This window comes from Peromyscus californicus, unplaced genomic scaffold (genome assembly GCF_007827085.1).
Source record: "Peromyscus californicus insignis strain IS unplaced genomic scaffold, ASM782708v3 Scaffold_8__1_contigs__length_139910024, whole genome shotgun sequence".
In the NCBI taxonomy this organism is placed as follows: domain Eukaryota; kingdom Metazoa; phylum Chordata; class Mammalia; order Rodentia; family Cricetidae; genus Peromyscus; species Peromyscus californicus.
In genome coordinates, this window is record NW_026294606.1 from 89931190 (window position 1) to 90002727 (window position 71538).

Below are 71538 nucleotides of genomic sequence, written 5' to 3' on the forward strand. Positions count from 1 at the left end.
AGAACTTACTTACAAAGATGTTAGGTCACTCACAGAAGTGAGCAATGATGGCTATTTAGGGGCTGAGATTGCCCAAGACAATTGGCTCTTCTACAACATTGCAGGTCTCCACAGTCATTAAAGCGTTTTTTTAAGATACATATATATATATATATATTTATATTTATATATATATTTATATATATATATATATATATGTCTATGCCATCGGCAGTGTCTGAGGAAGTGAGAAGAAAGCATCAGATCACATGGAGTTGGAGTTGCAGGCATTTGTGAGCTGTTGGGAAGCCAACTTGAGTCCTCTGCAAACGCTCTTAACCACTCAACCATCTCTCCAGTCCCCATTACTGACCTTTTTTAACTTGTTTTATTCCATGTGCATTGATGTTTTGCCTGCATGTATGTCTGTGTGAGGGTGTTGGATCCTGGAGTTACAGACAGTTGTGAGCTGCCGTATGGGTGCTGGCACCTGAACCTGGGCCCTCTGGAAGAGCATCCAGTACTCCTGACAGCTGAGCCATCTCTCCAGCCCCCATCACTGAAATTTTAATCATCTTCAAATCTGCCTCAGAGAATGTTTAACACGCCGGGCGGTGGTGGCGCACGCCTTTAATCCCAGCACTCGGGAGGGCAGAGCCAGGCGGATCTCTGTGAGTTCAAGGCCAGCCTGGGCTACAGAGCAAGTTCCAGGACAGGCTCCAAAGCTACACAGAGAAACCCTGTCACAAAAAAAAAAAAAAAAAAAAAAAGAATATTTAACACAGGACAGCTCTTACTTTCCTGGGAACTTCAGTTCACAGACCATAGGCAGAATTCACTCTCAATGACCCTGAGGAGCTGTTCCTTTGGGAGGGACCCTGGGTAGCTGCCTCACACATGTCCCTTGCCCTTATTGAGGCTCAGTGGGGCACCAGTAATGCCCACCCCACTAGGTTATAGGTTAACTGTCACATCCATTACGTGATGTTTGGATCTTATAAAGACCATGCCCTGAGGAGCATCTGTTTCTTTTTTTTTTTTTTTTTTTTTTTTTTTTTGGTTTTTTCGAGACAGGGTTTCTCTGTGTAGCTTTGCGCCTTTCCTGGAACTCGCTTTGGAGACCAGGCTAGCCTCAAACTCACAGAGATCCGCCTGGCTCTGCCTCCCGAGTGCTGGGATTAAAGGCGTGCGCCACCACCGCCCGGCGGAGCACCTGTTTCTATGTCAGGCAGATGGCTGTGTCCAGGACCGAGGTTCACCTCCAGCGACAGGATCTACACCATGCTGCGTAACGGCTGCCCCAGTTCTGAACTGAATCTGATACAATTGCTGTCCTATTATTCCTCTCTTAAAGATGGGGAAACTGTGGTAGTCAGGCCAAGTGGCCTGCCCAGAATGAACCTAGTCTAGGGCCCGCTGCTCAGAAACCCAAAGAGGTTCCTTTTTAACAGACAGAGACCAGGGGCCTGAGGATGTGGCTCAGTGGTAGAGTGCTTACCTAGTGTGCAAGAAGCCTGAGTTCCACCCCGAGTACAGCATGAACCTGGCACGGTGAAGAACATCTGTAAGCCCAGCACTCAGGAGGAAGCGTGAGAGTCGGGAATTCAAGGTCATCCCTGGCTATGTAGGGAATCTGAGAACAGCCTGGGCTACATGAGACCCTGTCTAAGGAAGGGAAGGTGGCAGGGCAGGAGGGAGGGAGGCAGAGAGAGATTGAGATGGGCGGAGAGACAGAGAGAAAATTTAGCATCAAAGATTCATCAGGTTCAAGTAAAACAAGAAAAAGACACTAAAGTTTACCCCCATGACCCTGACTGTGGATCTCCAGTGACCCCCTGCACTGTGGGGCCTTGTGCAAGGTAGACCCAACGGCTCACAAAAGAAACCATCTTGCAGGTCTAGCAGCACACAACCCAGGAGGAAGCTTTGCTGCAGAGCAGTGAAGGGGAAGCCTTGTGGGTGGGAAGGAGCCATGCAGTGAGTGGAAAGGCTCACCTGTGAGCCGCAGAGGAGTCATTAAAGGCAAAGCTGAGGATGGAGTCAGGCACTAACCCCACACAGCTAGAGTCTAGAACATTTTTCCTTTGCTCCCAAGCAGAGCAGGAGTCTGAAGCCTGGAGACCAGCTGGGATGCTGTTCCAACTCCTGTGCTGATGATCTGAGTTTCAATTGCCTGGCCCCCTGGGGCTTATGACCACCCCACCACACAGCTCAGCTCCAAGTGCAGGAAGTGGGCTTGGAGCTACCGAGCTGCTGTAGCAGGTCAGATCTGCAGCCAAACGTCTGTAGGGAAAGCTGCCTTCTGCCCCCATGTCAATGAACCCCACAGGACATGAGAGCCGCTTGGAGAGAACCTAACGACACAGGCTGCCATCTCTGTAGCTGACTTTAGCTAAGACACAGTAACCAGGCAAGGGCCAGGCTTTGGGTTGGGATGAGACACCAAAAATGAGGTGCTGGGTTCCCAGAGCAGAGAAGTCCTGGCTATTCCCTGGACAGCTGCAAGTTCACTGCCACTGAAGACACAGGTTTGGGTCTTGTCAGCTCAGATTGGTGGCTCTGTGGTGGGAGTGGACGTGGTCATGAGAGGGCATCCAAGCCAATCTGGGATCACAACCTGGGAGAGAGCCCAGAAGAGATGGAGACACTCCACCTGGCCAAACCCACAGCACACATCAGGGTGCTAAAGGGGTTGCTCTGAATCTAGAGGCTGATTCTGTTTTTCCACAGTGCCCCCCAATGCCAGCTGGATGCCCTAGTCCTTCAGCCGATGGCTTTTTCTGGCCACCGGCATCCACCTTGCTACCTGGACAAAGGTCAGCAGTGCAGAGAAATTCACACTAGGGCCAGCGTGTAGACGTGCTCCCTTCACCTTCCCATGAATCTGAGAGACAGGAGTCCCAGATTCTGGCTTACAGAGGAGGAAGCCAGAGCAGCCATATGGAGCTTCCGCCCACAGCTGGAGCAACAGAAATCGCTCTTCTCCCTCCATCTCAGCCCCACCACACACCACCCAGCAGCACTCACAGCCACAGTTCTGGCCTCCTGAGCATAAGGCCTGCTGTAGCCAGCAGCCACCAGCACTCACGGCAGCCACCTCCTTGATATTTGCCCATTTCCAGCCATCTCTGGGCTCCTCAGCATAGTAAGGCTGTTTGCTTTGAACCATTTTGTGAATGAACTCCATCCCTGCTCTCTGTCCGCCCTTCGTCCTCACTTCAACCATCCTGTTTCAAAGGTTTCTTCCCCTTGGGCATGCTCTAGTATCCACCCCCCAACACACACACACACACACACACACACACACACACACACACACACACACACACACAGGACTCCACTACAGGCCAGGGCTGCTGTTGCCTCCTTCCCATAGCAGGCCCTTCAGTTCACACTTGAGAAAGATAGAAGAAAAAAGAAAAAGGAGGAAGGAAGGGAGGAATGAAAGCTGTGTTCAAACTTAGCATGCGTTAGCTACCAAGAACTCAAGACACAATTTCCTGTGTTTTTTCTGGTTTTTAAAAGAGTTCCAGAAAAGTTTCCTCTACAAAACTGAGACCGAAATGGTAAAACATGCAAATGTGGTAGCCCTGTCTGAGCCGTCATCCGCACCCCGCACAGGGCAGCCACAGAGACCCCAAAGTGTCGGGGGCCTAAAGAGAGAATTCCAAGTCCGAAGGTCTAAAGATCCCTCAGGAGACAGGATCATTCCCTGCAGAATCACCAAGACTGTAACCTCCCAAAGAGCAGGGGCCTCTCTTGACCCTGTGTGCCAGGCCCGTCACTGTGCTTGGCTCAGCAGAGGGGTGGGAGATGATAGGAGAGATGGACAGATGGACGGATGGATGGATGGATGGATGGATGGATGGATGGATGGATGGATGGATAGCGAGTGGGTGGGTAAGTGGGTGGAGATATGGATAAGCAGATGGATGGCTGGGTAAGTAAATAGGGGGTGGGTGTGTGAAGAGATGATAGGTAGATGAATAGGTGAGTGAATGGATAGGTGGATGGGTCAATGGATAGGCAATTATGTGGGTGGGTGGGAGGGTGGATGGATGGATGGATGGTTGGATGAATAGGTAAATGTTTGGGTGAGTAGATGGATGGTTGGGTAGATAATGAATGGGTAGATGTTTGGGAGGATGAATCAATGGATGATCAAGTTGATGGATGAATGGATGATCCCGTGGGTTAAGTGCTAAGTGAACAGATGAGCAAGTGACAGGTGGGTTGACAGGTGGATGGATCTACTTACAAGAGCACCTGGACCCTTTGTAATCCACCTGGCTCTGGGCTGCAGGCCCTGGAGATACACCAGGGAACACAAACACAAAGAGTCTTGCCCTCCTGAGTGTGCCACAGAGGAGACTCACTAACAAAAGGGAAAAGCCCTATGTGTGGGTGCCCTTGCTCCAGCTCCGTCAGAGTCAAGGAGCTCTTCTACTCTGGAGGGTGGAGGAGAGCTTTTCCCAAGGTGGCTGTTGGCAGTTGAGTCTGAAGGAGGAAGCTGTCAACCAGCCTACCAGGGAAGGAAGCAGATTCCAGGCAGAGGAAGTGGACCAGCCTATCAGAGAAGGAAGCAGATTCCAGGCAGAAGAAATGGTGGGTGTTGGCCCTGGGATAGCTGGAAGGGGATGTGGATCCTGGGGAAAGTGAAAGGAAGCTAGCGTGGCTGGGGCCAGCTGGCAGGAAGGAGATGGTGCTCAGGCAGAGAGCAGGCTAGGGCTCCAGAGTGTCACAGGCCACGTCATTATTGGAGTTTTGGAAAAACTGCTCAAGTTAGCTTGCTGAGAAACACTCTCAAAACCCAGTATGTAGGAGCTGCTGGAGACCCCAGGAACAGGGGGACCTGCAGGGCCCTTGGGCTAATACTTGAGGTGTGAGGCTGGCCTAGTTCTGTTCCAGGACACTAGGTTCTGTACCAGTGTCCAGAACAGGCCTGCAAGAGAGCTGGGTGACACCTGACCTCTCCCAGCATGGTGGCCCCTCTGAACCCACCTCCCTTCATATGCCACACCTCCTTCTGCTCTACCGTGTGCGTGCGGGAGAGTCCCACAACGCAGGAGGCCAAGCAGAGGCAAGAAGGAGTTTCCTGTGTGGTGGCTGAGGATGGAGACACAAGGCTAGAGAGTCCTCATAGCTGTTTGTCGGCTTAGGGAGGGCTGGGAGAACCTCCCAGAAGCCCAATGGGTCATTCCCTTATATTTCACTAGCTGTTATATGGTCACATGACCCTTCAGGAAGACCCACTGTCTCAGAGATGGCCAAGGTCCATAGCTGGGTGAGGATGGGACCCTCCCCTGAAACACACAGAGGAAGACAGCATGCCTGACACAGTCAGGGCTCCACGGCAAGAGACTGGCAGGCGCCGGGTGCCGGGTGGTGGTGCACACCTTTAATCCCAGCACTCGGGAGGCAGAGCCAGGCGGATCTCTGTGAGTTCGAGGCCAGCCTGGTCTACAGAGCAAGATCCAGGACAGGCACCAAAACTACACAGAGAAACCCTGTCTCAAAAACAAAAAATAAAACAAAAAAACAGAGAGAGAGAGAGAGAGAGAGAGAGAGAGAGAGAGAGAGAGAGAGAGAGAGACTTGCAGACCTACCACCAAGTACAGGATCACCTTCTGGCCAATTCCAGTATAAGCTGCTCTGTCATTTAAACCCCATCTCTGGGTCCTAGTTTCTCTATCTGAATAATAAGAGTGATACTCTTGAAATGGGAGGAGATGGGATAGAGGACACCACCACCTGTCACAGAGTCTTCCTGGTCATGACTGAGAAGACCTGCCCTGGACATCACTAGGGCACACCCTCGGGATCATGGGGTTGTATCCATCATGCTAGAATGGATCACTGCCCTCACCGGGTAGTGGTCCAGTCCAGAAGACACTCAGGACATTAGGACCCACCTGGACAATGATTTCAAGTAAGCACATGGGTCTGACTTAACAGAGGAGGTTGACTATATGTTCTAGAACCTTCCAGTCATGTCAGAACCCTGGTGGCACACTCTCTCACACACACATCCATTTCCCTCAACAAACATCTCTGGCCGCCCTGTGGTGAGGGGCAAGTGGCAGGCCATCACAGGAAGCTTCGTCTTTCAGTCACCATGAGCAGGGGGCACTGTTTGCCTCCTTGGCATTTAAAAAGCAGCCTGTGTGAAATGTGGTAAATTGTAAAGACGGCGTCTTCCTCCCACGCGCACCCAAGGCGATCTGTGTCCTTCGGTGTCATTTATACTTTCCAGCAGCAACCAGCCCTGAGGTCAAGCTTGAGAACTGAGGGTGGGGAGGGGGAGAAATTTCCTGAGAAAGGCCTGCGCTGCCCGCGGTTTTGAGTGGAAACAAGTTCTTGGCCGTGACACCATCGTGGTCGGAGCTCACACCCCGAGAAAGGAAACATCACCTCGAACCTGAGAGTGAGGAAGGACCCTGGAATGAAAAGACAGAATCAGGTGCCACCCCGTCCCCAAAACACCTGCCACAGCCAGGCCAGGAACACTGGGAAAGTCTTCCCCAGGAGCCCAGCCTGGGCCACCTGCAGGGCTGGGAACTCAGCAGGACAGAAGAGAGACGCCAGTATGGACAGCTAGGCTGGCAGAAAGGAAGTGGCTTTTTCAGCCGGCTGCCCCGAGGCAGCTGACAGCAAGAAACCTAACCAAGAAAAGTGCAGGGCTATTTTCAGCCTTGGGGTTTCCACCCCAGTGTCCCTAAGTACGGGGGGCCGTGTGGCTCCCCCGTAAGGTCAGGCGGCTGATGAAAGAGAAGCAGCTGTGGGGAAGCTGAGTCTGGAGGAAAGGGGGATGGTACAACCCACCATGAAATACAGGACCCCTAGTCCCCATCCTGGGAGTCCTGGGTGTCCTTTCTGAACATCAAGGTTCTGGGCAACTGTCCTAGGGCTGTGGGACAAATGGCCAGAATAGTGGCTTAAAACAGCACACGCTCGATCCCTTACAGTCCTCAAGGTCACAACGTGGGATGGCAGCTCCTTCTAGAACCCTCTGTCTGTTTCCCTGCCATCTCAGCTTCCAGAGTCCCCTCATTCCTTGGCTCACAGCCTGGCCTCCACCTTCAAGCCATCACACCTGACGAAATCCTGTTCTTGGTGTCACGTGTCTTCTCTGATCTCTCTGTCCCCTCTCCATAGACTGTGACTCCACGCTGGGACACTGGCCTGTGTGGATATTCGAGAAGGATCTCCCATCGTAAGAGTCTTGACTTGTTCACAGAGGCCCTAGCAACAGTCACTTTATTCTGGCCTCAGGATCTCTAACCTGCTTTGATCCACATCTCGCTCCAGACAGAGGCAGGGCATTGTGGAGATCGAGGGACCCCTGCAGGGGCATCTGGGGCAGCTGAGACACTGATTTTTTTCCCCAAAGCTAGCCAAGGAGCTGCCCTGGGGTTCCCTCCTGTCCCTTTGGGGGTTTGGGCAATTTTTAAGTTTCCTTTTTCATATACTTCAGACCAAAGCAAAGCAGGGGGCGTTATAGCCACCAGCCCTCAGTGCAAAGGTGTGACCCACAATGCTTTGAGTTCAGTCCCACTCAGTAACACAGCTCCAAGCCAGGGTCACTCCCAACCTCGGTCCTTTGCTCACCCATGCTGGAGGGACCAGGAGGTCCCTGTCACTGTCAGCATCCACAAAAGCTGTTCCCTCCCCGTGTCTCAGCACAAGTGATCCTATACCCCCAGATTCTGCCCTTCCTTCACTCTCCCGCCTCTCTCCTTCCACCACATAGGAAAGGCTGACCTAAAGCACACCATTTCGGTGGTCTCCAGGGGAGATGCTCACAGTGACTCCTCCTATGGGGTGTGCGAGTTCGTCTGACTGCTTAAAGAAACCTGTGGAATTGCCTTCACGCTGGCACTGCTTGTTGGGAGAAGGCTGAGATGGGATCTCACACCTCTCAGCGGCTCTGAGCCATCCTCAGGCCCCTCTTCCCGTCACAGGGCTCCACGTCGATCTCAGGCAATGCGTCACAGCCTCTCCCACCACCTGCCGTGTGATCATCAGAGCCACCCTACCACCCAGGCAGTCGGAAGGCTGAGAAAGGAGGCTTGTCCCAAGTTTGAGGCTAGCCTGGACTACAGACTAAGACCCTTTCTCAAAAGCCAACAAATAAATAATAAAACAGAGTGCTACAGTAGTCCAGGGCGGGAAGTTGGGATCAAGGCAGCCTGGCCCTTAGGCTAGCCGAGATCTGTGTAAGTAACTTCATAAGAGAAGTTTAGTAATTTCATTACTGTTTACAGTTGCAGCTTTCTTAAATGATCACATTAATACCATATACAATTAAATCGATGTCCATAATTAAAGGGAACCATATAATTCTATACATTCATCGATTGCTTTATCATAACTCCTAACAATTGAGTATTAATTATTCCATTATTGTTGGTTTGGTTTCTTAAGACAGTGTTTCACTGTGTAGCCCTGGATGGTCTGGAACTCACCATCCTCCTGCCTCAGCCTCCTGAGTGCTTGGATTGCAGGACTGCACCACCACACCCCACAAACAATTACGTTACTGACATAGTTGATTGCCACACATACTTGACCATTGGCATTACAGTTCGTTGACAAGAACTATTTAATATTTATAGTGCAACTATTTAATCACGCACAGCTTAATTACAAATGAGTGATAAATGGAAATGCACCTTTTTTTTTTTTTTTTTTTTTTTTTTTTGCATTTCCTGAGTGGCAGGCCATTTGCTCCTCAGTGTGTGGTACCAAATCCCTCTTACTGATGAGGAAACCCGGAGTCAGAAGCAGGAGCAGCTGGTGAGCTTTGAGTGGGTGGCACCCTAGCCTGTCCTGTGGTCACACAGTCTCCCCTCACCCTCCACCAGCCCAACCAAGCCCTCCTGCAGCAGGTACACCCTGGCCTTGCCCCACCCTGTTCTTACCTGCTCGTCTCTAGGGTCATTGTCCTATGTGGATGGTACAAGGGAAAAGAGGGCGTTTGCTTCCCTGGTGGGTCTTGCAGGCATTGGTGAGCTAAACAGCAATGCACAGAGCCATGTCGACACATGCCAACTTCCTAAGTCGTTTTTTATCCTAAGAGTAGAGGTAGCTGGTCTTTCCCTCAGAGCCAAATACTCTCCATCCAGAGAAAGTCACTTTCCTTTGAGGACCCAAGTCTTGTCCCTGGAGGCCCCAGCCTTCAGAGACTCTAATTCCCTCCTGCGCTTCAGAGAGGCAGCATCCATTCTTGGCCCATGCGTTAACTCTGAGAGACACAAACTGGGACTGGGTTCACTTTCCACATTCAGAGAAGAGCGGCTTATAAACAAAATTCCTGCTTGGAGCACTCCGGAGCTAATGTGACTCAGTGCAGAAATGCCTGTTGTCCTTTGCTCTGGGGTCAGCTGTCCTCTGGGTCAAGGATCTTGCACAGAGGCTCTTCCCTCTAACAGTGCTCCCAGAAGGCTTCACACCAGCCACGCATGGACCTCTGCCTCTCTTTCCACACCTGTAAGCTGTGACTAACAGGCCTTGTCTCTGAGGGATCCCATGAGAGCAGAGGTAGTATGCACTGCCTCAGAGACAGGATGTGCTGGGCTGCGTCCACCCACCCGAGCTAGCAGCCCGTGCCCACCTGCAGTGGGGGCTTTGCTCCCAATTGCTAATGCAATGGTCCCTGGGCTGGATGGGGCATCAGTGAGGGACCATACTGGGCTTTGTGTCCAGTATGAGCATGTGTATGTAAGTGGAAATCATTCCTCATCACCTGACTGGTAACTAGCCCCCTGATGCTTCCAGAATGGTGCTACCAGTGCAGTCTCCTTCCTCCACGCCCTCCCACACTTCACACAGCCTGGGCTCACTGAAACCCAGACAGGCCTCTGACGGAACAGCATCCACTGCCCACCGTGCTCTCCAGTGTCTTCTGTCCACCTGATCCATTCTCCAGGCCTTTCTGCCATTGTTTTGGGGGGGGGGGGGACCAAAACAAAACAAAAACTCTAAATCCTTAAAATCTCAGCCCATTATTTCTTTAAAGTTCCTTCTTTAAGAATCCTCAAAGTCATGGTGACTCATGCCTATATTCCCATCACTCAGGAGGCTGAGGCAGGAGGATTGCAATGAGTTCAAAGCCTGGACTACAGAGTCAGATCCTGTCTCAATTTTTTTTAATCAAAATTAAAAAAAAAATCCTGGAATCTAATGAAAATTATATTTGAGAGTAGTTTTTAAAAGCAAAGAACAGATATCACTTTTATGAAAGAGTAATTTACTTTAATAAAGGATGAGATCAATACTTTTCAAGTGGATACAAAAATAAATATTTGGATTACATATTTGTGTGTTAGCACTCCCTGAGACAGGAGGTGGGTGACATGTGACACATGGCCAGCAGACAGACTGTCCTGGCTTTGACCGAGGGGGAGAAGCAAGCCCCGGGTTCTGTTTGCAGGTGTCCCATACTCTGGCGACGGTATCTGTTGAGCCGGCCCACCTTCACACAGCAGCCATGATGTTCTCCATGTTCTCTGACTTTTCTGGTTGTAAGGCGTGGCCTGTCGAGCCCCTCATTGGCTGGGACTGTCTTCCAAACCCTCATGCTTCCCCTACTTCTCAGAACAATAGTCAACAGGGTAAAGCTTCCCCTGCCCTTCTCTGTGGAACGCTGGCACATTAGGAGAGATCCAGGATGGTCACAAAGGAGAATGAATCGAGGAGGTCTCTGGAAGGGAGAGGATGCTCCCTACACCACCTCTGCTTGGCATCTGCACCTGTTACGCCCTGGTAGCCAAACTAAATCCTTGGCAGTGGCTCACTCCTACAGGAAGCGGTTCTGGAGGCGTCCCTGTGACGCCACAGCCAGGGATTTAAATTACTTACATACTAGAACTAGACCGGACAGCCAGCCTGGGGGCACAAACGGGCCTCAGTCACCGAGCCGCGCCCTAAGGTTTCCACCCTGGCTTCTGTTCAACATGTTACAGGTGGACATTCTGCTCTGTGATATGGAAGATAAGTGCCTTTCCTCCGGCACATGGGTGGGCACTTCTAAGCCTAGAGCAAAATTTGGATATTGCTTTTCACTGGGTCTTAGGATTGACTAGATGTGGAGTGGTACAATGGAAGGATGAGATGTCTATGGGTGGGTCCCCTCCACAGTTCCTGGTCCGACCACGCCCCACATAAACCACTGCCAGTTCATACAGAGTCATGTGAACCGATGAGCCACAACCAAAATTCATATGAAACTCACAAGCAATATCTACACTCATTTATATTATCTGCCCATTTTACAGGAAAGGTCCAAGGTGGTTGGCAGTAGGTCATGCAAAACAAAAATATTGTTTAAAAAATGAAAACCATTTAAAAAGGAGACAGCGGTTACCTGGACCATCTCATTATAAAAGTTTCTTTAAAAAAAATGCATCAACTTATTTTCTCAGCCTTCTGGCCAAAAACAAATAGAAAAGGGCTGAACAGTAAAAAGATGGCTTATGTAGAGGCAAGCACAGGAAGTCATAAATCTCTACCTTCGGCCAAGGAGGACAAAGGAGTCCCTATTGGCACAGACTTTTTTAAACTGTCATAGTGACTTCAACATGCAGAAAGAATAACCATTAATGGTAAAGGGGAAAATTCAGGAAACAAACGTTTTAATCACAGGTTCTGGCCACAGCCCCTGCAAGCTTCCGATGTCTGCCTGAGCAGGAGCGTGTCCATGTCTGTGCTTCTGGAGACCCCACGGAGGACACCGCCCACCCTAGTCAGAGGGGTCCACATCCTTTCAGAATCCTCTCAGTCACAGAATCGTGAAGCTTGAGCCTCAGGTGAGGTGGGATGGCCCGGGGAGAGGCTTAGACGGTGATCTGTTGGTTTTCTCTGAAAAAGGGTCTCTGGTGTGAGGCACAGATGTCTGGAAACATCCGGAAGGTCTGGTCTAGCTGGGGCTCCTCCAGGGCTGGCACCAGGGAAGCAGCACCACAGTTCTTGCCCGCATCCTCCACCAGCTGCCTGACATACAGCTGCTCCACCTGCGAAGGCCGTGTGCGAAGTCAGAAGAGAGGTGGGAGGAGAATGGGGGGGCCTTCCTCCACCACAGGTCGCCTGAGCCCCTCAGTGACAAGAAGGAGCCAGGCAGACAGCACTTCTGAACATTGCTGAGGGTGTTCTCCCAGGACTGCTCCAACCTGGCCAGACAATGCTCAGAATGCCACTGCTCGACCACCGTCAAAGGAGGACTGACAAGACTGTAATCTGTCACTTAGACCTTAGGGCCACTGGGCAGGTGGAGATTTTCTAAAGGGGAAGGAACAGGGGAAGGGAGGAAGGGAAATCAGGAGAGAGGGAGGAAGAGAAGGAGGAAAACACAGATGAAGAGACTCCCAAGGTGGGAAGACAAAACGCTGAGGTGGCAGGAGCCATGTGCGGTCTTGTTCGCCCCCTTCTGCCCTGGTCACACGGGTGGAATTCTCAGTCCTTGCTGTCTCCTCTCTGGGATAAAGTTGGCCCCCATTATAAACTATGGTGAGGATGCCTGAGCAAAAGACAGAAGCCGCCAGCTCTCACCTGCACCAGAATGAGTTTGGAGCGCAAGGGCGCTGTATCTGGAAACTCCTCCCCGAAGCACAGCACCACCCTGCTATCAGGAAGACGACTCTGGGCATTGTAGAATTGATGCAGTTCTGGAAGAACACAGAAACCAGTGAGCCTCTGAGCTGTAGTCAGAGTCCAGGGGTGGGCTGCAGAGCTTGGAAGGGAGCCACATGCAGCCCACAGGCTGAGGACTGGACACACTGAATCATGCCACCTCTCTAGGGACCCTGCCAAGGTAAAGGAGCTGAGCTTGGGCTGGCTGAGGCCTTGGACTCTGCATTTCTAAGCAGTTCCCAGGCTAGGGAACAACCACGAGCTTCATTAACTCCACAATCTGAAAGGAAAGGACCCCACTCTAATGTCCTGTCTACGCAGGGGAAACTGAGGCAAGGGCTCCCCAGGCTACTCAGGGAGAATGTGCAGGTCAAGCTTCAAAGGGTTCCCCATCTATACCATTGCCAAAGCCCTCACCCCCTGCAAGAGTAAACTGAGTCCATGATACAGGTGGCACAGGGTAGTAGGTGGGTGTGAACTCTAAGGCAGGGACAGTGAGGTGATTCAGTACTGACCTCTGAAGAACTTGTTGGTGTCAAAGACTTGCACCACCTCATCCCGCTCCAGCTTGTTGGGCCTGCCCTTGCACACCACCGCGTTGCCACTGTAGAACACGCGGCCCTGGCACAGCCGTTTCACAAACACACCCTTATGGTTGCTATGCAGGAGCACACCACGCTCCAGGTGCCCAAACAACTTCCGGGTCACCTGCCTCTGCCGCTCGCTGGGGATGGTGTCAGCTGTAGGGAAGCACACCAGCTCCAGGCCATCGGGCGCATACAATTTGGAAAGGCCCGGCTGGCTCAGGGATAGACGGCAGCCCTCGGGGCAGGTGGTGGTAGCCTGGCCCACCGGCTTGCCCCCATAGTAGAAGCTGATCAGCATCTGGGAGAAGGCTGTTGGGGGTGAGAACACAGGGCAGTCAGGGGCCTGGCAGAGGGGAAGCCCCAGGCCCTCTTTCCCAAAGGCTCAGAGTCTATTCCTCCTTCCAAGTGGTGTTTGCTTGTAATCCCAGCAAACACCCTGAGTGACAGAGAAAGGCCAGCCCTGGAGCTGACTGGCCGGCCAGTCTCACCTATTTGGTAAGATCCAAGGCAATGGGAGGTCCTGTCTCAAAAAATAAGATGGACAGTGCCCTAGAAATGATACTTAAGACTGGCCGCTGGCCTACACACATGCACACAACACACATACACACACATGAACACACACACATGCCTCTGCACACACATGAACACACACACATGCCTCTGCACACACATGAACACACACACACAAACATGCATTCATGCACACACACATATGAAGATACATTCATATACACATGCCTCTGCACACACATGAACACACACACATGCCTCTGCACACACATGAACGCACACATGTGAGCATACACACACACAATCTAGGAAGGCCTGGGAACTTCACCAAGTTCAAGCCACGCAGGTATTGCCTACATAATTTCTCATGAAGCGCCTGGGGCTCTGATTCCCTTGTCACCCTGGACTCAGTGGCCTCCCTTTGAGATGGGAAGAAACATCACCCGTGTGGACGTCATAATATCATCTTCACAACACACGATGGATGACCTGGGATTCCCTGGATTCGGATCGCAAACCTCTGTAAAATCCTGCACACAGCCTGTCCTCCAGAAAGGCCGGGGAGCGCTCTGCCGTGAGGCTGGAAATTTACCAACTCTGTACTTTGCTTTTGTGGACTTTCGTTTGCTTCAGCCTCTGGCTTCCTGTCTAACAGGTGCTGCCGGTGTCCTCTTACAGGCAAGGACGGCAGCATTCCAGATAAACTCACCCAGTGAAAAGACAGGAAAAATACGATGCAGAGGGCCCAGCAGTCCCTGACTGACAGCTAGCGTGGAGGTGGGGCTCCAATGATGGGAACTAGGGAGACCCTGAACTACTGCAGGAATGAGGAGAAGAGCCCAGAGCTATGGGACACTGGAGATGCTCCATAACTGCTATAAACAGAGTTTTCCACCAACAGCAGCCTCATGCATCCTCAACTTCTCACCGGTTCAGGCATCCCTCTGGAGCCACAGAAGCTGATAGCTCCCCAAGCCTACGGTGTCCTGGAGCTGTGCGGCCGGCCACCAACTTCGCTACTGAACGGGCCTGTGTGAGTAGCACACATTGTCGGGGCTAACACGGCTGCACATTTGGAATCCTCAGACCCTTCCATAGGGTCTATCAATCGGAGCGCCCACCACTGTCCACAGACTCTGCTGTCCCCTGCTGCAGTTACCTAGAGTTCTAGAGTCACCTGAATAAACAGTCAGCTGTTTGGGTTCTGGTCATCAAGCTCACATTACGGGAAACTGAGGCCCAGGTCAGCTTGGTCAGCAGTTACGTGGTAGTTCTAGTATACCTATTCCTCACACCCTGTACTCTCCACCAGTCATGTGAGTAAACCCTGTGTCTGTATCACCAACAAACTGACACATCCCCTCTGCACCCTGGGACAATTTAGGACTTCATTCTAAGTGAATGGAGCTCCCAGTATTGCATCTGCCTCTCACACTGTGCCCTGTGCTCACACTGTGCCCTGTGTTCACACTGTGCCCTGTGCTCACACTGTGCCCTGTGCTCACACTGTGCCCTGTGCTCACACTGTGCCCTGTGTTCACACTGTGCCCTGTGCTCACACTGTGCCCTGTGCTCACACTGTGCCCTGTGCTCACACTGTACCCTGTGCTCACACTGTGCCCTGTGCTCACACTGTACCCTGTGTTCACACTGTGCCCTGTGCTCACACTGTGCCCTGTGCTCACACTGTGCCCTGTGCTCACACTGTGCCCTGTGTTCACACTGTAACCTGTGCTCACACTGTGCCCTATGCTCACACTGTGCCCTGTGCTCACACTGTAACCTGTGCTCACACTGTGCCCTGTGCTCACACTGTACCCTGTGCTCACACTGTACCCTGTGCTCACACTGTACCCTGTGTTCACACTGTACCCTGTGATCATATTGTGCCCTGTGTTCACACTGTACCCTGTGTTCACACTGTGCCCTGTGTTCACACTGTACCCTGTGTTCACACTGTGCCCTGTGTTCACACTGTGCCCTGTGTTCACACTGTACCCTGTGTTCACACTGTACCCTGAGCACACACTGTGCCCTGTGTTCACACTGTACCCTGTGCACACACTGTGCCCTATGTCTACACTGTGCCCTGTGCTCACACTGTACCCTGTGCACACACTGTGCCCTGCACTCACTGTGCCCTGCGCTCACACTGTGCCCTGCGCTCACACTGTGCCCTGCGCTCACACTGTGCCCTGCGCTCACACTGTGCCCTGTGCTCACACTGTGCCCTGTGCTCACACTGTGCCCTGCGCTCACACTGTGCCCTGTGTCTACACTGTGTCCGGTGTTCACACTGTGCCCTGCGCTCACACTGTGCCCTATGTCTACAGTGTCCTGTGTTCACATTGTGCCCTGCGCTCACACTGTGCATTGTGTTCACACTGTGCCCTGTGTCTACACTGTGCCCTGAGCTCACACTGTGCCCTGCGCTCACACTGTGCCCTGTGTTCACACTGTGCCCTGTGCTCATGCTATGTCCACATTGTGAACTTCACCCTGTTGTCTCAGAGGAATTTTGGAACCAGAAGCCCTTAACACCCCCAGGAACAGCCCCAGGAACAGCAAAATGTCTCAGAGGTATGCAGGCAGGACTGGCTCAGTGACCCCCTGCCGTAGCACCTTGAGCTTGGAGAAGGGACAGGTGGGAGGAGCGTGGTGCCAAGCTGCCACACCTCACAAGTGACAAGTACAGACCCAGAGGAGAAGCAGGTGACCAATGCTCTCCATGCTGTGATGCGTCTTCACCTCCCCCACTGAGATTCTAAGACTCTTGATGCAGCCTGCTTTACATGCATCCACAGAAGACACCAGCAGCTCACCCCACATGGGACCCCAGGCCCCCCATTAATATCATAAAATCAGGATCAGCACCATCACCGTCAGCATCCCCTTCAGTACAGAATTCCAGCACTGCTTCCTCACAGCTGTGTGACCTAAAGCAAGTGGCTTCACCCCTCTGTGCCTGCTGTTCATCAACAAGCTAGAGATGGCAACAGCACCAGCTTGGGGGGTGGGGCTTTGGGACCACATGAGCCAGGGAAACAGGGCAAAATTGGGTCCACAAATAAGTCCCCTGAGACTGTGCACCACAAACCCTGGTCCGCAGGGGTTGTGATAGGTGCTGAGCCAGGTGCTTTGGACCCATCCACACATCAGACCCCTGCCGTGTGTTACTGGTCACGGCAGTCCTTTTGCAGATGAGGAAGTGAGGCGGAAGGGATGAAGGTGTGCCAGGCCAGCTGTTCTGTGGGGGAGCCTGGCCTTGCTCCCCACAGCAGGCTGGCTCTGGCTCACTCTGAAATGCTGAGACATGCCGAAAAGGCTCACTGTTTGATCCATCTATGGAATACACACAGGCTGGGAACACACCGGCAGCCTCGGGGAGGGTTGACAGCAGGGTGGCACTGAGAGACTTGGGGGTGGACGGCAAATAAAGAGTGGCGACTCACGCCCTAGCACTCCAGAGCCTGAGGCAAGAGGGTCGTGAGTTCATAACCATCCCGGGCTGCACATTAAGACTGTCTCAAAAAAAAAAAATTTAAAAGCCAGACCTCTGGATTTTTCTGACATATAGGAAGTCCATCCTAGCCTGATCTAAAGACCCAGAACACTGGTTACCACAGGGAGGCAGCTACCATGGGGCAGACCTGAAGGCCAAGGTTCTCCACGGTGCCACAGTCTCCCCTGCTCCCTACCGCTCCTCCCCATCCATCTCACTCTCTGCCATCTCTGTAGTCAGGAAGTCAGGAGCCCTGGCCTCGGCTTATCGACAGAGACAGGGTGTGTGACCTGGGTTCTGGAAAAGGAGCTTGGGGCATCTGCTCCCAGCGGCGACTGGGAACTCCTTGCTTTCCTCATAAATGCTGAGACAGCTCTGCAGGGCTCAAGGACACTTCCTCCTCACAGCCTAACTTTACCTCTCACTCAGATGGCCACAGGTCTGGGCCCGGCCAACATGGCACCCAGAATGCATTGGTCAGCAGACTCTCAGGGCCACAGCCCAGGACTAACAAGGCTAAAGGCCCATGACCCCAGGCTTCCTGTGAGTGGGTTAACGAGGCTTGAGAACAGGCTGGGAGGCAAACGCCCTCAGAAACTTGAACAAACTATGGTCTCTATGTACAGACAGCTCTAGAAGGACCCCAACATACAGTCTGGCACTACACAGAGCATCATTTCCTTTGTATTTTTCTTACTTAGTGAGCATCTGCCTCTGCCCCCATGATGGTCCCCAGGGCACGCTTCTCCCTGAGCTCCACTGGGTCTGCCATGAAACCAGAGAACATGGCGGCTCCTGAGAATGTACAGAGATGCCACCAGTCCCACAGCAAGCAGCAGTGAGCATGGGGCAGCCTCACCACCCAGGGCCTGTGAAATGGGGACCAACCTACCTCCATAACCTAGAGGAGGTTGGAAGCGAGGGAGGAAAAAGAGCCCACAAGAATGTCAGCCTTAACCCTGGCACCCAAAATTGCACCGTGAACACCAGTCACCATCATCATCACCATCACTATTATCACCGCTACTATCAAAACTACTAGCACCAGCACCAGCACCATCACCGCCATCAACATCATCATCATCATCACCACCACCATTACCATCAGCACCGTAACCAACAGCATCACCAGCGCCAGTACGATCAGTCTCAGCAGCAGCATGGGCATCACCACCATCTTACCATCAGAAACATCGACTGTGGGGTTAGCTTTTTTCTGGAAACACCTCTTGCCTTCAGAAACTGAACCTGTGCAGTTAACCTGGCCCCGCAAACCGGCTAATAATTTGCCTTGAGACCATTTGAAGCTATGTCCTCCATCTGTCTCCCTGCTGCGTTCTCTGCCTGTTTAACCTGCTTTTAAGAAAACAATGTAACTGACCTTACTATGCCTTGGATTTCCCATGCAATAAGTTTGTACAACCCAAGCTAAACAATAGCTTTAATCTTAAGTTACGTACTCTTCCATTCCTATGCCCCAGAATAGTGTGTGTGTGTGTGTGTGTGTGTGTGTGTGTGTGTGTGTGTGTGTGTACATGTGTGCTTGTGTGCATGCTGTGGTAATCATTTGCTGAAAGTGGCCAATAGATTAAAAGCAATCTTAAATAAAACAAATATCCCATAAGTGTTAGAAGCAACATGAGGATAAAAATAAATAACATATCTGAAGCTCTAAGTGCTATTCTGGGTCAGCTGGGGTCAGCAAAGTCACTTCTTCCTTGTAAAACTCTGTTCAAGATCTCTGTTTAAAAAAAAAAAAAAAGAATTCCTCGGTCCTTTCACATACTGTGTTTTCTGTGCCCTTAAAGAATCACAGAGCAAAGCACTTTGTCAGGGACAGAGAGACATCAGACCCACAGAACAGAGAGACAAAATAACACAGACCACAGACAACAAGACAGTCAGACGGCACAGGGAGAGAAGTGGAGAATTCAGAGATAGAACATCACCATCAGCATCCGCACCAGCACCATCAGTATCACCTGCATCATCACCATCAGCATCCACACCAGCACCATCAGTATCACCTGCATCATCACCATCAGCATCACCCATACAATGAGCACCATCAGTATCATCACCATGGCCATCAGCATTGGTACCAACCATCACTGTAACTGTCACTATGGGACTGGAGGTGAGAGGAGGTGAAGGACCCTGTACGAGTGACACTGGCCAGCTGTATCCCTACTAGACAGTGTTAGTGACAGTGCAGCACACGGGATCCTCACAGCACTTCACGTATGAGAAACTTGATGCTCCAAGAGGCCAGATCCCTCCATCGAGGCCAAGGCAGCAGGGCAGCCTTGACTCTCTTCTGCATTGCTGCCTCTGAAGACCCTCTGGACTGACTACGGCCACCTCAGGGAGATCAGCAAACCTGGGCCACTTGCCTGCTCCTACACTACACAGAATGAAGAGGGGGAGGCAGCCCTCAAAGCCTACCCCCAAGCCACACTTGTCCATAGGACCTCAAGACCCCACCCAGGTCACGAGACTGTTTTCCAAAAGAGCCTGTGCCATGCCCACCCACCCAGAAGAGCCTGGTACCTGAGTGATGTGCGTCATAGGTGGCATACCCGGTCACCAGGGGTAGGCCTGTAGGCGGAGAAAAAAAAAAGTATATTCTCATCTGGGCTGGTGCTATGAGCAGGGAGTGACCCAAGTGTCCCTGGGGTATGGATGGGACGCTAATGATGCTGGTGTTGATGCTGATGGGCAGATCTCACTCCGTGTGAGCTCTCAGTCTCACAAACACAGGAACTCATCAGGGTAAAGGGTTTCCTCAGTGCTCTGGGATCCTGCGCTTGTGCCAGCAATCCACAGGACCATGCTTCCTTCCTACTGCCAGAATCTGGCCCAGATGTCACTAGACTATACACAAAACCAAGGCTTGTCTCACCTGGGAGCCTGGGATCCCAGGCAGGTTTCCCAAAGGCATCTTTTAACACAGGGCCCCTTGCAAGACATTAACACCCACAGTCTGGAAATATCACAGGCCTGCAGGGCTAGCTAAGACCTCCTGGCAGCTCCCGTCTTAGCAGAAAAGAGGCAAAGGAGGAAACCAAGGTATCCATGAGCCATAACATTTGCTCACATGCTGTAGCAGGGGCCCAGGTGAATGACCCTCTTAAGCATCCATGGCCTGGGTGCACCCGCCAGATGCTAACAGAGGTGTGGATCCCTTATTTAACTTTCTAATTCCACTGGGCAGGTACTGGTGTCCCCAATTTATAGATGAGTAAACGGAAGCACCACCAAGACATGCAACTGCCCAGTGTGGTTCCAAGCTATTGCCCTGACTGAGCTCCCTTCTCTCCAGAAGCCCTGGGTCTCTCTGGGTCTGGGAGTGTCCTGAATGTCTGAAGAGAACACCAAACCTTATGGTGAGCCAGGAAGGAGAAGGCAGGGTGGCTGAGAGCTGTGGCCTCCCTTGAGTCTTGAGTATGTCGGCAGACTCCTCCTCTCAATTTCCTGGGCATATGGGAGGAGAGTGGCCATGCCTAACTACCTATTGTGGACCAAGACACTTGTGCCTGCCTTCCTGGGAGGCTACAACTTGGCTAACTCAGTTCATGGCTGTGGTTTTTCACCTATCTGGACTCAGTAACCTTCCACAGGACACAGAGCCTAACAGTGGCGTGTACCCCCAACCATAACACAAAGCGCCTAATGGCCGGCAGTGCTGGCCATCCACACTCACCTGCATTGGGCTGCTGGACCCACCAGTCAGGGAGGACCTGGCTCCTGCCAGCCTCTGGTGGGGATGGGCTCCTTTTAGTCAGACCCATGTATTCATCTACAGAAGGCTACAGGACCAGGTGACAGAAAATAACAGGTTAAGTGACAGGTCTCCAGCACAGTCCTCCCCCAAGCCCATGTTGGTAAAGCCCAATATCAGATACACAACTAAAGCTACCTTTATCTCATGAGACAGAGCCTGGGCTTCGCTTCGCATTCGTAAGACCCACCGAGCCGGTAGTCTAACCAGGCTTGCCAAGGCAATGAAAAAGCTCACTGGTCTTTTGAGGCGGGGAGACATGACCCAGCTCTGGGGCAACCTGTGGGGTGACACTGAACCAATCCTACACTGTTTTTGAGAACCTCACTCAGAGAGCCATGGGGATCTTGGGAACTCAGTGGTGGACACATCCAACTACCAGAGGTCCTGAAACCTCCTTTGCTTGTGACCCTGGTGCGGCATCATAGCCATCTACTTGCTCAAGTGAGTTGACAAAAAAAAAAAATGTACACTGAAAACAGGACAAGGTGAAAGGATGCAGAACCAAGACCTCCCTGAACATCACAACTTCCCACAGGAGGAGACAGGCCATGCAGGAAGACTGGCCTGGGGAGGTGGCCTGGGAGCCCCTCACTCTGCCTCTTCAGCCAGGACTGTCACTTCCCTAGAGAGCCTGAGACTCTCCATGCCTGTGAGGGGTAAAATCGGTGTCTGTCCCTCCCTGGCAGGCATCTGGGAGGCGTCTACTCACCTCCTTGATCAGCTCCTCTATCTCAGAGCGCCCACACTCCATCTCCGTGACATCGCTCATACAGCCGGCCGGCGCCACGCCCAGCTTGCCTATGGGAAAGGGGATGGACACCATGACCCAGGGCAGCCAAGCATTGCAACCTTTCTTAAAATGCTGAATTAAGGAAACAGAGGTGGTCAGCGTCCTCACTGGTTTTGACCAGCAGCTGCTAGAAGGTTTGGGAAAGACTCAGCTGTGCCTTCTCATGGCCTGGTCATCTGATCAGCTAAGTCAAAAGAGAGAAGTGGGTGGTGGGGGTTGTAAACACAAGGCTTTTAAAGGACAGGGACCAGACTTTGGTTGGCTTCTTCCTTCTATCTGAGCCCCGCCTGGTACATTCTATACCAGACGTTTACTGTCTACATATTGAAGATAAGTTTGCTAGTCTGGGTTATTTGAAAACACCCAGAGATTTACTGGAAAATACCCTGGCAGATGGGGAGACAGGTAGCAGGAATCTTTTTGTCCTCTCCAAATATACATGTGTGTGTCTGCGCACCTCTGCCACATGGTAAAGTCACACACGTGCCCTTTTTCACAGCCTCCCCCTGCCTCCCAGGGGGGCCAAAGCTTTCATCGGCTAGCATCTGGGTCCAGATGGCTTCTGGCCCACTTTGCACCTCTTCCCTGATCAGAAGTTTGCCTTGGAAGGTTAGCCCCCATGAGAAACAGCATGACCACTAACCCCCCGCCAGGCCCCCCACTCCCAGGGGCCCTGTGCAATTTCCCTCTTGCTCCATCCAGATGCAGGGCTTCACTTAGAAGCCATTGCTGGAGCAAGCAGAGGGCAAGAAGCCCCCCACCCCATCCCACCTACCCGCCCCACCCCACCCCCAGGCCAGCAAATCACTCAAGTTCACAGTACAGTGTACCAGGGCAAATACTATGCAAATGCTGTGTTCCTCTGCTCAAGAGCCTGCTGCTCCTTCACCCCCAACGCTGCAGGTGATGGGGCTCCACCCACGCTATAAACAAGCCAGGGTCGTCCTACCAAGTCAAGCCTGGCTGATCCTGGGGGAGCGGGCCACTGAGATCAACTTCCCTGTTGCCTCAAATCGCTGTGAAGACCAACAGTCTAGAGCAGGGAGTAACTTCGGCTACTTGACCTTCTTCTGGAGGCAGCACAGAGTGGGCCAGGCCCTGGGAGCCGCGAGGCTTTTCTAAGGAAGGTCACTGTGTAAGTCTTATCACGGTCACCTACTGGGGTTCTGAGTCAGTGAAACCAGGTAGCCACCTGCAGGTGCCTAAGCTACAAAGGACGGATGAGGCATCACCGCCGACCACAGTGGTACCACCTGCACCAGCCAGGCCTCAGTTGGCTCAGCTTCCTCTCTGGGGGATTTTGTTTTGTTTTTGAGACAGGGTCTGACTCTGCAGGCCAGGCTGGCTTTAAGGATACAATCCTCCTTCCTGCCTTGGCCTCCTGAGTCCTGGGATCACACACACACACACACACACACACACACACACACACACACACACACACACACACACACACACCAACGTACTTCCTACCCCTAACAGACTAGCTGTATCAGCATACCATATTCTCTGACAGGCTTCGTCACCAGGTCAGTCCCCTGGTGTGTGACAGACACTCTGGCACTGGCTCACTATGTAGATGCTTGAGTCATGACTTGTACTTTTTAAAAAACTGCATGTCTGCTGTTCAGTACCCCCACCAAAGGATGAGGACAAACCCGGAATCTGTGTTCAGCCCTAAGAACTGTGGCAAGGTTTCAGCTCTTACCAGCCTGCCAGTAAGTTTCCAAAGAAAAAGTCACAACTCCACAAAATTCTTGGGTCTGTGTGGAGTGGCTGTGAAAACCAAAGCTTTCAAAAACCCTCACAAACTCATGATGGAGATTAAACAGCTCTGATTCTGCACAGGACAGGAGTATAAAAGGATTCTGAGGTTAGCACTGAGCTCAGTACATTCTGATTGATTAGTAATGTCTGGCCAGAGCACAGACAGGCACACTCAGTGGGTATGGCAGGTTTGGGCTGTCTCTGCTTTCATGCCTTTACAGATGCTTTTAGGATTTTACTGCTGGAAGAGACCTCAGGAATGATGTTATCCCTGGCAGTAGTCACACGCCATGGCCATCAGTGAGGTCACTGCTGCTGTCTTGTCTAACTGGAGAACTTTTCACTCAACCTTGTGACCCATGCCTTCCTTGCCCGCTCGATCTTCTCCAGCCTCCCCTGTAGAAAATTCTAGAAAACAAGAAGGAATTCTGCATTGCATGTATGCTGCGGCAAAGTCTCACACCTATTCAAGGGAGCTTACACTGAGCTCCAGGGGTTCTGCCAGGCTCCCGCTCTGAGCCATGACCCAGGCTAGCCTTCCCTGCCTCTGTGTGGCCACTCCCTCTGCAGGAAGCTACCACTTGACAGCACATGGCCTGTGAGGTCAGCAGACCAGCTCTCTGGTCTGCTTACACAAGAGAGAACAACTTTGTTTAGCTAAAGCAGGCACCCGATCCCTGTGGGTGGCATGCCTGCTTTGTGGAGACCGAAGGCTAAATGGAGCAGAAGGGGGAAGGTGAGGAAGGGTCCTGGGAGGCTTCCTGGCCCCAACAGATAGTTACATTTTTGCTCTTCCTCGGGGACAATTCGGTAAACTTTATATGGCTCGGAAATGTCCAGCTGGGATCGATCAGTCACTTCCTCAAAATCTGGGCTCTTGTTCAAAGCACAGCGTAACCTCGTCTTCCACGTGGCTGGCTCAGCTTTGTCCCCCTCTTTAAACTTCCCTTTAAAAACTGCCCAGGCCTGAAGAAAGAAAGAGAAACACAGTCAACGCGGAGGGACACAGACCACAGAGTTCACCTCGAAGACAGGACCGCACGGCCCTCTCCCCGCCCCACCCCCCAGACTTTCCTGGCCATCAACTCTTGTTCAAGGTCAGCACTCAATGGGACTTCAGGAAGACCACTTTGTCTACTGTATCTGAACAGACCAGAGCAACACTCGGCAAAGCCAGAATTTGAACCCAGGCCCCAGGCTCCCCACACCCTAGGATGCATCTTTGGCAAAGTCCTTCTCTTGCTTGAAGGGCCTGCGGGCCTGAGGTCGTGAAGCTTAAAGAGGAAGGTGTGCATGGCTTCACTAGAATGGTCAAAACAAAGACTTTCTGCTTTTTCAAACAAAGCCCTGAGCATAAAAAGGGAACATGTGAAAAAGTCTGAATGTGATCACCACTTTTTTTCCTTTCAATAGAAATTTTGTTTTCATTTTTTTTGCATGATTCTAGCCATTTAAAATGTAATGAATTGTTCTCCTTGTTAAGTGTCTTTGTTTTTTATACATACATAGTTTTTTAATAGTTAATTTTTCTGACCTGTCCAAAGCTTATGATCTAAGCAAAGACCAAAATTCAAAGCAGGGTCTCAGTCAATACAGTGCTTGCCATCAAACATGTTCAAATCCCCAGCACCCACAGAAAAAGCTGGGTATGTGTGCCTGTGATCCCAACACTAGGGACACGATGACCGAAGGATCCTTAGGGTTCACTGGCAGCCAATGTAGCCTAGTCCATGAGCTCCAGGTTCAGTGAGAGACTGGGTCCAAAGAACTGAGGTGGAAGATGACAGACGGAGACACCCAACATGGCCCTCTGGCTTCCAAAGGCACATGCACAGCTCCAGGGAACACTTAACATTCGAGGCCAGTGCTCTCTGAACTGTTGGCGCCGGATTCTGCGTTTCTGCTCGGCAAGAAGCTGGAAGAACATTCCTACCACTGAGCCTGAGTGACCACTTCCTCTCTGACATAGTTGCAAGCCCACTTTTAGAAATATTTTTTAAGTAGATGGTTTCCAACTCTGGCTTTTATTATAAACTGCATTGCTGGCCACATACTGACTTGTGGACTGTTGGGAATTCAAAAGCAGAGAAGAACAACCAACCAGACTAAGTGTGATTTCAGGGTTATGATTACTGGAAGGTTCTCTCTTTGCCACTGATACTCAGCGTGGTCCCCACGGTAAGGACCATCTTACATACTGTCTAGAGCATTCTCCAACGGTACCTCCCCCTGGATATACAATCCAGAACTTCTGCCCTGGGAGTAAAGACCCCCTCTCTAAATCACTGAGTGAGCCCACACTCCAATGACACCTGAGGAGGCACAGATGCCGCAGCAGCGTGCCAGTCAGGGGCACACGATGGAACTGTGGTGCCTCAGCAGCACTGCCCCGTTCATTCCCTCATTCTGGGCTCACGCTTCCTCTGTGATGAAGGCCTGGAGGCCCCTACCATCAAATCAGACTTCATGGTCAGGAAGCATTCTGAGACACCACTGAGTGCCAGCAGGGGCCTACCCTGAGCCACGTCACATCTGGCCAGAGACCAGCTCTAAAGGACTGTCTTAGCGGCATGGTCTCTTGGGGTCACCCAGAGCTGAAGCTCCAGAGTGGGTCGTCCCGGGACCCACGGCTTAAAGTTTTCCTCTGCTGACATTGTGTCCTATTGCACTTTAAAAATCAACATCACGAACGTACCTCACTCAGCTGATTAAGAGTGCTTGTCTGGCACGCATGAAGCCTTGGCTTCAATCCTCAACACCACCACATAAACCAAGTATGGTGACCCACACCAATAATCTGAACATTCGGGAGGCAGAGAGAGGCAGGAGGATCGGGAGTTCAAGGTCATCCTCAGCTATATAGCAAGTTTGAGATCAGCCTGAACTATGGAAGTCCCAGACTCAAAATAAAATACAATAAAAATTAACTCCTATTTCTTCCTTCAAGGCCCTCTGTGCATTAGGTAAGTGCTAAGCAGTTGGTCCCATCACCACTAGGGCCCAGGGAATCTCAGCCCTTGCCTGATTGATGTAAGTTCAGTGTCTTTTTCATTCTCCATCTGTGGTCTACACAGGAAGCAGGCCCCCAGATGCTGGAGCTACAGACCGCACCGGGCTCTCTGGTATAACCCCTCTCCCCAGTAGAAAAGCAAGCAAATACCTTTTCCTTAATACCTACATTTTTTTTCAAAGTTTTTAATAGTCTGAGAATAGCAGGTTTCCTACTTAACCAAAAAGTCCCTAATATGGCTCTCTCTGTCCAAGGCCTCAACACAGGGGAGGTCCCTTCAACAGCCAAGATGCATTTGGCTGATGATGCAGAGATACCCCGCCCCATACAGAACAGCTCAGAAAAGCCCCTCTCTGCTCCATGTCTCCCAGGCTGTCCGCCCCTCCCCACCCCATCCCTCGCCTCCCTATTTGGTGGGTACCCGTTTCTCTCCCGCCATTCCTGCCGAGATTGTCTCATTTCAGATTGCCACACAGAGCGACTGCGTAACCAACGGAAACATATCGGGAATCTTGCGCATTCTTCTCAATGCTGTTGAAACGGCTTGTTGGTAGTGAAGCACGTTGCATAAGATGCATAAATCTGGGGCTTTATTTCAGGACTCCTGGTTCACTGAAGTAGGGAACTGGCTAAAGAGAGACCTGCTATCTCCTGCAACAAGTGAGACCCCCGGGCCAGCGCTCTGCCCTTTCTCTGGAAGAATCGTGATGGTCTCTCTGCCAGTACCCTGTGCCTCAAATTCAGTGTCAGTGAGAGTCATCACCAGCTCAGTTCAGGGTCCTCATTGGAAAGGGAAGACTGTGCCCCAAAGCACAGCATCCAAGACAGTTTTGGCTGTCACAGTGCTCTGCAGGCCATGCTCCCCCACTGGACCACAGTCTTGAGTCAGTTGCTAGTCCTCAGCAGTTCAATCTGCCTTGTGACCCTCATGACCTTCCTCCCCAGCCCCAGCTCCCCAGAACACACAGAACTAAAGGCAGTGGTTTACAACCTGGGCTCTGGGTCAGACCACCAAGGCTGTAGCTGCTGACAAAGTAGAAGTTTGGGCTGACCATGACCTAGGACTCTGAAACTCCCAGAGTGAAATGTAGATGCCTAGGGCCTTAGAAACACCCATAGGTGACTATGACAACCCACAGGGGACTCCTGACCCAGCCTGCCTGCAGAGCTGGGCTGGCCTGGTCCTTAGGGAGAAATTGCCCTACTTCTCAGTCCAATAAAGGGTTAAGACCTTGAGCCCCCTGATCCCAAATGCTGGCTATATCACAGAGGGGTTATGAGACCCTGGAGAAGCCTCGGCTGCTCTCAGTGCCCTGCAGAATGCAACAGGAGTATCACCTGCCACACAGGATGAGACGAGGGAAAAAAAAAAAAGAACAGTTCAAGCCGACTCTTACCCCAGCTGTCTGGCCTGCCCTCAGTGTCCTCAGAAGGGGGACTATCAAGTGCAGGCTCGGAATGTCCCTCGAACCCTGACCCAGAAGCAAGGATGGAAACCTGTCACCCTTTCAGCTAGCCCTGTCATGCCAAGGAGGAGTCGCACTTTGAAAGAGAAAAGACTGAAGCCTTCCATAGTACTGTGCAGAGCCTGGCAGTACCTCAAGGCAAAGGGGTGCAGAGCAGGTGGAAAGCACACTTGACTTCATGGGGGAACATGCCAGATCCAAGCACTCCTCAGCCAGTGTTTCTCTTAAAATACTGGGTTAATTGTTCAGTCATCAGGACACTCCTAAGTACCTCTAGAGCCAGAGAGAAATCAGAAACCACCGCGTGGGGACGCGGGAGCCTTTACCTTGAAGATAGAAGCATCCACTTCCTGATTGTAATCCTGCTTGCCGGCATGCTTCCAAGGGATACGGAACATAGTCTTCTCGTCGTTTTCCCATATCAGCCCCGGGTACATACTGCTGTCAATCTGCTCGATCAGCCACTGCCGGAGCCGACGCCCGCCATTCCGGTCACACATCCTTGGAAAAAAAAACAAATCTTTTAGTATAACAAATGTGGCTTCGTGAGTCACAGTGACCCCAGAACTGACAGGAAGATCAGAGGTCCACACAAAGGTGCTGGCTTGGGAGAAGTCTGGGCCAGTGCCAAGAGAAAACAGTAGTGCCCCATGACTCTAAACCCAAATGAAAACTGAAAGCCTGAGGGACTCAGAACTGCCTGTCCAAAGATGTGCCCCACCCACCACCGCTCTGGCTATGAGTTCCAGCTCTCCCCTAATATCCCATTCCAGACACTGAGGGCACCTGCTGGGAAGAAGTCGCTCTTAGATGATGCTGTACTTTGCTATGAGCTGCCCACCACTCTGAAAACAAGCTGAACTACTGATGCCCAGGGGACTGCTGTCCCTGGCAGACTTGGACCGCAGCACCTCCTGAGAAAGAAAAGGCTACCTCTTACAGGTTGTCCTTTCCTAGCTGGAGTGGTAACAGGAATACAAAACAGGATAGGGTCTTATTCCCCCTGGGAATGAGTCAGAGCTGAAGTCATGTTCCAGCTGGGTGACCTTAAAGCCATTTAAACTTGGAGTGTTAGGGATTCGGTCTAGGTGATGTGTGTAAAGTACCTGTGTCAGAGTCTGTGCCCTAGAGGACTCCTCCAGTAACACAGATCCTCAGGGACTCTTATGACCAGCCCTAGACAAGAGCAAAGCCCACCCGGGGGCTCTGTCTCCAGGCCCCACCACCCCTGACACCTAACGACACCCTCACCAGCTGGGCATTCTCACCAGTACTGTCAGGTAGCTTTGCCTGCCGCCGCCGGGGGAAAGAGAACGTTTGTGCCCAGAGACTTGCAGCCAGCATTTACAAGAACAGCCTGGAAATCCCCGAGGCAGTTGGACAGACGCCCACCCCCAAAAACTAGAACACAGCATTTCTAGTCTTCCAATTAAAATGTGACCTCTTGGGGCAGGAAAGAAAGAAGTAATCAGCAGTGAAGAAACATGATGTCCCCAAGAACATGGTTACATCTAGAGCCAGCGTGTCCCACAAAGCAAAACGGTAGTCAGGATTGCTGGGAAGAGGCATGCAGGTCAGAAACTGCAGGCCGCTGCAAGCAGCAGAGGGTGCAGGAAAGCAGGCAGGGTCCTGAAAGAGGGAGGCGAGATCTCTCCAGAGCTGGTTTCAGCTTTGCCACCCAACAGTCCCAGCTGCCACCTGCGGGCTTGGAAGCAGGTGAGGGCCGAAGCGGAGTCGGACTCAGGTTCCGTTCTTGTTTTATTTTTGGAATTTTCATACCCCAAGCCAATCTCCAACTCCCTGGGTAGCCGAAGATGTCCTTGACCTCCTGATCCTCCTGCCTCCACTCCCTCCTTCACAGGGCCGAAACCCAGAGCTTGTGCATGCCAGGCAAGTGCTCTTGCCACCTGGGCCACATCTCAAGCAAAACAGCACTTCGGCTGGGAAACCCTGACCTCAGCAAGGGCTCTCTTCACCTTGGGAAGCCATTTGGTCCTCAGTCTGAGGACCCTCACCAGAAAAGCAGGGGAAGAGAGGATATCTCAAGAACCCCAGAATTCTAAGTGTTTATAAATGATGGGACAGAAAAGAATACCCAAGAACAGAAATAAAATGCCACCAAGTATCTTCCAAAGCAAGGAGGGTGCTGGCTCCCACCACTTGTTCTAGGGAGGAGAGAGGAGCGTCTTCCTAACTTGACAGTATCTTATGTGGGCTGCAAGGATGAATATGGGCGGGGGGCGCGACTCAGGATACAACAGAGGGACTGGTGTCTGAGGATATGTCAAAGAAAAACCCTCCCAACTTCTCCCTTGGAGATGGATTTGTAAACCACAGCTCCTGGCACCTGAGCCTCCTGAAATCTAAAGAGAATTCGCTAGCATGGCTACAGCTCTTCCCAGAAAAAGAACAGCACTTTCTCATCGGGGCTCCTCGGAGGACCAACACCCCCAAACTGTAAAGACACCTGTCTTAGAGGGTGACAGAGAAAAGAAGTCACCGGAAGGAAAGGTGAACTACAGACCGTGAAAGCTGGGAGGCTAAAATCCTCTAACCCAGCCTCCTCTTCACTCAGAGGAGAAGCTTGGAGGGACAGCCATCCCCTGGGCACAGCACAAACTGTCAGCACTGTCCCCAGCTCCCAGAAGTGATTGTATTCATTCTACAGACAAGCCTCAGCTGGGTTCTGGCTCTCAGCACATGGACAATCCCTTCTAATCCCTTTGCAATCACCTCTGAGGTCCCAGCAGGCAGAGCCTGACCCTCTTCTAACTATGGACAACAATAATTTATAAACATGCTCACATGATGATAGCTTCCTCTTCTTGATTTTTGAGGCAGCAGTCCCTCTCTGGGCCCAGTCCTGTCTACAGTTAACCCACAGCCAGAGCAACGTGTCCTGGGCCAGGCTCCTCACAAGGCAGGTGATACCAGGCGGCAGGGGCTCATCCAACCCAGATGTCAGCATCTGCACCAGCCATGTGTAGCAGGGCTCACCCCACACCATCTCCTTCATTCCGCCCTGGTCACCACTCTGGCTACCACTAAGCGGAAACCCATCATAGCCATTTCTCTCTGTGGCCCCAAGCTTCCTCAAGTCACTGAATCACTCCCAGATCTTCATGAAGGAGCCCTGCCATAACTTAAAAAGAACAAACCCAGAATTGTGGTGTAACTGCTCTTATCTTTGGCCTTAAAAGAAAAAAGTGGGGGCTCGGCCTGAAATTCTAACACTCAGGGAGATAAGGCAAGAGAACCACCAGGTTTTCCAGACAAGCCTGGGCTACAGAGTGAAACCCTATCTCAAAACAAAAATAAAAAAATTAAAAAGTGAGCTACGGGAGACAATTTTAAAATTCTAGAACATTTATGGCTAGTTTCTATTAGTTTCTACCCTCGAACCCCTTTCCCCGCTGTGGCTAAGTAACCCTTCTCACCAGGAAATGTCTGCCCTACAGCCTGGGGCCAAGCTCACAGCAAACCAGTCCTGGGAGCTTGTAACCCACACGGAACATAACTTTCCTGCCAGGGCCAGCTGGGCTATGGCGCAGTCAGAGAAGTCCTGCACCACTGGGCAATCAGACGTCAGAATCAAAGCCTGTAGGTCCCTGGGCGAGCCCACCTGCTTGCTTTGGATAGTTCATTCTTGGTAACCTGACTGCCGCGCGGAGATTGGCAGGTTTTACAATACAGGGGTCACTATCTCTCTTCATCATGAAGTTGCCCATCAGGCAAATTTCAAGGGGAAAGGGGGTTTGTTGTGGTGGTGGTGGTGGTGGTGGTGGTTGCAGCTTTAAGAAGCAGCCAGTCTTCGGGAGCAGGCACCTGCTAACGTGCTGTTACACTCGGTCTGGGAGCAAGTGGGAGAGACACAGCCCCGGCCCGCGCGCCCTCCCCGGCCGCGTCCTACCTGCCGCCGGTTCCCACGCTGCCCGCGCCTCGGCAACCAGCCGCGGGCTACTGGGTCGACGCTCTCGCCCCTTTAAGGACGGGGCGGGGGCGGGGGCGAGGGCGGGTCCACCACGTGAGAGCGACGGTCGAGCGAGCCAATGGCGCGCGGGAGGGGCGCGGGCGCCGCCCATCCAGAGCGGCCCGCTGGGTCCGCCTTCTCTGAAGCGCTCGCCTTTCCGAGAAATCACTTCTGCACGAACCCGCGCCCCATTGAGTCCTTTTTCACTCTTTATCCCCGGGGGCGGCGCGGGAGGGGGCTGCCCCAAGGATGGCTTGGGGGGCTGGGGCGTTCGCCCAAGGTCTAGGCGGCTGGTGGTGCGCAGGTCACCCTTGGGGTGTGGCTCAGGTTCCAGGGCGCCCCTGTCTCGAGCACGTGTCGGGGGCGCCCTGGGTGTCACCTGCCCGGGTTGGGGTTGCAGAGCAAAGGCCGGTCCCAGAGCTGCGTGTTGGACGACAGCTACCTTCCACCGGCCCTAGTGAAAGGAGGATGACCACCCGAAACTGCCCTGGGGACCCGAGAAACCAGGGACGTCGCACGCATTGGAACCGGAATGCCCCCCCAGGAAGGCTCCGCAACATCTTTTCCCTTGTGCTCCAATGGTGTCCGGAACCGAGCTGGAGCCTGTTCCCAGCCTGAATAGGAGGTGAGGACGTGGAGCCTTAAGTGAGGTAACCGACTTTTATTGCCTGCTGTCAACCACACACCTGTGGCCACGTTTACCGGACTCATTCACCTGACTTTTCAAAGACAGGAAAACGTGGGAACCAGGACAAGAACTTTCAATTGGCCCCCAAATACAAGAAGTGCACGGCTAAGTTTCAAATAAATACGAATTCAAATAAGGACTTTTCCAAACAGAGCCTCCTAACTCTAATTTATCCTGATGAGCATTTTGATATACCCGAAGGGCATTTGTGAGATATAGGTTGCCACTTGTTAATTACCTGATAAATATTGTCCAAAAGTCAAGAGCCAAGTGGAGTTCCCTGGGGCCAAAGAATTTCCAATGAAAACTGCTTTTCAAAGCTCAAATTCTTGAAGAGTCGTGTGGGAGTTATTTTAATGTGTTTTCTGTGGTGAAGGGCAGGTCCAGGAATCAGAGGCCTGCGGAAGATTTCTACAACAGACGCCCATGTGCATTTATACTCCCTTCTTTTCCCAAATATGCCGCTTGTGAGCTTATGCAGATTTTCCTACCTACGAACGTGGTCAGAGACACAAAGCTCAAATGTCCACCCAGCACGCCTGCCTCTTAGCTGCAGGTAGAGAGAGCTAAGGGACGCCAGCCCCAGCGTGTGGTCCCAGGAGCAGGTGTCACTGTGTACAGTGCAGGACACCAGTCTAGCCTGCCTGACAAACTGTCTGGAAGCCATATGTGTTCAGCGGGTAGCTGCTGCATAGTCTATTCTTGCTAAATGTTTTCAGAGTCTGAAATATATTCCCTGACAGCCCAGGTTTCTGCTCAGACCTACGAGAACCCAAGCCTGCAATGGGCACTAACTCATGCCTGAACATGGACAGGGGCTTTGCAGGTGGAGCCATGAAGGTGGTGTCTCAAGTGAGCCACGTGTAAATTTCCTACATGCCAGAGATTGCCACTCAGGAGAGATTCTGTGTACGATCCCGCCTGTCAGAGCCTCCAGGGCGACCGAGGGACCTTGGGAGAGGAGGCATAGGCATATCTCTAGGGGTGGGGCTAGGTGACACCACCACATAGGAGAAAGGCATCTGCTGGGCTTAACTCAGGAGAAGAGCCCCCAAAATGTTCTGAGAGAGGCCATCACCACTCCCCAGCTCTTCCTCCAGGAGAGGCAGCTGAACATGTTTTCTAGACCCACAGGGTACACCCTCCCAGTGACACTTTCTCACTGTTGCACACAGGTTACCCAGGCCTCTTTTGAGGGCCCTTTACATCACCAAATCTGTCTTCCTTCACACACAGACACACACATGTCTTCTTGTCACCGTCTATGGCCACTGGAACAAACACAGGCACTCCCCACCCAGAAGTGTCAACAGGGCCTCCTGAGCCTTCTGAGGACTCTGGGAAGAATCTGTACCTGGAGGGTCCATCTCCCTTCCAGGGAAATTCTTGGCTCATGGCCTCATTCATCTACAAAGCCAGCAAAGGCCAGGTGAGTCCTCCTCATGTCCAGTCATGTCCCTGGCTCTTCTTTCCAGCCTCTCTGTTCCACTGAGAGCTTTGGGACTGTATTGGGCTCAGCTGGATGATCCAGGATCATTGCCCTAAAGTCAGCTGAGTATCGGCCCCTGGCATCATTCCTGGTTCTGTGGATTTTGACTTGGGCATCCTTGAGGGGCCATTGCTCTGCCCACCACTCCATCCTCAAGACCCAGCTTCAGGTCTTTCTCCTATACCAGCCTCCATAGACCTTAATTTTTAAAAACCCAGATTCTAGCTACAGTGACATATTTAACAAAGCACATTGAACATCTTTTTACTTATTTATTTTAAATTTGTGTGCATATGTGTGTGTGGAGGGGTGCATTCACACACAATTGTGAGTACAGATATCAACAGAGTCCAGAAGAGGGCATCAGATCCCCAGGAGCTGGAGTTAGAAACAGTTGTGAACTGCTAGACATGGGTGCTGGGAACCCCATCGGACCTTAGGTGATGGATCTGGGTAGATGAGAACAGCTATGAAGAACACAGTCTGCTGGGGATCAGACATACAGAACAACGCGTTCACTAGGGAGCAATGTCCCTACACCAGAAAGGGGGTTGGCAGAGCTTGCTTCAGCAGGACGCAGGAGGCTTTGACCATGAATGGACAGAGGCAGGCTGTACTAAATTAAAATCAAGAATGTGTTCATGGGACTGGAGAGATGGCTCAGGGGTAAGAGCACTTGTTTTCAGGAAGACAGTAGGTTTGTTCCCAACCTCCAAGTCAGGCAACTCATAACTGCTTTCTCCAGCTTCAGGGAATACAACACCCTCTTCTAGCCTCTGAAAGGCACACACACACACACACACACACACACACACACACACACACACCATAAATAAAAATAATAGAATATGAGCTGGCATTCAGAATGAGGGAGGAGACAAAACTGAAGAGGCAATATGTGGTCTAGAAAGAGCGTCTAAGTCAGAGATGGTAGGGAGTGCCTGGCATTCTATCTCAGCCAGAGGTGGTAGGGCATGCCTGGCATTCTATCTCAGCCAGAGGTGGTAGGGCATGCCTGGCATTCTATCTCAGTCAGAGGTGGTAGGGCATGCCTGGCATCCTATCTAAGCCAGAGGTGGTAGGGCAGGCCTGGCATTCCAGCACTCAGGAAGCCGAGGCAGGAGGATCGGGAGTTCAGCCTGAGCTACACATTGACACTCTGTCTCAAAAAGAAAAAGAAAGGGGGCTGGAGAGATGGCTCAGAGGTTAAGAGCACTGACTGCTCTTCCAGAGGTCCTGAGTTCAATTCCCAGCAACCACATGGTGACTCACAACCATCTGTAATGAGATCTGGTGCCCTCTTCTGGCCTGCAGTCATACATGCTGTATACATAATAAATAAATACATCTTTGGAAAAAAAAAGAAAAAGAAAAAGAAAGGACTTCTACTCAGAACATGTTTTTAAAATTCCCGTGAGTCAGTAAGAAAAAAACAAACTGAGCTTGGATACAGCTCTGGGGTAGAGCCTGTGTTTAACCCAAGCAGGGGCCCTGGGTTCCAGAGCCAGCACCATGAGAGAATGATAACACCCCATGTTAACCTGCATGTGCTAATCCCTGCACTTCCAAGAAGAATCCCTGTGTTCTGTGGACTTTCTCTCTGGCCAGGCCCCAGAGGCCAGTTCATATCTGAACTCCCTTCTCAGAGCGCGCCCAGCTCAGCAGTGCCTTGACTGTTGTGGTATTAATCATCCTGACTCAAAGGCCTTCTTCGGCATTGGTTACCAAAGAGTCCGTGGCCATTGTTTCTGTCTCTAGTGCAGTCACTGTGCATCCGTGGTCTATTCCCTCCAGCCAGGCAAGAGTTCAGGATTTTTTTTTTGCAAGACTATTTATTTGCATAAAGCTGACCAACTATGGGGTCATTAATGGTCTCAAAATATCTTCGTGAGGAGAGGGACACAAAACAAATGCCAATTTTGAGTTGACCCCTCTTACTGGAGTATCAGCATTAAGTCGGCTTAACCTACTAAGCCCTGATTGCATAGGCTTGTCCTCAGCAAGCAAGAAGGGAGAAAGGGGGAGGGGGAGGGACAAAAAAGGAAAAGAGAGAGAAAGAAGTGAGGGAGAAAGGGGAGGAAGGGAGAGGAGGAAAGAGGAGAGGAAGAAGAAAAAAAGGTTTAACAGCCACGATGCTAAGAACAGCCTAGAAACCTGGTGAAAATGGTCAAAATCGCACAGGTTAAAGCTGGCAATAAGGGGATGTTGCCCGCTCCCCAGAGTGACTAGAATCATACAGTGACAGCTCGGGTGCCGGGGAAGATGTGGAGCGATCCTCGCCGGCACTCTGGCAAACCAGGTGGAACCTCCTCTAAGCCAGGCAAGCCAGCTGCTGGGCACACCCCAGAGCAGTGAGGGCAGGAAGCCCACAACGACTGGCCACAGCTACATCCACACACCCCAAACTTCAGACCTGAGGGCCAGGCCCAGAGCTCAGCTGGTAAAGCTCTTACCTAGGTCCAAAGCCCTGGATTTAGTCCCCAGCACTGCATAAGCCAGGCAGACTGGCACGTCCCTGTAATCCTAGAACTCAAGAGACAGAGGCAGGAAGATCAGAAGTTCAAGGTCTCGCTTAGCTATGTTAGTGAGTTCAAGGCCAAGCTTATATATAAGACTCTGTCTCAAAAAAAAAAAAGTCTTTAGGGGAAATAAAAAAAAATCACAAGTTTCTCAGATAAGAGTCAGTACAAATACTGCGGTGGTTTGAATGAGAACAGCCCCCATATATCTGAGTCTTTAGCCACCCAGGAGCAGTTATTTGAAAGGAGTAGAAGGTTTAGGAGGTGTAGCCTTGTTGGAGGAAGTGTGTCACTTCTGGAGGTGGATTTGAGGTTTCAAAAGTCCACCCCAAGCCCAGAGTCCCTCTCTCTCTTTCTGCCTACAGATCAGGATGTAGCTCTCAGCTACTGCTCCAGCATCTACCTGTATGCCGCCATGCTTCCTGCCGTGCTGATAAGGGACTAAACCTCTGAAACTGAAACCAAGCCCCAATCAAATGCTTTCTTTTACAAGAGTTGCCTTGGCCACAGTGTCTCTTCACAGCCAGAGAACAGTGACTAGGACACACAGCAAACATCAGCAAACCCACCATGACACAATCATGTGTTAAGACACTGCGGTGAATAGAACAGGCTGCTCTGTATTCAACCACAGGGTGGACCTCTGACACCGGGCTGAGGGAAGGATGCAGACAGAGACACCAGAGTGACAGACTAGCTCCTGTGAAGGTCAAAAGAGCGCTCCTGTGGGTCGGGGGTAGGGATGAGTGGGAATCGAGACCACTGGATACACTAGGTTTCTTTCGGATCTAAAAGCCAGAAATAGGAAACGCTGGCCTTGCTACGCCGAACCGGGGCAGTCTGTGTGTCCATCTGAGTGGTGTGGAAGTAGGCGTGTACGTGCACAGAAAAGCCATTCTGTTGTTCACTCCAGTTGACAGGACACAAAAACACAGTGAGGTCCACTGTTGAAGGCACTAGTCAACCAGGGGCAGATTAGTCCTAGGACAGCAATGGAGACTGTGTCCCAGGCTGCAGGTGCAGGGAGGGCTTCGGGTGCCTCACCTGGGAAAAGCAAAGAGAACATCAAAGCTTATAGTTAATCCCAAAAGATAAGGAAAGATACATTCATTCTTTCACTGAGCACAGGACCACAGCTTATCAGGGTGTTCAATACCACATGCATGCATTTGTGAGTGCATGTGTGTGTGTGTGTGTGTGTGTGTGTGTGTGTGTGTGTGTGTGTACGTGTACTCGTACACAGTGGAATTTTTTTTTTCCAAGCTGGAAGCACCTACCAATAAAAGTGGGATTGCTTCAAGCTGGCTAACTGAGGCATATCAAGGTCCCTAGAAGAAGGTATTCAGAACTGGGGCAAAACTTACCCATGCTGCAGGGAGGACCTTTGCCCTGTTTCCTCAGCCCCAGTTCTCTTTTACTGGATCCATTTGTTCTATTTGCTCAAGGTGGACTTGGATGATAATTGACTAGTCGATAACATTGCCCCATCTATTTCTCTACTCTTAGAGAGGAAACAAGACAACTCTGATATGCACCTGTGTTTATTTGTAGCCTAAAATTCACAACTGTCAAGGGCATCATTAGTTCATTTATCAGATGCTTATTAAATACCCAAAGTGTGCTAGATATCATGTTCAGGCACGCCTGCAAAATGCATCAAAGCAATGCAGAGTTAAGATAAAGGTAGAAGCCAGGCAGTGGTGGCGCATGCCTTTAATCCCAGCACTCAGGAGACAGAGGCAGGAGGATCTCCATGAGTTCAAGGCCAGCCTGGTCTACAAAGCGAATTCCAGGCTGGCCAGGCTGTTACACTGCAGAGAGAGACCGCAGAGGTGTGGAAGTCACTTGTATTTATTATCAATGGGAGTGCCTAGAACAGCCCAGGAAAGATTAGCTCTCCCAGGTGAAGGGATTGTAAGCATAGGTAAGAAGCATCTGTGATATTAGGAACTATTGCCAAGAAATACCATTTTACCGAAAATACAGATTTTGCTGGGTATGCTGGTGCACACCTAAACCCAGCACTTGGGAGGTGGAGATAGAAGGATCCAGAGGGATCCAGAGTTCAAGGTCATCCTCAACTACTTAGTGAGTTAGAGACCAGCCTGAGCTACATGAGCCCCTGTCTCCAAAAGAATACATATATACATGTATGTGTGTTTAATATAAAACACATAATTGTATGCTTAAGTTTTAGTATGTATGACTCACACCAGGGTACTTATCATAGGCACAAAAATCCAGGAGGATGAACCTAGCACATTTTGGGCCAGGCCTGGGAACCACATACTCAGAAACTTCAATTAATTCCAAACATTGTATCCCTACTTATGCACAAGTAACCAGACATACAGAAAATCTACATCTCTAGCAGGAGGACAGCTTGGGCATCTTGTACCGACAGATAAGTTACTGAGAAAGAGAGTCACAAACTCTAAGCTCTTCCCAAGAGTACCCTGGAGCCCACCAGATACTGACACTGGAATTGTTTTCAAGCAATCTTTTTTTAAAAATTAAATTACATTTTCATCAGTAATTTTTTTGTGTGTATGTGTAGGAGGAAGCACATGCCATGGTGTGTGTGTGTGTGTGTGTGGTGTGTGTGTGTGTATGTGTGTGTGTGGTGTGTGTGTATGTGTGTGGTATATGTGTTGTGTGGTGTGTGTGTATTGTGTGTTGTGTGTGGTGTGTGTGTGTGTGTGTGTGTGTGTGTATGTGTGTGTGTGGTGTGTGTGTATGTGTGTGGTGTATGTGTTGTGTGGTGTGTGTGTGTGTGTGTGTGTGTGTGTAGGCCAGAGGACTACTTGTGCCTCGTCTTTTGTCTTTCTACCATGTGAGTCCTGGGAACGCAGCTCAGTTGTCAGGCTTGGTGGCAAGCATCTCTACCCGCTGAGCCAGGACATCAGCCCTTCAAGCAATCTTCGTTCCAGAACTTGTCAGCATGTGGTTGCTTGTGCCCATAAGAACCACTTACCCTGCTCTAAGCCAATCTACTCACTGGTGAGCTGGGCTGAACACCCTTCTTTAAAAGAGATCCGTGCTTCGGAAGGCACCAGCTGCTGTCCCCTGGAAGTGTGCATCTGAGTTTGGTTCGGTTTTGTCTTTTTTGTTGCTTTTCAGGGTTTTAGAGAGTCTGATGTTGTTTGGGGTGGTGTTAGGTGTCAGGGTGGTTGGAGGGGTTTGGTTGGGTTTTTTTGTTTGTTTGTTTGTTGAGTGAGGGTCTCTTTATGTAGCCCTGGCTGTTCTGGGGCTATGTAAAGCGAGTTGGACTTGAACTCACAGAGATCCTCCTGTCCCTGCCTCCTGAGTGCTGAGATTAAAGGTGTGTGTCACCACACTTGGCTCAGGGTGTTTTTGAGACAGGATCACTGCCACTCAGGCTGGCTTTAAACTTGTCATACAGTCCAAGCTAGCCTCCAACTTTCAATCCTCCTGCCTCAGACCCCAGTGACACCACACCTGGCAGAAACCACATTGGAGCAACAGTCAGAGGCAACTTCAGTGTCCCTGTGTCACCTGGAGGAAGGGGCCATGACTCAGCCCATCACCTCCAAGTCTGTGTCCCCAGGTCAACTTTACTGTTGCCTGGTGGGTCTTCAGTGAGTATGCCAAGAACAGAGCACAGACACCCTGAGCAGAAGCTTCTTCTGTGTTCCCTCCATGACTCTCTCTGCACTTACAGGGCTGGCTGCAGTGCAGCTGGGGACTTCCCACCAAAGAGTCCTGCAAGGAAGGATCACAAGGCAGAAATGACATCCAAGTTCAGAGATTGTGAGGGACCCATGGGCTCTAGAACTCAGTGCAGACAACAGAGAGCTGATGTGCTGAGTAGACTTAAATGCTAAGAGCAGCAACTAAACTCTGTAATTCCCTCTCTCCCTCTCTTGCAAAACATTTGCTTGGGCAGGTTTTTGTTATCCCCATTTGACAGATGGAAAAACTGAGGTTCCGCAGGCTAAAGCCTTTTGTCTTCAAATCCCACGCTCTCCACTCATCCACCGTGTTCCACTCAGGGGATGCAGGTGCAGCCCAGAGTGCAAAGGTGTAATTCACACCTCTGTTTCCTCTTCCATGAAGTGAAAGCATTGAGCTAGTCAGGTCTCAGGTTTATTTTAGATCTAAAAGCCTCAGCCTGCTCAGGCTTGCTGGCACATACCTATCGTCTCAGCACTCAAGAGTCAGAGGCAGGAAAATTGCAGGTTTGAGGTCCCATCTCAAAACAATAAAATAATGGCTGCAATTTAGTGAAGCCTATGGTTGTATGTAAACATCTACAAACTGAAGAGGAGCCAACCAGAGACCAGGTAGGGAGAGGCTGGGTGCAGGACATGCATGGCTGACGAAGACAAGCTGGTCATTTCCTTCCTGGCAGTCTTCTCGTTCTGTGCTCTTCACCCTGTGACTCGCTCATGCAAATAAATGCATGGTCACTTGGGAGCCTAGAGACATGTTCAAAGGACACCTGCTTCGCCTCTGCTCAGGGACTGCTCAGAAGTCGGGCTTGGGGCAGAGTGAGTGGGTCCACCTGCTGCCGTGAAGCTCCTTTGCTTCTGCTGACTACAGCTCTGGATTTCTCTGGGAACTCGGGGGTTAAGAATGATCCCTTCGTAAGACAATTCCCAGGGACTCCTGTTTAGATGCAGGCGGATGGAAACCTGGTGCTTTAGGGGAATTGTGAGCACAGGGAGGTCACGAGCATGCGTGCTGTTCATCAGAGCTAACCTGCCCTTTGCTGGCTGGAACAGGACAGTAGTTCTTCCAAGCTCTGGAGCTCAGATTTCTTTCTCCCCCGAGTTTCTTCTTGGCTCTGATGACCTCGCCATTGTGTGGACTCTGTTATTAACTATTTCAACATACAAGTTTCCACAAACGTCTCCCACAGCTGCTAATTGCTCACTGCACACCTGTCAGGAGCAAGGTCCTTTTGGTTTTCCTGCAGTGACACAACAGTTAGCCTCCTTCAAGGACCTTGAACCTGTTGGGCATGGTGGCACGTACCTGTAATCCCAGTATTCCAGAGACTAAGGCAGGAGAATTGCCTCGAGTTCATAGTCAGCCTGGGCTACAGTGACAGACCTTCTCTTTAAAAAAGAAAAAGAAAAGAGAAAACCTACATCATAGAAAGCAGAGTGGGACTCTCATTCCGTGAGTCAAGGGGTAAAGATGATTGACACCAGGCCTGATGACTTGTGTTTGAACCCACACGACGGAAGGAGAAAACCAACAAGAATTCCAACAAGATAAAAGAAACTGAAGACCATATTTGAATTAATCCAGATCAAAAAATTGTGGTGGGGGGATTTTTTATATTTAAAAAAATATGATTTATTTTCTATCTAATTATGTGTCCGTGTGTGTGTGTGTGTGTGTGTGTGTGTGTGTGTGTGTGTGTGTGCAGTGCCCAAAGAGGCCATAAGAAGGCAACAGATCTCTCTGGAGCTGGAGTTATAGGTGGTTGCAAGCAGCACAGTGTGTGTGCTGGGAACTGAACCTGGGTCCTCTGAAAAGGCAACAAGCACTCTTAACCACTGAGTCATCTCTCCAACCGAAAAAATGATTTTTAAAGAATGAAAATTATGCGCCATCATTTATAAACACAGACTTTAAAATCTGTAACAAAATATCAGGAAATCAAGTTGGACACCCAGCTTGTACAGTGACTGGGTTGAGGCTACACTAAGGGTGCAGGAAGCTCTTCTCACAAGAAAACCTGCGACCACAATACAATATGGTAGGTGGCTCACAACTGCCTGTAACTCCAGCACCCTCTTCTGGCTTCTGTGGGTACTACACTTACATGCAGATACACACAGGTAATTTTAAATAAATTTCTTTTAAAAAGCTTAAGATGAAAGAGCAGCAGGATCGGCTCAGAACCTATCCTACTGGGCATGTGAAGACTCACACATGACAGAGGAGTGCTTGACATCAGCAGAAGAAAGAAAGACTGATTAATCAACCATGTACTAGTCATGGGGAGATTCTTAAAGAACAGTTCATACCACACAACAAACACACGGAGAAAGATCTAAGGACAAACGGCAGTGTGCCGAAATCCTTAGGAAAGAACATGGGCCAGCAGCTCTAGAACTTCAAACTAGGAAACACGTTCTCAGACAAGAAACACTCAAGAGTGGCATAACCCATGAGGGAAATCAGCGACATGTTAAGGCTTCTGTACTATTAAAAAAGAAAAGAGAGGGGTTGGGGATTTAGCTCAGTGGTAGAGCACTTGCCTAGCAAGCGCAAGGCCCTGGGTTCGGTCCTCAGCTCTGGAAAAAAAAAAAAAAAAAGAAAAAGAAAAGAGAAAGTAAACAAGACCCTGACCTGGAAGCTATTTCCAACAAATAGTATAAACAGACTATTATCCCAAAAATACAAGGATTCCCACAAGCCAGCAAAACACATCAAGCAACTAACTGGACAAGCACGCAAAGGGTACAGATGAGGTCGGGAGAGACGGCTCAGATGGTGACGGCAACCGCACACACCCTCATGACCTGAGTTCAAATCCCAAAGGAGAGAACTGACTCCTGAGAAGTGTCGCGGCTCCCTAGCTTTGGGTCCTGGACTACAGTAAGAGCACGCAAACTGAGCATGCGCACGCATGCATTCATCTCCCCCCCCACACTTCTTGGCTGTCATGTGACCAGCTGCTTCAAGTTCCTGACCGGTTGGCTTCCCCACCACAATGTGCTGTAACCTGGAACTGTGAGCTGATAGTGCCCCCTCTCCCTTGAATTGCTTGTGTCGGGGTACTTTATGAGAGCAACCGGAATGACTAAGATAGCGTGTTTCATTCCTCCGAGGGAGAAGTGGCTAAGTCATGTGATTGTGTGTGTGTGTGTGTGTGTGTGTGTGTGTGTGTGTGTGTGTGTGTTGTGTGTATGTGTGTGTGTGTGTGTGTGTGTGTGTGTGTGTGTGAGAGAGAGAGAGAGAGAGAGAGAGAGAGAGAGAGAGAGAGAGAGAGAGAGAGAGCAGATCTTCCCACCTCAGTTAATATAATCAAGACAGTCCCCCACAGGCCAACCCGCTCTAGATGACCTTCACTAAAACTCTCCTCCCAGGCGATGTGACTTTGTGTCAAACTGATGATTAAAACTGACCATCACATATGTCCACACACAAAAACATACACGGCTCTTCCCAGTAGCTTTTTTCATAATAGTAAAAAAAAAATAGAAATAAACCAGTGCCTAGCAACGGATAAATGAATAAACAAAATGTAACATAGTCACATGATTGGTTAATACTGACTGTCGACTTGACAGGACCCAGAATTGCCCAGGACACAAACCTCTGGCAGGTCTCTGAAGGAGTGTCTAGACTGGGTTACCTGAACAGGGGCGACCCCACCTGACTGTGGGGGCACCATCCCGCAGGCTGGGGGCCTGGCCTGGATACACAGAAGGCCAGCTGGACAGCAGCAGTCACTCCTCTGCGAAACCTCTGCAGGTGGCCAGACCTGTGGACACACTGATGTGCTACTGCCTCCCTGTAGGAGTCCTACTGGCCACCAGGCTGGGTCTCAGCACACTGTTGGGGCAGAAATTGAGGGGCATAAGTGAGGTGTCCTTAAGGGCCATCACAGGAGCACACATGGACAATGTTGGAGGCCCGTTAGGAAAGTCACAAGAGCAGCTGAACGTGAGGACCGTGAAAAGGAGTCACAGAGGCAAGCAGCCCTCACCAACATCAAGGTATGGAATCATCTTGGAGGCCCATCTTCCCTGGCTGCCAATAGGGCAAATGAACGCATCATGCCATTCAGAACATTTTCCTATGGCAGTTGCTCTCCCCGACTGCGACCCTGGGAGTTTCCAAAGAAGCAGTTCTCTGTCTGGCTCGTGGCATCGGGCAGTGCCTCGCCAGAAACTTCACCCACGGGACCTCTCCCCAGTGCAGGAAATGTCCCCTTTAACACCCCCAATTCTATATGGTTTCAATCTTGCTGTAACAATGAACACTACACAGATTCCACATAGAAAAAAAAAAAAACTGAAAACTCAATCTCCCTAAAAGCCAAGCTTTCCGGGTGTCATGTGGGTCTGCCTTATGACTGCACTAAGACGCACGGAGCTGTGCCCTCCAGATGGGGAAATGCCATGGCAGATGGACTGTCAATCAGGGTGAGTTCTAACCAGCAGTTGTGGGTCTGGGATGGAAAACATATATGCAGGATTGTGGTTCATTTTCAGTGACTGTGTCTCTTCAGAAACTTAAGACTGGGCCAGGCATGGTGGTGCGTGTCTGTAATCCCAGCACTTGGGAGGAAGGGGCAGTAGGGCCAGGAGTTAAAGGTCATCCTCAGCCATAATAGGGAGCCTGAGGCTAGCCTAGGCTACATGAGACCATGTCTCAGAAAAACAGAGAGAGAGAGAGAGAGAGAGAGAGAGAGAGAGAAATTACAGCGGTGCATCAAACTGAAATCGAACCTTGCTTTCCCATCTCCAAAGCTACCGAACTACATACACAGTCTTCGCCCAAGGCTTCCCACTTCTCTATTCTGGTTTTTACTTGAAGAAATTTAAGAATTATGTCATCTGAAAACACTGAGGTCACTGCACCCTCACTCCGCAGACACTATCAGCAAAAGACAAAGTCGGAAAAGGAGAAAAGCTCACGCAAGGCCTGTGAGACAGACAGGTGGCCACACAGCTCTGAGGAGGTGACTGGAAGCTGAGACCTGAGATGGGAGAGAAGTAGGCTGTGGGAGCTGAGGGGCCAGCACCTCCAGCACCCTGAGCTGTATGGGTGAAAGTGCCTTGGAGGCTATAAAGCCCCTGTCTGCTGTGACCCAGCGGTGGCTTCCAGTGTCTCAGGAGAAGTGGCGAGTGTGGAGGCAGGGGGGTCAGACTTGAGATGGGTTCACACAAAACCACCCAGAGGAGCTTTGAAACGTCATCCCCAGCAGCGAGGGATTTTCCTCCCACCGAAGCAGACTTGTGTAAGGGACATGCTGCTATAAGAGAGCTGGGAAAGGTCATGTGGTGGTTGGTGGTATCAGCTTAGCAGCATCTAGAATTGCCTGGGAGCTGCCTCTAGTCATGTTCATGGGGGTCATAGGTTTTGTTTGGGGGGGGGGGTTGGTCTTTTGTTTTATTAAGACAGGGTCTCTATATAGAGACCTGGCTCTTTTGGAACTTGTTACATAGACCAGGCTAGCCTTGAACTCAGAGATCAGTTTGCATCTGCCTCCTGAGTGCTGGGATTAAGGTATGCCCCACCATGCCTGGCTTGTGGGCATTATCTTGATTGCATCAACTGAGGTGGGAAAACTGTCCTCCTGTGGGTGGGGTTTTTCCTGACTAGGGTCCTGGATCCTATAAATGGAGGAGGCCAGCTAAGGAGCAACATGCATTCATTCCTCTTTGCTTCCTGATTATGAATGTAATGTGGACAACTGCTTTCAAGCCCCTGCTGTCATGACCCCCCTGCCATAATGGACTGTTCCTTGAACTGTGAGCTGAATAAAGCATTTCTCCCATAAGATGCTTCTGCTGGGTACTATATAAGAGCAATGGGAAAGTCACTAAGACAGATGGCAAACCAGTCCTGCCAGGGGTTGGCTGTTACGGAATCCTGAGAGTCAAAAAGACACCTGTCAGTCCTTGCTGTAATCTAATCCTGAAGCTTTGGGGGGAGGGTTCATCATCTTTCTATTTGCAGTTTTCTGTTTGCAAGTGTGTAAACAAGTTATGGCAGAAGAAGACATGTGTGGGGCCGAGGAGAAGCCTCAGGAGACAAAATGTTACAAGTGTGAGGACCAGAGTTCACATCTCCAGACCCACACAAATGCCATATGGGCACGGTAGCCTGTAATTTGAGCACTCTGAGGAGGAAGACGGGAGATTCCCTGAGCAAGCTGGCGGCGAGCAAGACTAGCTGTATTGGAGAGTTTGGGGTCCCAATTGAGAGACCTTGCCTCTCTATATAAGGTGCAAAGTTATTGAGGGAAACACAAATATCAGTCTTAGGCCTCTGTGTTCATGCACATGCACAGGTACACACATGCACATATATACACACACACATGCACACATACCACACAGAGACACATGCAAAAAGTGGAAAAAAAGTATGAAACGATACCCATTTTTGACGACAAAGGTTAGGAATTTTCTAGCGAGTTCATAAGGTTCCCTCAGTCCTCATGGCTCTCAAGCCTACGTCACATGTGCAGAGAAAGGCTTTCAGGGAGGTGCACCCTGCCAGATCTGACAGGTGGGGAGCCCACCCCGAGACGTGACTCTACAGAGTGGTTGAGGGAAACACTGACATCAGTCTTAGGCCTCTGTGTTCACACACACACACACACACACACACACACACACACACACACACACACACACCTGACCAAGACAAGGATGACAAACACACAACAGGAAACAATCAGGAAGCAAGAGAGCCCTCCTGACCTCATCACCGAGCTGCCTTCCTGGGCACCAAATCTTCCTGCCTTGCCAAAATGGCAACCTCCAGCCTTGTGGTGCAGTGCGGCGGGTGCCAGCTGAGAGGTGCCGCAAGGTGCCAGCCGGTACAGTGGACTTCAGAGACTAAATGTGAGCAGAACGAACGTAGAACGGGGTGTGAGGACAATATCGGGCTGTGAGGTGGGTCATCCTATGTGCCAGGGTTGGTTCGACTGATCTGGCTGGCTAGGAGGGTTCCTGCTTCCTTCCTCCCAACGGCTCCATGTGTGTCCCTCTTGAAACGGTGTGCTTGGTGGAGGAGGAAGACCTTCCCGGACAGAGGAGGACAGATCTTCCATCATGGGGCATGGAGAGAGCTGTGCTCCCCTGCTGGAATCTTCAAACAATCTCTCCAGGGTGTAAACTAACAAACAAATTTATGTTAATAAGAGTGGAGTCTTGCAGGGGGGTGAGTGGGTTCTGATACTAAAGTGGGTTTTACCCTTTTGTTTTCGCTTTTTAACAATGGCTTTTGGGAAATGTGCATTTCTGGAAAGCTTTGTAGATATTAGTCAGCGCACTAATCTGGGCAGCCACCCTGTGCGGTAGACACTGCCGTGTGCTGAAGGTGAGAAAATGGAGAGCATGCAGTCACCCAGAAACAGAGAGGCCTCAGAGTGCAGCGCTGGGTCCTTGGATGCCTAGGGTTCGAGCCCCAGCAATAGCGCCGCACTGCCCACTCGGGTGTCTACGGTCTGCAGAGCCAACGGCTAAAGGGCGAGACCTCAGTGTTGGAGAAGGTGATCCAGCACACAGCGAAACCCTCATCTCCACTGCGACTTACCCCAGCCCCCCCCCCCCCCCCAAGTCAGGAAACCAGATCTTTCCAATGAGTGACAGTCTGGAGGGAGAGGGTGGGAATTCTGCCCTCTCCCTGGAGTACAGTTGTACTAAGTGAGTCCTCTGTGCTCTCCAAAGGGATGTTAGAAGACAGTGAAGGGGTTGGGCTGTGTGAGTGTCTTTGTGTAAGCCTGCACACATGATTAGACAATGAAGCAGAAAATATGCAGGGTGTCTTTACCTCAGTTTTCCAGCGTCCCTACAAACACCTCAAAGGAGACCTTGGTAAAGTCAGACCCTCAAGGGCACAGGGGCCTTCGTCCAGCATGGCTGCAAAGAAAGGCAACAGGATGACAGTCCCTACCCTGAAAGACACAGGACATCCTCAGCACTAGGAGACACTGAGGGAAGCCATGACTTCTCAGGAAGTGGCTTGTCACAAGTGTGACACAGCCCTCCTGGTCACTGTCCCCAAGAAGCCTGGTCACTGTCCCCAAGCAGCTGAGTTCACACATGTCCAATGTGCCACTCTGAGCTACATGTATGTTCCTTACCTTCATTTTTCCTTGTTTGTTTTTCTGAGACAAGACCTTGATTTGTAGACCAGGCTAGCCCATCCTCTCCCAGCTGAGCATTGAGACTGCCAGCGTGTTGCTATACCTGATTGCACTGCTTCTTAGAAAAACATTCATCCATTTGTCGTATAATCAAGGTGGTTTTCTGTGTCACATTTACCTTGAATAAAGTTGTCACTTACCAAGGGCACGATGACCTGCTGCACATGCCACCTTCCATAGACCTCCTGAAATGGTTCTTGGGGTACAGGTCCCAGAGGTTGGGGTACACTGGTAGGGTATGTCCAGCCTCATGTTTTTCGATCCACTCTGTGTTTGCCTTGAGTAGCAACATGTGGCTTCTCTTTATTACTTCTCAAAACTCTTGCTTCAAAGATGCTGACTTGGCAGGCACTCGAGCAGGGAGCTGGGCTCCTCTTGCTGATCCCAAGCCAGGCTGAGCATGACCTGGGAGATGGGCTTCCTCTGAGTCACACGAACAAGGGTGACTGCGGGTCACTTATGTTGGGAAGACATCATGCCACGTGACATTAGCCAAGCAGAAGAGCAAATGCTGGCTGGCTGGGGTGCAATGCAGTTGATAGGGTGCTCGCCTAGCACACACAGTGTCCTGGGTTTGATCTCCAGCACTATGTAAACAAGGCACAGTGATGCATGCCTGGAACCCCAGCACAGCAGACTGGGAGCGGGAGGATTAAAAGACCAAGTCATCATCCTCTACTTAGGGAGTTAGATCACCTGGGCTACAAGACCCTGTTTAGAAAAAGAAAGAAAAAAGAGAAAACTGAATACTATACCATTGCAATGATTCACGTACTGGAAACAGTGAATTCATAACAATAGGGAACCATGATGGGGGGGGGGGGGCGTGTGTGTGTGTGTGTGTGTGTGTGTGTGTGAGGGCTGTGGGAGCTGTGAGAGCTGGGGGGGGATGGGAAGGCTGGGGGCACTATGAGGACTGTGAGGGCTGCGGGGATATTATTTAATGGGGACAGTTTCAGTTAAGTATGATAAAGGGTCCTGGGACATGAGGTGGCACTGGCGTAGCAATGTGAGCGTGTGGAACAAGTGCCATGGAACTGAACTAAAACTGGCTGAGATCACACAGCTACGTTAGGCCTGTGTTACCAGAAAATTAAAAGCATTTCAGCTACAGAGGGAAATAGATCGTCTATGATATTTAAATGGCAGGCATTAACATCACTGTCCTGAAACACTGAGTCAGCAGCCACCAGGGACCGCAGGACAGGAAAGCAAAACTACTATTTCCTGGAACTTGTGAAAAGCGTCGATAAATTTAGATGTGAAAGTATTTCCTCTCTGTTAGAGAATGGAAGGACAGCACCATCTGTCAAAAGCTCTGAGGATGAAGAGAAGAGCAAGGTCAGGTCCCACGCGGCCCTGCACACCCCCTCTGCACCCTGATCTTCGCCACTCATTCTTTTAGGGCAGCTCCCTAGTGAAATTGGTTTTACTTTTTATAAAGATAAAATATTAATGTAAGGAACTTCCCCGATGTATAAAGACATACGGAAGCAGAGAATATCTTTCTAGAGAGTCAACTGTCCAATATATATCCTCTGATGATGGTTTTCCAACTCCCTTGCTGTGCTAATGGATGGAGACAGGTAGAGTAGATAGGGTGATGAGGGAGAATGAGAGAAAGAATGTGAGAGAGAGATGGGAAGAAAGGAAGAGAGACGATAGATAATAAATAGATGGTAAGTAGATAAATGATGATTGATAGATAAATAGATGGATGGATGGATAGATAGACAGATAGAGAGACAGATAGACAGACAGATAGATAATATACTAAAATTTATTGCATTAAAAAAATCAGATTACATTTGCCTATTGGCCTGGTGAATGACCATGCTCTGTTCTATGTACATAACTGTCCCAAAGACTGCTCACTGTCCCACTGTGTAAATAAACCAGAATTCATTGACCAGTCCCCTAATATCAGACAATGTCGCTCTTTCTGGTTTTCCCTACAATAAGTAACATTCCAATCATCCTTGTCGTGTGACTTCACAAAAGTGTCCAGGTGCTTCCTGCCATCAAGCCCCAGCTCCAGAGTCTGTGTCACCTCGTGTGCATGCTCTGTCTGTGTCACCATGTGCACGTGCTCTGTCTGTGTCGTCACCATGTGCACGTGCTCTGTGTGGAGACAGCTGTGCTCTCAATATCTATGTTTCTCCAAGATTCGGAAGGATGGCAGAAGCTGCCCCCCTCCCCAGGTGAAGTCATGCAGATGTGGGGCCTTCGGGAGGGGATTAGGTCATGGAGAGTAGCACTCTATGCCCAGAATCCTATGAAAGAGGCCTGAGAGGACACTGGTGCTTCTTCACCCATGTGAGGACACACAAAAGACATTTATTTTGGAAACAAACAATGACAGGATTGGCTGGGGTGATGTTTTCGTGGTCCGTGACTATACTGGAAAAACATGGGCCACCCTTTAAACTGAAGTGTGAACTGATACTTAGAAAGGAATGCTAGAGTGACTGTAGGAAATCTGGCAAAGTTAGACTTCAGGACAAAGGAAAAGGCTGAGGACAAAGAAACTAAAGGATGATGGTTCAGGGCAAGCTCACTGGGAAGCTGTAACAACCATAAACATGTACACACCTAACAATAGTGCTTCAAAATATATACACAATGGGAGGGAGGAAAGTGGGCCAATTATAAAACTACGCTTAGGGAGTTCACTGCTTCTCGCTCCTTAACTGATAAAGAAACACACACAAAGTCATTGATGTCTTAGTTGCTTTGCTGTGGCTGTGATAAGACACCATGACCAAGGCAACTTATAAAAGGAAACGTTTGATTGGACTTAGGGTTCCATAGGGTTAGAGTCCCTGATGTCAGGTCAAAGACATGGCAGCAGGAACAGCTGAGAATTCACATCTCAACCACAGACAAGAGGCAGAGAGCACACTGGGGATGGTCTAAGACTTTGGAAACCTCAAACGCCACCCCCAGTGACACACCTCCTCCAACAAGGCCACACTTCCTAATCCTTCATGAACAGTTCCAACAACTGGGAACCGAGTATTCAAACATATGAGCCTATGGAGGCTGTTCACATTCACACCAGCACAGAAGACCTGAACAATGCTAGCAACTTGCCCCAACTAACATGTGTAGAATATTTCACCCAACAAAGGCAATTGCTTTTCAAATTTATATGGATTTTTCTCAAGACAGACCTTATCCTGAGTCACATGGTTAAGTTTTAAAACATTTAAAAATAACTCCAGGCCTGGGACCCCACTGCTCTGGAGGTAGAAGCAGGAGGATCAAGGGTTCAAGGTCACCCTCAGCTACATAACAAAGTTGAGGCTAGCCTGATCTACATGGGATCCACCTCAAACAAACAAGCGAACAAAAGAAATCCTGAAATCATATGATGTATGTCCTCTAAGTGTAAGTTAGGGGATTAAGTGAGAATCAATGACAAAAGGGAATTTAGAAAATCCCCTAAATATTTGGAAATGAAGCAACATACTTCTCAATAATCCCTGAGCCAAAAAGTCAGTCACAGGGGAAACTGTAAAATGTTTTGAGTGGAATGAAAATGAAAACATAACTTATAAAGATGTGTGGGCCTCGAGGAAGCCAGTACTGAGAGGGAAGTTGGCAGCATCCAAGGCTTGTGTTGGGAAGGAGACTGGTTTGAAAAAAACGCCTAAACTTACCCTCCAGACACTGGAGAGAAGCACAAACCAACCCAAGGGGAGAAAGGCAAGGGGACTAAGACATAAACAGGAAAACTGGAAACAAGAAAATCCATGACACCAAAGGGGTGGTTTCCTGTTTTCCGTTTGTGCTGCTTCAGGTTAAACAGGGCGCTAGGTATGTTAGGAAGAGCTGCCACTGGGCCACAGCTCCAGGCCCCGAGAGCCTAGGAAGAGCTGCCACTGGGCCACAGCTCCAGGCCCCGAGAGCCCATTCTTTACAATAAATCAAGCCTGGTGTGTGGCACATGCCTGGAAGCCCAGCACTCCGGAGGCAGAAGCAGGTGGATCCCTATGAGTCTGAGGCCAGCCTGATCTACATAGTGACTTCCAGGCCCACCAGGAGAAGGTACATCAAGAGAAGCTGTCTCAAAAGAAAAACAAAAAAAAAAAAAAGGAAAGAAAACTTTAAAATGTATGACCAGATTGAGGAGAAAGAAAAGAAATAGGTTAGAAATCACCAAAATGAGAGCTGTCATAAATATCCCAGAGGCAGTAGACAGGAATTTACCAACAAGTCTATGGTGCACTTAACAACTTAGATGAAACTGAGCTATTTCTGTTGTTGCTGTTTTGTTTTGTTTTGTTTTGTTTTGTTTTGTTTTTCAAGACAAGGTTTCTCTGAGTAGCCCTGTCTGGAAATTGAGTTATTTTTATACACAGACTAGCACAGCCCAAGATGAAGTAGATGGCCTAAGTAGTCTTGTTTCTATTAAGGAATCCAATAAATATAATTTTCTTTTTTAAATCTTCCAGAAAGAAAATCCCAGGGGTCTAGAGGTAGCTCAGTGTTTAAGAGCACTGGCTGCTGCTCTACCAGAGGATCTAGGTCAGGTTCCCAGCACCCCATGACAGCTCACAGCTGGGGATCTGATGACCTCTTCTGGCCTCTGTGGGAACTGCACATACATGTGCACACACACACACACACACACACACACACACACACACACACACACACATACACACACACACACACACACACACATACACACAAATAAACATTTTTTAATCTTTAAAAATAAAAGGAAACCTCAGGCCCAAATATGTCTTATTTAAAAATTCTACCAAACAAATTAATCCTTCATAAACTCTTCCAAGAAAATGAGAGGAGGGAGCATGTTCCAAGCCAGTCTATGCATGGAAGACCACTCAGAAACCTCACTGTGTGCCTCAGCTTTCTGTCACTGTGACATAATACCTGAGACTGACACTTCAGAGAAAGATTTGAGTTTGTTCATGGTATCAGAGGTTTCAGCCTAAGGCCACTTAGCTACTCCCTGTGGTGAGGCCGGAAGTCATGGTCCATGGGTGTGGTGTGGGAAGCTGCTCATCCCATAGCCAGCAGGAATCAGTGAGAAGGATAGGAGGCCACAGACAGGACACTCCCTTTAAAGACCTTCTAGGCCCCCATCTAGCTATGAATTCGCCAATGGGTTAAACCATTAACGAGGCTGGTGTCCTCATGATCCAGTCACGCTTGACAGCACTCCTAGCTGGAGACCAAACCTTCAGCACACGAGTCTTCAGGAACATTTCATACCACCACAACACTCATGAACATGGACACCATAGTCCTCAAAATACTAGAGGCAACAGCAGCTCGGGGCCAACAGCAGGTGACACCAGGTGGCACCGAGTACTGGGAGGAGTCATCGAGTCAAATTAGAAAATCTTCAGCCAGACGGTGGTTCATGCCTGGAACCCCAGCTCTGAGAAAGGTAGAGGTACAGGCATGCAAGGGCATCCTCGGCTACATAGAGTTTGAGGCAAACCTGGACTACATGACCCTCTTTGAAAAAAAAAAGAAAGAAATGGGGCTTGCCAGACAGCTTGGTCAGTACAAGCATGAGGACCTGAGTTCTTTCTCCAGATCCCTGGTAAAAGGCTATAGCATGACCCCAGTGCTTGGGAGGCAGGGGGATCCCAGTGACTCACTGGCCAGCCAGTATTACCAAATCAGTGACCTCCAGGTTTAGTGAGAGGTCTTGTTTCAAAAAGTAAAGGTGGAGCCGGGTGTGGTGGCGCATGTCTTTAAGAGGCAGATGGATCTCTGTGAGTTCGAGGACAGCCTGGTCTACATAGTGAGTTCCAGGACAGCCAGGGTTACCTGGTGAGACTGTGTCTCAAAAAGAAGGTGGCGAGCAACTGGAGACTCCTGATGTCAACCTCTGACCTCTACACTCATGTGCACATACATGTGAGTGTGTACACACAGAAATGAAAGCCAGCTGTGGGGATTCAGCCCTGTAATCTGATAGGCTAAGACAGAGAAGGCTTACCATGGGTTTGAGGCCAGCATAGGCTACAAAGTAAGTTCTAAGCCAGCCTAGACTACAGAGTAAAACTCAGGAGAGAGAAAGAAACTGAGATAGGATGATTACAGGGTCAATGCTAGCCTGGGCTACACGGAGATACTTGTCTCAAAACCCCAAAGGGAAGAAAAGGAATTTAAGAGAGATGAGAGAGGGGAACATACATTGTCTCTGTAGATACAGAAAACACATTAGACTAACTCTAACAACCACCCATCATTATAAATGCATTCTCAGCAAACCAAGGACATAAAAATATTTCTTCTTTTTTTATTTTCATATGTATTGGAGTTTTGCCTGCATGTATGTGTGAGGGTATTGGAGCCCCTGGAACTGGAATTACAGGCAGGTATGGACTGCCGTGTGAGTGCTGGGAATTGAACCTGGGTCCTCTGGAAGAGCACCCAGTACTCTTAACCACTGAGTCACCTCTCCAGCCCCATAAGGAGGCTTTTTTTCTTTCACGAACTGTTTACTAACTTTTGCAACAGTATGAGTATCTTTTATTACACCCTAGAAGACTAGGATTCAGGGAGGTGGTGAGGTGGCAGTGGTGAATTTGGGTACCTGGTCTCCCAGAAGTACCTGCCGCTCTACCCCCGATTCTTGAATGGTTGCCAAGTGAACTATCCCTCCACTGGAGCTATCCCGTTCCATAACCAAAGCAAGAGCAGTGAATTACAGACATTCATCCTTGGTCATGCCTTCCCGACAGGCAGCATCAACCTAGCCATGGACATATGAGCTCCGGGAGCCTCTAATGGCACAGGATTGCCTTATCATCACCCACCCATAGGAACTGAGTACACCAGCCCTCCTTCTTGAGGATCCCAGTCTACAGTGATGATTCCTGCCATCAGATCTTCTTTGTATAGGTACCATCCCCTTAAAGAGACTGGTAGCTGTGTGTACTAGTGGAGGTTAACTCAGTTCAATACTGTGGAAACCGAGCTGGTAAGTGACAGCCTCAGCTACTGCTTGGGTATCAGCTGCAGAGCCTGAACGGCAGCGGAAGATATGATCATGGATAGGGGTCAGCTTGTCAGTCAGTCATTCAAATGGCTATGTAGGACCCAGTGGTTGTCCTGGAGTCTGCTCCTAGAACCATGCCCCCATCAAATTGCATAGCCATGATCGTGGTCCCTGTGGAGACTTCCTGGTTTTCCCATTCTGGGTGAGAGCCTCCAGCCCAAAAGCCAGTGTAGATCCCCCTCCACGAATAGCTGAGGTGGCTGCCATCTTTTTCTACTGCTGCCACAAAGCAACCCATAAGAAGACTTCTTACCAGAAAAGCGTATTTACTCAAAACCTACAACTTAGTGCTAAAAGACCAAACGCTTTTGCCCTGTGTTCAACACTAAGGCATGGATGTCTCCCTCGTCTGAGAGATCTGAAGACATATGTACACCCCAAAACCTGTGCACAAAGCTTATGGCAGCTTTACCAAATAACCACCAAAAGTCAGAAACAACCCAATGCTCCTCAGTAGGTAAAAAGATAAAGAAATTGGTATTGTTTACGATGGAGCACAACTCAGTGATGAAAAGGAACAGATCACTGGCACGTCAGCACAGATAAACATGGAACACATTAAATCCCGAAAGGCTCCTTCTGTGGGATCCCTTTCCTCTGATGTTTGTGTGTGAAGGGAAGGGGGTAGAGTGTCAGAAGGGACTCGTGTTACCAAGGGACAGCTACGAAAGCTGGGGGTGTGGTTGATCATCTGGACATGCCACCTCCAGGTTACACAGCTCTGTGTGCCTGTTAGAACCTGAAGAGCCCAACCAAGATTACCAGCCTCACCAAGCTGGGCATGATGGTCACGCCATCATCCTACATATTTAAGGCTGAAATAGAAGCATCCTCTTGAGTTCAAGTCTAGCCTGGGGTACATAATGACTTTGAGGCATCAACTCAGAAATGGATGGATGATACATACATACATACATACATACATACATACATACATACATACATACATACATTGATTGACAGGTAGCTGGGAATGCTGGGGTATACCTGTAATCCCAGCTCTTGGGAGGTAGAGGTAAAGAGATCCCTTCAAGGTCAACATTGGCTACACAGAGAGTTTGAAGCTAGCCTGGGATACATGAAGTCTATTTCAAAAACAAAATAAAATAGTGACTCTCCTTACATTAGAAATTTTATAACAAATCTTATAGGAAGAGCTAGCTCCAGATGCATACACTTCCCTGGTCACCTTCCCAGGTGCAGTCTATAGAGACTTTGCATGCTTTTCAAAAACAAAGGCTTATTGGCATTTGTTTGCAACTGTATTGAATTGGTAATTTTCGGAGGACTGAGGTACTTTCAACGGTAAGTTCTCCAGGAGAGTAAGTCCTCCTCAGGGCTCCTGAGTGTGGAGGGCCTTTTGGTCCCGTCCACCCCACCCCACCCCACCCCCCACCCCCGCAGCCATGTCCGCTCTGTGCCGTTTTCCCTACTTCTGTTTGTTGTTTATTTGTTTGGGAATGTTTTGTTTTCACGTTAGTGCCACTGCGAATAAAATCTTCCTGCTTTGATGCTTAACGGCGACCTGTCTCTGAGCCCTCGCCTTATTAGTGGTTCCTCTCAGTCCTGCTCATTACTAATATTAGCTATTACCACTTCGAGACACATTCCCCACCATCCACCGCGGCGATGACATTTCCCTCAGTCTGTCTCAAACTTCCCCTCTCAGATGACGGATGACTCACATTTTAAAAAGCAACCTGGCATTTCTGAGTATCCTCCACATGTGAGAGGCGAGAGGGTTGCTCTCTGTCCTCAGCCTCTTGTTCCCCTGACCTGAAAGCAAAAGACTGGGACATTCACAGTCCTCGGTCACAATTCTCCATTCATGGGCAACTTGGCCAGATCTGATATTTAAAAGAAGAGAAAACAAGGCCCTTCCACACCCCTACCCTACCCTCTACCCCACTCCCGTCTACCCCCACCTCGGGTAAGTCGATCACGTGTTCTCTCTCGGTGTTCTCCACCTGAGCCTATCCTGTGAACTTGGCACTGTGGGGGTAGTTGTGACCCCTGAAGTGTTACCCAGAAGCCAAAAGCACTTACACGAAAACTCCAGGCTGCAGAGGTGACTCAAGAATGTGCCCACCTGACCTTCATGAATGGAGATGAGTGCCATCATCCAGAAAACAGCAAATGCTGGCAATGATGTGAGGTAAAGAGGAACCCTCGTTCACTGCTGGTCAGAACGTCAACTGGAAATCAGTGTGGAGGTGCCACAGAAAGCCCAAATTAGAACTACCATATGACCCCAGCTGTATCATTCCTGGACATGTGCCCAAAGGCCTCTACATCCTGCTACAGAGACGCTTGTTCGTCCATGTGTATTGCAGCTCAATTCACAGGCACAAAGAAATGAAATCAGCCTAGATGTCCATCACTTGATGTACAGATAATAAAAAAATATGGTAGATAAGTGCAATAGAGTATTAATGCTGTAATGAGAAATGAAATACTGAAATTTGCAGGGCAAGATGGATGGAACTGGAACATACATGAAGCAGGTGACCCAGCTCCGGAAGACAATGGTCACCTGTTTTCTCTCATGTGTGGATCCTCGCTTCTAACCGTGTACATGTGGCTTGTGTGAGAGTAAATGTGGGTAGATTCTAGGAAACTAGAAATAGGCCCGTGAGGTGGGATAAAAGGACTCAAGCGGGAAGAGAGACAAGAGAACACATGGGACGTGAGAGTGGGAAGGGGTATGAGGGCGTAAGGGCTCAGCTAGGATGGGGCCAGGGAGATGCAGAGAGGAAGGAGGAAAGAGAGGAGAGAGTCAACCCTAACGAAGTATGTGTGCAGATGCTGCAAGGAAACCTGCTCCTCTGTTAGAGAGACAGAAAGAGACAGACAGACAGACAGACAGGTGGACAGGCGGACAGGTGGACAGACAGGCACAGAGGCGAAGGAGGAAACATGAAGTGCAGAGAGTGGGTGACAGTTAAGGACCGCACAGCTCCTGGGAGGACCCTCGGGCAGGGAAGGGAAGACAGTGTAGGGGAAGCAGCCCCACAGCCCCTCCCCCTCCGCAGATTCAAAGCTGTAAGGAAAGGGACAATGGAGGTGGGAGGAGCCGTGGGATCCAGGAGTGCAGCTCCAGTTCTGCAGCACCTAGCCACTACATGGCATCGGCATCGGACAGGTGGATTGCCCTCAGTAAGGACAAGCTGAATGCTCGGGACACTCCCAGGCCTAGCTTCATGTTGAAACTTCTGCAGAAAAATGGGGCAACAGGGACAGGGTTTTGGTCCTAGGAATCTGAAAACGGAGAAGTGGTCCCAGGAGAGTCAAGGTCGTGAAGTCACAGGCCCTCAGTGGAAAGGGCCCAGAGTGACATAGCGTAACTTCCCAGTCCTGCAGGAATCCCCTCGGGACATCCTCACAGCCCTTTTGAATTGTGCTGTTGGGAGCAAACTTGCTAACTCCCTGAGCGTTTGTGTTTTAACGGTTAAAAACACTTGAGAAACTCTCTTAATTGAGACATGACCAATTCCAATTTAACTATCAAAACCTGATGTGGGGAAAGTGGGGTGTGGTGCTGTGTGCTTATAGCTCCAGCTGCTCAGAAGGCTACATTAGAAGTCATTGTAGGTCATGAATTCAAGGACACACACACGTTTGGGGCTAAAGTGATGGCTCTGTGGGTAAAGAGCTTGCTGCTCAGCATGAGGACCTGAGTTCGGATCTCCAGAATCCATCCAAAGCCAGGCTCAGTGGCGTGCATCTGTAATTTCCATGGTGAGATGGGAAGCAGAGACAGGAAAATTTCCAGAAGCTCAGGGGCCACCTTGCCTGGTATACACAGTGGCTAACAAGAGACACTGTCTCAAACAAGGTGGAAGGCCAAGACCAGCAACCGAGATTGTGCCCTGGCCTTCACATATGTGTGGTGGCATGGGCACACTTGCATGCACACACACACACACACACATCACACCATACATACACACACACACCACACACACACACACACACACACACACATCACACCATACATACACATACACCACACACACACACACACATCACACCATACATATACACACACATACACACACACATACATCACACCATACATACACACACACACACAGAGGCACACACACATATACATCACACCATACATACACACACACACAGGCACACACAGACATACACACACACCACACACACATACATCACACCATACATACACACACACACAGGCTCACACACACATACACACACATACATCACACCATACACACACACACACACACACACACACACACACATACACCACACACACACAGATTTAAAATTTTTCAAGGTTTGGGATAGGACTGTCTCAGTGTCATAGGAAGTGTTTTGCTTGCATGAAACCCCATGCCTGACCCTCCACACTTGTATGCTGTGTATGCTGTGGAGTAATGCAGAATGCAGCCTTTCTGTCTACTTTAGCTATCTCTTCTTTGACATGAAATGAATTAACAGATTTGTAAAGAATCTTTGAATATGGCATATTGTTGTGGGGACTTGGTTAGAAAACTCTATTCTACAGAAATTCCATTCATATGGGGGAGAGTAATCACCTAAGGTCACACTCCAAGAGAATTACTTCAGCAGGTTTTCTTAAAGATTATTTTAGTTTTGTGCGTGAGTGCACGCTGTGGGTGCATCGGCTTCTCCAGAGCTTGAGTTACAGGAGGTTGTGAGCCACCATGTGGGTGCTAGCAAATGAACTTGGGTGCTCTCAGGAGCAGCAAGGGTCCTTAAGCACTGAGCCATCTCTCCAGGCCCTGTGTTAGCACTTTTAACAGTTCAGAGCCTACTACAAGGCCTTTGGGACTGTTAAAGCCTTCTACTATGGCCTCACAAGAAGTCTCAAAAGAGCTAGTATTTCTCACATCAAGTCTCACTGAAACAGTATTCTAAGTGAATGGGAATCCTCTCCTAGTTGCTCTGCTTCCGGTTTGGTTCCCTGTTTCCCGGCTTCTCTGCTGCAATGCCTCATGGAAAGCCCCCCCATTGTGAGTCAGTCTTGAGCTGTACATGTTAGAATCCCACAGGGCTGTTGACCCTGAGCATGCGCAGCCATGTGGAGGTGGCAAGTACAATCGGAAAGGCCAGCTGACGTGAGTCCTCCCTCGGGCAAGGCTTGTCCACCCCTGAGGTGAGCTGCCCTGAGGTGAGGCAGCTGGTGGAAGTCAAGCATCAACTTGCAAATATACTTTGGAGAAAGTGAGGCAGGGGGACAACTACAGAAAAGGCAGAGAATGGTGAGACCTGTACGTGCTGATGGGAAGAGCATATGCAGAACATTAAAAAAAAAAATCGCAAGTCAAAACTAAGAAACAATGTCAATGGCCTGAAAAGGTCTGAAAAGACCCTTCATCCAAGTAGACTTTACAGGGCTTGTGGTGCAGGTGTGGAATCCCAGCATTCAAGAGGCCAAGGAGGCTGATAGGCTCGAGGCAAGCTGGGCTACATAAGAAGATTCTGTCTTTAAAAAAAAAAGTAATGTCGGGTGGCAGTGGCACACGCCTTTAATCCCAGCCCTCGGGAAGCAGAGCCAGGCAGATCTCTGTGAGTTCGAAGCCAGCCTGGTCTACAGCACGAGATCCAGGACAGGCACCAAAATTACACAGAGAAACCCTGTCTCAAAAAAACCAAAAAAGAAGTAAATATTGAACAGCAAATTCGTACAGAAAAGCATTTGTCTAGCATCTTTGAGGCCCAGGATTCAATCCTCATTACTCCCAAAAACAATTATTGGTCATTAGGCAAATACAAATTAAATTCAAAAGAGACACCCCTATAAGGTCATAAGCCTGGTTGAAATGTAAATGATTGATGATAGCAAGGACTGGCCAGGCAAGGGCAAGGGGCAGTGGGAGCTCTGTGCACTGCTGGTCGGAGTACAAAATGATCCTTGAAACGGTGCAAGCAATTGACAGTTCCCTGGAAGGTGAAACCTCCGCATGACCCAGCAATTACATCGATCGGTATTCACCCAAGCACACAATCTGGAAAACAATGGATGGTCACCACGGCACAGATAATTATTCGTTTAAAGGCTAGACCTAGAAGACTATACACTTCAGATTCTCTTTACATGCAATTATTTCAAAGGCACAACTCAGGGGCTGGAGAGGTGGCTCAGTAATTAAGAGTACTGGCTGCTCGTCCGAAGGACCCAGGTTCGACTCCCAGCACCCGGGTGACAGCGCCCAACCGTCTGTAACTGCAGTTCCCTTCCTGCTCTCTGAGAACATCAGGTACACGTGGTGTTCATAGATGTGCATGCAGGCAAAACACCCATACACATAAAAAAATAAACATAAATAAATGTCCCAACCAGAGTAATAAAAAGCAGATCAAAGGTCATCAGGGAGAGGATCTGGAGGGAGAGGTAACCCCAGAGGGGTCAGGGAACCTGAGCAATCGTTTAGAGATAGTCTGTCACAACAGATAGGTGGAAATACAACTCCACACATTTCACTAGATTTATCAAATTGTACACTTAAAGTTGGTGAATTTAATCACATGGATTACACCTGGGCGGAGCTGGTATTCTAAACATCATTCACAGAACCAGAATCCAGGCACTGTGATCACAGTGAGACCAGTGGGAAGGAAGGTTTCTGTTTCTGTGGTCAGAGGATTCCTCTTGAAGTATAAAACACCACAGAATTTTCTGAGTTTTCCTTAAGCCCTCCCCACCCCCGCACACTCCTCCAACCACAGTTGCTCTCCCAGGACATCAGCTGAGACTCTCCATTACTCTTATTAAAGGTGTTTGGCCACATACTCAGAAAAGTACTGGATCTCAGCCACCTGTCGGCATGTAATTTCCAGGCTGTGCTGGCAATGGGCATCCCAAACCTGAAGCCTTGTCACTGAGTACACTCATGTGGATGCTGACCTCCATCCTTTGCCTTCTGATGGTGCCTGATGGATTGTTCTATAGTAGAATATTATTTTAAGGTGTGTTACTTTCGCTTACGTTGCATTTGTTTAACTCTGTGAAGCTGTGATACTGTGCCTGTGTAAAACACCTGGTGGTCTAATAAAGAACTGAACCAGCCAATAGCAAGGCAGGAGAAAGGACAGGTGGGGCTGGCAGGCAGAGAGCATAAATAGAAGAAATCTGGGAGGAAAAGAGAGGAACCAGAGAAGGAGGAGGACTTCAGGGGTCAGCCACCCAGCTACACAGCAAGCCACTGAGTAAGAAACAAAGAAAGGTATACAGGAATAGAAAAGGAAAAGCCAGAGGCAAAAGGTAAATGGAATAATCTAAAGTATGGAAAAACTGGCTAGAAACTAAGCCAAGCTAAGGCCGAGCATTCATAATGAAGAATAAGCCTCCGAGTGTGATTTATTTGGGAGCTGGGTGGCGGGCCCCCAAAAGAGTGTACAAACCACCACCAACATTGTTCTATCAAGGCAACCTTGAGGGGAGTGGATCCCCACAAACCGTAGATTAAAAAAAAAATCATCAAAAATAGCCACACGCACCATTGGAGCTTAGCTCCCCCAGAGTCAACAGTCAACCTTAGAAATGGCTTGGCCAGCCAAGACCATGTGGGCCCATCACTGGACTGCTTACCAATGAGGGGAGAGCCAGGGAGTGCAGGGGGGGTGCAAATTTCACCACCGCTCTACTCAGTGAAGATCTCAAAGGACTTCGCTTTTCCCGTAAAAGCCAATAGCCAATGAGACTCAAACCTCCCTGAACTACTAGATTGTCTCTTTTTTTTTTATTCTGTCTCCTTAAATCTTCCCCCAGGGTCCCACCTCCCACCCCCCACCCACATCCCAACCCTGAACCTCTTAAAAGTGCAGTTGCCCTGATCTGATCTGTCAGAGACCCCCGAGGAGAAAGGCTGCTCCGTGCTGACAGAGCAAGAGCTGTCCCACATGCAGCTGCCCTGCTACAGAGTCTGAGGAGCAGCTGGGCTGGTGTTGGGGCCACCTGCCTGCTCTGCATCATCCCCAATGTCCTTGCACCAGCTGGAGGATCGTCCAGCCTCCTTCCACCTGTCTAAGTCAGCTTTAGCTGCTGACTTGATACAGCCTAGAGTTGTTATGGTCCAGATCAGATTGCCCTGTGGCCAAGCCTGTGAAAGACTGTCTTGACTAATTAAGGATCGATGTAAGAGGGCCCAGCCCACGGTATGAGGTACCATCCCTAGGCGAGTAGTCCTGGCCTGTAACAGCAAGCTTGTTGAGCGTGAGCCTGGGAACAAGCCAGCAAGCAGCCCAGTAAAGAGTCTTCCTCTGTGGTTTCTGCTCCCAGTTCCTGCCCTGACTTCCCTCCGTGACCTGGAAGTGTGAGATGGAATCACCCTTTCCTCCCTGAGTTGCTTTGGTCAGAGTGTTTCATCACCGCAGCAGAGGGAAACTAAGATATAGCTCACCCCATCCCCCTCCCTGCTCATCTGAGGCACTCCAGGAGCTCTGTCAAAAGCCCCAGATGTGATGCAGTGGTAGCTCATGCCTTTAATCCCAGCACTTGGGAGGCAGAGCCAGGCAGATCTCTGTGTGTTCGAGGCCAGCCTGGTCTACAGAGTGAGATCCAGGACAGGCACCAAAACTACACGGAGAAACCCTATCTCAGAGAAGAAAAAAAAAAAAAAAGCCCCAGATGTGGAAATTCCTAGGAAGGGGTTCCAGCCCACTGAAACAGTGGGATACAACAGAACCTGACACCAAAGGATCCAGAACATGAGATGCCACTTCCTACCAATGTGTCCTGTCATAGCAGGAAACAGTGGGGGAGTCCCTCAGGCAGTCTGAGTCACAAATGCCGCCCACAAAGCCTAGAGGACACACCTGTGAGGATCAGCACGTGGCACCACCGACAGAAACTCAGTTCTCCTCCACTGCCTGTTTTCAGAGGCAAGGCCGACCGAGAAGCCGTCGGACTCCCTAAGTCTGATGGCAAGAAACTCGTGAGCTCACCACACTTAGCTTGTTGCTGCTTCTGCCCCAGTGGATAGAAACCAGACTGAGTCTCCCGAGGACTTGGATTCCCCGCAGCCTCCCACCCCACCCCATGTTGGCCATGCGGCCACTGCTCATGCAACTTGTGTCAGTGTGAGGGAAGGCAGGCTTTTGTGGAGGGGGCTGCCTGTGAACAGTGGGCCCTAGTATACATACGATGGGGTCTAGGCAGGCCTCAGGACATGGGTTCCTTTATGTCATATTAAACTGAGGGCACATTGAGGAGCCTGAGGCAGGAGGATTATTAAGTTTGAGGCTGGGCTGGACTGCATAGTGAGACCCTGTAGGGTTTTGGGTTTTTGTTTTTGTTTTTTTTTTTTTTAATAAAAAATAGCCTGGAAGGAAAGTACATTGAGAATGTTCTGGATATCCTGTGTGTCCACTCCTACCTCCAAAACAGCTGCCCTCGGTCTGCACGGATGGTCCTAACTATGCTGCAGTAAAGGACGGTGACCCCCTTTCCTCACTGCTGCCAGCCCCCCACGAGCACCAAACCTAGAAACAAGCTGCTGTTCTTTGTGCCTCACAACTGAGCACAGAGAGGGACCTCCTTCTCATCCGAACCACAAGCGTCCTGAGCCAGGGACAGGATCCACTTTATGCTCTTGCTCTCTCCTAGGCATCTGTCTCGTGTTCTCCTCTGTCACCCACACCTCTGTCATCCCCCTCATTGTGATGCTATTTCACTGAAAAAAGAAAAAGAAAAGAAAAGAAAATAGATGCAACCAGAAGGGGAAGAGGATGGCCTCCCCGAGACCAGAGCTGCCCAGCCATGGATCCATCTTGAAACAGTCTTCCCAGGGGAGAATCTCCTTCATTCCCAAGATTCTCTGGCACCAGATGTCCAGGCCTGGCTTCTGTCATAGCCTGATGTCACATAAAGAAGCCAGGTGCTTATATCATGGCGTTACCTGAGAAGATTAAGTAATAATAATAATAATGGTCAAAGGGTGCTGTCAGTATATGCTCCTTGCTGAGTGGGCAGGCGTGCGCACGGGCTGGCGAGTGGAAGCAAGGAATAAAAGACTTTCAGCCTGAGGAAAAAGCCAGCATTTGCCTCAGGGAATGTGGCAGTGCAAAGGAAGTGGAGTGCAAAGCAGAGCTGGGTCTGCAGCACAGCACGGTGGCAGGATGCGTTGCGTTGCGTAGACCCTGTGAAGGAAAGGGACAGTGGAGCAGGGGAAAGCGAGCTGGTGATCAGGACAGAGGGGTGGGAAAGTTCTGGTTCTGAGACAGGGAGACCCTCCTGAGGAAGCAGACAGCTCCAGTGTCATCACATGGCTTGCATTAAGGGGTGGGAAGGTTCACATCAAGGAAGCCGATTCAAAGAGAAAGAGTTGTGAAACTGTTTACGGACTGGCTTGAAGGTAAGGAAGTGCTGAGGGGTGTGGGCTGATCCAAGGCTTCCCCTGAGACCTTGATGTATGGAACACAGCTCCTTCCCTAAAACCAGAAACATGCTTGGAAGAGCTCGGAATGGCCTGAGGCCAGGACCTTGAGGGAGCTGTGGCTTTGGATCCTGAGAACCCAGTTCTTCCCACCATATGGGCCTACAGCTCTCAGTCTCAGTACTGTTCTCCGTCTGTAATGTTCCTGAGATATGCTGTGCTGACCAGCTTCTGACTTAGTCCCACTGTACAAGAGTTTCTGCAGATTTCGTCCCATTTCTACCTTGGAACTGGTATATAAATGATGTATTTCTTTTTTTTTGGGGGGGGGGGGGGTTGTTGAGACAGGGTTTCTCCATGTAGTTTTGGTGCCTGTCCTGGATCTCGCGCTGTAGACCAGGCTGGTCTCGAACTCACAGAGATCCACCTGCCTCTGCCCTTCAAGTGCTGGGATTAAAGGTGTGCGCCACCGCCGCCCAGCTGTGATGTGCTTCTTAATAAGCTTGCTTGGCATAAGACAAAGCTTGTGTAAGACCTCACTTAGGTAAGTGCTTTCCCCAAGAGCTCTAGCGGAAAAGGAGTAGATTGGTTCCTTGAGTTCTGAGACATTTTGAGGGCAGACACCCTCTTCCTTAGACATACGTGTAGCCACTTCATAGTCCTGGTAGACCCTGGCTTCCTCCTTAGGTGAAGCTTTACTGTGGTTTCAGAGATCCTCTAAGATGGGGAAGAGGACAGGCACAGGAAGGTTCTTGTCACTGCTGTGTCCAGCCCCATTCCCCACCGAGGAGCATCAGATTGCTAGATTGCTAGTAGCCATTACAGAGATCACTAGACTAAGATAAGACCTGGTGGAGCCCTTAAAAACCACAGGCCCACGTGCTGTTGAGGGTGCAGAGGAAACAAGAGCCTTGCCCATGAGGTGATATGCCACTGCACAGACACCTAGGAGCGTTGGAACCAGCCACCCTCACACCGCACATGCCCTTGGATTCCTACTGTCTGTCCCCAGGTACTACAAGAGTGCCATGACGGGAGGGGGGGATGGGGTGGGGGGGGTGGGGGGGTGGGGGGGGGACGGGGACAACGGGGGACGGGGACATACGACACATGGGACTTCAGCTTCAACAGGAATCTTCTAGCTCAGTTCTGGAGACCAGAAGTCCAAATTTAAGTCACTGGCTCCCTCTGAGGCCTCCAAGGAGGGGAGTTTCTTCCTCTTCCAACTTTTGGTGACTGCTGCTGTTCCTCAGCCTGACTGTATCACTCCAATGTCATGGCCTCTTCCTGTCTGTCTCTTCTGAGTTTTGCAAACATTTCCATTGGATGTGGAGCCCAGACAAGTTACCCAGGATGATCTCATTCCCGGCTCCTTAATTAATCTGCCAAAACCTTTTTTTCCAAACAAAGGCACATGTCAGGTTGGGGGTGAATGTGTGGCCATCTCAGGAAGTTGCCAGAGCCTCTATAAGGTGAACATTGCTTATCTATGGGTCTAGCCTCCTCAGCACCCAAGAACTGTCACATCTTTGCTTGGAACAAGCTTTCCAGATCCTAACATGCCCACAGAGGGAGAGACGCCAACACAGTACCAGTGTAGACCCTGCCCTCTTCAGCACGACCTCAGGACCATAAGAGGCAATGCTCCAGAGGAGGGAAAGCTTGTGGATATGAAGAAAAGTCTGGGAGTCCCAGCTGGCCAGTCATGGCTCATCTCATTTCCTCCTGGAAACAGCACCACAGGGAAGTCGCCATGGCTACAGGATGAATCCCCACAGCTGGAAAGCAGCCAGCAAGGAGGTGAGGTGGTTCCTACTTTGCCTACAACCTCATAACAAAGACCTCCAAGTGCTGAATACTCATGCAGATTTCATCCATGTTTGCAGAGGCAGTGTGGGGGAGCAGACAGGTGTCTACCTGGCACCCATGTGAATAGGTGTTGGGAAGTCTACAGTATTATTGTGGGTGTACATTCTTGGCTGCCATAGGCCAATGGTTCTGCCATGTTTATCTCAAAGGGTACTTTTTAGAACAGCCTTCCTGGGTCACTAGTAGCTGCCTGTGAGTAGATCACTGTGGTTTTTTTCAAGTCTTTTCTAAACTCATGACTTGCTTACTGGAGGATCCCATTAGGTTGCCCTCACTCAGGCTTGCTTCCCAATTAAATTCTCAGTTCTGTCTATTTCTTTAAAGTAAATGTTTGAGGGGCTGGAAAGATGGTCAGTGGTTAAGAGCACTTGCTGCTCTTACAAAGGACCTGGGCTTAATTTCCAGCACTCACATGGTGGCTCACAACTATCTGTAATTCCAGTTCCAGGGGGATCTGATGCCCTCTTCTGGCTTCCACAGACACTGCATGCACATGGTGCACGTACATACATGCTGGCAAAACACTCATACACACACAAAAATTAAAAATTTAAAAATTAAAGTCAATGTTGATTATCTCTGATTCTCCCTGGGTTGCGTGAAGGATTGTGCACAGTCTTTGTGTGCTTCCTGAGACATTTGATTCTTGAGTTACAGCTACCACCAAGGGCCTGAGCCCAGAGCCCAGCCTCTCTGCCTCCGTGCATCAGTCTTGTGCAATCAGGGCTATAAAGAGATGCTCAGAAAATAGCTCCTCCAACAGGCTTCCTTCCTGTGGCTGATTTCATGTAGACATGTCACAATTGCAGGGGAAATGAGAGGTTAAAAAGTATGCTGGATTTGCTGAAAAGGTTATTTCTTATTTAAAAAAAAAGAAAGTTTGCCCTATCAAGTGGGGGAGACAGTAATCAGGCAGCCCCCCTCAACTGGTTTCATAGGTCTGGGAAGATGAAGAAGCCTAACTTCACTAAGAGTTCTACGCCTATGCCCCCAAACCATCTCCTAGCCCTGCCACCGCCAAACCAGCTCCCAGCACTGCAGACACCCATGGCCTTCCCATGCAGTTCTCTGAGCATCCATCAGGACAATGTGTTCGAACAGAGTCCCTGGTGGACTATGCCGGGATTTGGAGGAGCCTCCTTCCTGAATACAGCCCTCTGTGCTGTTCACCACCCTCTCGCAGAGAAGCTCGGGTGCCTTTGTTTCTCTTGAGTGGTAGCTGAGTTGAGTCCAGGTCTAGCTTGGTGGTTTACTTCTTCTGTCCCTCTAATGATGCTCTTCTGTTGTCCTCTGCCTCCAGCACTGTGGCACCAGCTCTGCTCCTCTGAGCTGATGTTCCCCTCTGGCTGCTCGCCAAGCATTTTGTCTGTGGCATCTGAAGCCTCACTCCAACATGTCTGTCAGTTTTTCTTTCTTCTGCTCTGTCCTTCAAGGACTGAAAAGTCATGCTTCAGCAGGGTGTGGTGGCACACACCTTTAAACCTAGCTCTCTCTAGAGGCAAGGTGGGTCTCTGTGAGTTCAAGGTCGACCTGGTCTACATGATGAGTTCCAGGACAGTCAGAGCCACAGGGAGAAACCTTGTCTTAAGGGGGGTGAAAACAGCATTGTTTCCACCAATTCTGGCCGTGGAACATTCCTACACTAGCAGTTCACTCTGCGCTCCTTTCCATGGAGCTCTGACTGAGATTGTAGCGGAGCCGGTCTGCATTGGAGTTCACGGTGGAATTGGTGTGACCCTCACCCTAGCAAGCTTTGTCACTATTTCCATGTGACTCGCTTAATGGTAACTATGTAAAACAGTTGTTTCATAGAAAAATAATCTTTCCACTTGATCTAATGTAGTATTGTCACAGATAAAGCAAAAGGAAGTTCTTGACCACATTCAGACCCCCATTCAAATGATGAAATCCATCTGAACAACCATGCGACCCTTTAACCCTGTAAGGACCAAGTGTGTGGCAAGTGTGTAAGCTTTGCAGGCCATGTTGTCTCCGTCACAGCTACGTGATTTTGAGTGCAGAAGCTGCTGTAGAGGATGCCAGTGAGCGGGCATGACTGTTGTGTTTACTTCTTAGAACAAATGACTTGGCCCAGATGTCACTGTTGGTCAGAGTCCGATCTTGCCTCTTACACAAACATAAACACTTTCTAGAGAATTCCTGGAAACCTTCTTGGATACTTTGAATAATAGGGAGCTTGCTCCTTCATTATAACTTCAGTAAGCAGAGCTGTTGGTGATAAGCCCATAGACATACCCCCAATGTGATCCTTCTCCAAACCTCAGTAAGTGAGAGCACCTATCTGCACTGGGAGGAGGAGGAGGAGGAGGAGGAGGAGGAGGAGGAGGAGGAGGAGGAGGAGGAGGAGGGAAAGCCAGGGAAGAGCCCAACCAGTGAGGATTATCCTTATACCTGACAAGTTTCTTGGGAGAGTACTGGACCACTGGTGACTTAAAGGCACCGAGTGGGTTTGACAGAGGTAGGGACGTGCCTGCAGTCACAGACGCTTGATTGGGTAAGCCTGAAGTCACAGACACTTGATTGGGTAAGCCTGCAGTCACACAGAGAGTTGCAGCAGCTGGATTTCTGCTTCCCAAATTGATGCTGACTGCTCACCCAGCTTATATAGGCTTTTCCAACCTTAGAGCCGTGGTGGTGAGATAGCCATGGTGGGGTTGTGGTAGAGGCAGGGGAGGATGGGAGGAAGCAAAGCCTCTTGGCTTACTGGATTCCTCCCCTGTGCAGGGGTGAGATGCATCTCCAGACCATGGGGAGGGTGTGAGTAGGTGTGTAGGTGTGCAGGTGCCACACTATTTTATAGAAGGGACTTCACACATCCTTGGACTTCAGTGCTGTAGGGTGAACAATCCCCTGGGGAAAAGCGTCCACAGTGAGGGACAGCTGCACTGAGAATGACTTCTCCCAGTGTGCAACTCGTCTTTAGCCCTTCTGAGTTCTTTCAGAGGGTTTTCAAAACAGGGCATTTCTGCTTGGGTGTGGTGAGTGGGTTGGGTTGGGTTGAGTTTGAGTTTAGGTTGGATTGTGTTTGCAACAGGCCATGTTGCCCAAGCTGGACTTCAACTTTTGGGTCCAAGTGTCCTCTTACCTCTGTCTCTTAGCTAGCTGTGACTACAAGCATGTACCGAACGCCCAATAAATTTGTCATTTTAACGTCGTAATCAAGTAGACACAGCCTGGAGCTGTGGAGAGAGCTTAGTAAATTGCTTACTACACAAGCATGAGAATCTGAATGCAGATCCCCATGATCCAAGTTAAAAAGCCAGGCATGGTGACATGAACCGGTAATCTTAGTGCTGGGGAGGCAGAGGTGGGAAGATGATTGGAGTTCACCTGCTACTCAAACCAAATCAGGGAGCTTCAGGCTCAGTGAGAGATCCTGTCTTAAAAGAATAATGTGCAAAAGTGACGACAGAGAAAGACATCTGACATTGACCTCTGGCCAACACACATAATGAATACATCACAGTATACACCACATACATGAACATGTGTACATGGCATATACTACACACATGAACACATACACACAACATACACCACACACACACACACACACACACACACACACACACACACACACACACACACACAATGGGGCATCTTTTTGGTGGACTCTAATCTACAAAGTCCCCTCTAGGCTTACAGGTTGAGTGGCTTCTTGTAGAGA

The 71538-nt window shown here is 49.9% G+C and overlaps 1 protein-coding gene and 1 pseudogene across 2 annotated transcripts; both read right to left on the reverse strand.

The window, feature by feature from the left end:
* Positions 1-10211: 10211 nt before the first annotated feature.
* On the reverse strand, positions 10212-32010 carry Irf8 (interferon regulatory factor 8). 2 transcript variants are annotated; one of them, XM_052728861.1, is made up of 9 exons: positions 31936-32010; positions 28352-28526; positions 24332-24515; positions 21702-21790; positions 20912-21017; positions 19759-19806; positions 13122-13502; positions 12526-12641; positions 10212-11990 (listed from the first exon to the last, which is right to left on the reverse strand). In XM_052728861.1, the coding sequence occupies exons 2-9, from the start codon at positions 28523-28525 to the stop codon at positions 11814-11816; spliced, it is 1275 nt and encodes a 424-aa protein (XP_052584821.1). In that variant the 5' UTR covers position 28526; positions 31936-32010; the 3' UTR covers positions 10212-11813. The 2 variants fall into 2 exon arrangements, with proteins under 2 accessions (XP_052584821.1, XP_052584822.1); XM_052728862.1 differs by lacking the exon at positions 31936-32010 and adding an exon at positions 29294-29332.
* A 23094-nt stretch (positions 32011-55104) lies between these two features.
* On the reverse strand, positions 55105-55815 carry LOC128104787 (proteasome subunit beta type-6-like; annotated as a pseudogene).
* Positions 55816-71538: the final 15723 nt, after the last annotated feature.

Bases quoted from the DNA above. Each gene is read 5' to 3' on its own strand.
- Irf8 (XM_052728861.1), bottom strand. From the start codon at position 28,525: ATGTGTGACCGGAATGGCGGGCGTCGGCTCCGGCAGTGGCTGATCGAG. The intron at 21,018-21,701 runs GTGAGTAGACGC...CTGGTCCTGTAG, and splicing joins TAGAGGAGCTGATCAAGGAG to CCTTCTGTAGATGAATACAT. The intron at 11,991-12,525 runs GTGAGAGCTGGC...CGGCCTTCGCAG, and splicing joins CCAAACTCATTCTGGTGCAG to GTGGAGCAGCTGTATGTCAG.